The sequence below is a fragment of the Mustela lutreola genome, chromosome 18 (assembly GCF_030435805.1).
Source record: "Mustela lutreola isolate mMusLut2 chromosome 18, mMusLut2.pri, whole genome shotgun sequence".
In the NCBI taxonomy this organism is placed as follows: Eukaryota; Metazoa; Chordata; class Mammalia; order Carnivora; family Mustelidae; genus Mustela; species Mustela lutreola.
In genome coordinates this window covers 37,403,234-37,475,322 of record NC_081307.1, presented here as the reverse complement: position 1 = coordinate 37,475,322, position 72,089 = coordinate 37,403,234, and positions in this window count along the sequence as shown.

The window sequence follows — 72,089 nt, the reverse complement described above, 5'->3', positions numbered from 1 at the left end:
TTCACTCTCCCTGTTTCCACGCTAACATAATTCTCAGGCTTTCCCACCGGGTACCTACACTTGCTCTCTGTCATCAATATGCATTTCCAATATCTAGACAGATCTTGAGGACAACACCCAGTTTTTAATCCATGTGATTTTTTTTAGCAGTGACCACCAGCATTCCATGTCTCTTTGTGTGGTCCCTTGCTCTCAATCTCCTATACAGTTCACCTGCTCAGTGATCCAGTAATGTTGCCAGATATGGCTCTGCCTGGCCCACTTCCTCACTCCAGCCTATACCCTCTCTCCTAACAGACTCATCAGTGCCCATGGCTAGAATTATCACCTGGATACAAAACCCCACTAACTTATCATTTATTAATCCACGAGTTATGTACTGAGTGCCTGTTACGCACCAAATACTGCTCCAGGTGTCAGAAAGCAAATTACATGAGGCCCGGCCCTCAAACAGCATCTCCAACGTCTCCTCTAAGCTCCAGACCCACATTCCCTGTCTGCCTTCTTAGCTCTCTATGTAGATATCTCAAGGTAGCTCACATTTTACCTACAAAGCCTTTCAAAATTCATACCACTGACTCTTCTCTGCCACAAATAAGTTACAGAAAACACCATAATTCCTTTCTTTCAGTGTTCAATAGTGTCCTAATTCATACCCCTCAACCAGCCCCAGGCTACTGTATTGTCTTGTTCATCCTTCCTTGACACCACGATCTCCCTCACGACACCTGCCCAGGACACACGCCTGGTTTCAGCACTGAAAACCGTTCCCACCCTCTTCTGTTTCACAGCATCTGAATGAGTAGTCTCTTCGCCCTCGAACAGATCTTATCTCAGTCACTCTATCTTTACGGTGTTTATTTAACTCTTCGGTTAGGTCAAATCTAGCTATATCTCACACTCATCAATTAATATAGCATCCTTTCATAGCAATTAGCACCATTTTAGTTCAGCATTGTTTTGGATGCTGTGATTAACTGATTAATATCTATCTCTCTTTATGATTCCTCAATTTCATGATGGCAAGAATGATGTATTTCTTTGACATGTATAGCAACATATTTTAATACTATCATCTGGGAAACTTGTGTTGCTTTAAAAAGTAAATAGGTGAATAAATAAGATACTATAATTTTGAGTTTCAATTTAAAGTTTTTAAAGTTATTAGAATTCACCGTTTCCTTTCAAAAATATCTCTGAATTGTGCCTTAGACAATACTAAAATAAAATATTAGGCATCAAACACTTCATTTCTCTGATTCTAAGATCTAAAGAATTGGACTCAATTAGATATACCGCCTTTTCAGAAATTTTTCTGCATGTGATAATAGCTAAAACCTCTTAAAAAGAGAATGTAGTTCTGGGATCATCATAGATCTGACTGTATCAAGGATTTTATTCAGTCCATTCCAACTTCTGAAAACCCTTGGAGGTACACCACAGGCAACCAAAACAGAGGAAGCGCAGAGAAGGATGCACTGTATCAGAAGCTGGTAGGTCTGGTTTCAGCATTCATGGAAAGGGCTGTGATAAAATTTCCAGAGTACCAGAAGTGAAAATATTATATTGTATATTGTAGTTTACAGAAAAAGATGATGCTCTTAACTATAAATGTACCTGATTTGAATGTTTGTGGGTAGGAAATACATGGTCTTCCTTAATTCCCACTTTAATATCATTTATCCTTGAAAGTAAGTCTAACTCATAGTTTATTTTTAAAATTTTTTAAAGACTTATTTATTTGACAGAGAGAGACACAGTGAGAGAGGGAACACAAGCAAGGGGAGTGGGAGAGGGAGAAGCAGGCTTCCCACTGAGCAGGGAACCCAATGTGGAGCTTGATCCCAGGACCCTGAGATCATGACCTGAGCCAAAGGCAGCTGCTTAATGACTGAGCCACTCGGGGGCCCCATTTTACAGTTTAGTCTTAAGACCTTTCAAAGACACATAAGCTTAAATGTGATCTTTATGCAACTTATTTATTAAAAAACAAAATTTTAAATTTTATTTTAAACAAAATAATTTAGAAGTTTCAATACCTTTACTAAAACTAAGATCTAAATTTAAAACATAGAAGGCCAAATAAACAGAGATCTTTAGTCAAGTTATGATAGAGAGTAGCTGATAGTTTGGTTCATAAACTCTACTGCAGATGTTTAATTACATAACTCTGAAATATCCAGAGATTTGGTGAAGAGGATCAATGATGCTTTTATTTTTAGAGCTTAGTGTTGTTAAATGATACTGTGACTTTTTGACAAAAGTGAATGCATGTAACAAAATAGAAACTGGAAAGGATACGACTGCAAGGGAATACCTTTGGAAGAGCTTTGTTGTTTTCTATAAACCAAAAGTCAACAAAACCTTGTAGGCATTGAAAAATCTCAAGTCCCGACCACAAGCTGTTACATTGAACGGTGGCCTGGTTCAGCCAATATGCACTGTTTCGTGCACTGGAGGCATGGGGGCTGCAGAGCATGTGTGGGCGCGCCCACTCTTTCCCTCAGTCCCACAGGTCTCTTCATCAAAGACAGAAATCTTGAGGTAGAGATGCCTTCCTTATGTGTATCTGGGAGCTCCATAAACATTCAGATTTTCCACCAGAAATACCAAAAGGGAAGAAAAACCAAGACCAACAAAATGTAAGTGACACTGATGGGGGTACCTACACTAGGGGTGAACACAGCATTACACACACCAATGTCCCATCATGACACGGTGCACCTGAACCTGGAACCAAATGACACTGATGTCAATGATACTTCAGTTTTTAAGAAAGCTATACTTAATCATTTCCATTGTTATTAGATGAATCTAGAGTTAACAAATCAACAAGTCACTTGCATATCATCTATTCCATGTGACATAGACGCCTGTCCACATTTAACGTATGAAATCTCTAATTGATGAGCGTGGTTTATATTAAATGAAAGGAAGCCATTTCAGTCTTGAAATACTCTATTATATCCTCCCTTTTATACTCTGGTGGCTACATGACATTTTTCATGGAACCACGCCCCACAAATTAGTGAATTTCAGGTTTCCTTCCCCCAAGAAATCCTAGAAAGCCCAAGTACTTCTTGCAGAAAGCCTCCTACAGATAAAGACTTTCCTGCTAGCAAATGGCATTCATGTACTTGTTATTAGGTATCTTATCTGGATATTGTCAAGGAGATTTGACGATGTTACTCTTCTGTCCTTCCTTTAACTTACTCAAGCAAAGAGAGAGAAGACTTTGGCCTGCTGTTAACTTCCTTTACCGACATAGGAGGATGCACCACTGGCAGATTTGAGTGGGCTCCATTTACTTGATCAGATTTCATCGAAAACTTATCTTCTAAGAAGCTTTAGTATAGAAACCTTGATATGTTCTGTAATGATGACAGCATTTCAGAAACATCATCCAGAAACTACAGCTGAATGTACTAGTCAGATGCTGTATCATCACAGAATTGAGAGACAGAAGGTGGTCTGATAGAGAATATATCAAATTACATAATAGTTTGACTAGTCTCTTTCCCATCAAAATGCCTGGTCCATGATGGAACAGATAACACATGCCATACATTCTCTTTCAGAAGAGGTGGTTTAGAGTATTTGTTTACATATGGGAGCTGGTTAAATTTGGTGACTTTGCATGTAAAAAAATCCTAGTGGAAAAATTCCTTTACTAAAGAAATAGAGTAAGATGTTCAAATTATTAAAAACTCATTTCATAATTTAAGTACCCTCATATGTAGGTGGTGATTTAAATTATGTTTGTGCCTCCAGAATGGCATAATTTTGCCACTCCCCATTACTTAAAAATGTGATAACAATTTTCTAAAAAAATTTCTTTAACCAGAAAAAGTTCGATAGCAATCTCGTCATCTAGAACCCACACATGGGATATTAAGAGAGGCTTAACAACGATAAGGAAAACTGAGATAAACAGAGCAGCGTCCTATTTGTGATGAGAAAGCTGGGTGAAATAAACACCCCCTGCCTTGCCAGCAGTCAGCACTGGAGGAATCCCACAGTAGGAAGGTGTCCCCGTACTTGCTACATTGCTTCTACCATCTAAGAGACACCCCGTGGCACCCATCTTCCAGTCTACCAGTCCTGCTAGGTTTTGGACTTCTTAGAACAATGTGAGTTCTCCTACCTTTGGTTGCTTGCCTACAGCCTTCAAATTCAGCCTGCCTGTGTCCTGACAGAGGGTTTCCCACTTGTCGGATCTGGGCCATAGTTTCCTTCCTACACTAGCAGATGTGGCCTGCTAATGTCAAGCTAGAGTCCCCTGCCCACCTAACCCCTTGCAACCCAACAGTCTCAGACCACCTGTGCTGCAGTGGAAGGCTGCCGGCCTGCTAGTCCTTCCTGACAGCTTGGACCAATGTATGTGTACAAGCTTAAGGTAACCCAATGGGCTTCCTCCATCTGCGGGGCTACAAACATACCTTCTCCATTGAGGTCTGAATCCTGGCATGGAAAGCTGACCCCCTCCAAGCCTGTCCTGTCCCTGGGCATCCTCTCTCAGTCCCGGGCACTCTTTAGCGCACCACCTAACTCACCTAACTACCCAACCTCCCCTATAAATAGTCAATAATTCCATATACCGAAACCTCTCTGTTCCAGTCACTGTGTACTTCTATTCCGACTACCCAAACTGATGCATTTCCTGCAATGAGAACATCTCTGGTATCTGTGATGATAAAACAAGGGCTAAGATTCTTATAAAGGCAACTTGAGGAGAAAAAGTCCATGAGTCCACTGTCTGCAAAATGGAGGGAATATTAAGTTCCTATTAAAGACCCAGAATGATTTAAGAGCAAAAATATTTTTTTTAGCATAGAGTACATAATCACTTTCAGTGGATTTGTCCCCCAAATCCTCTAAATGAGTACTATAAATAACTGGCAGGCTTCACTTCTTGGGGAAATTCACTCATGCAGAGCCTCTCAATTCCACATGGCACGGATATTACTGTACCCACCACTCCTGAGAGCAGTGCCTCACTGCCTGTGCTGGATCAGACTCCTGCTCGCACACCTGAGCGATGTGCTTCTTTCCTCTTCTTATCTCTAGCATCATCTCCCACCCTATTAGCAGATCATGAACAATGTTAAATCAAGGTGTAGTAATAAGGCCAACCTTAAAGAAATATGAACTTCAATATTAAATATGAATATGAAATATTAAACTCAATTGTAAAAGGAGTTAAAAGCTGCCTATTAACACTTCTTCCTTCACCCACCACATGTTAGCTCTCCTGGTCTATGTCCGTGATCTCAACTTCCCCTAGGCTGCACCCTTCATCCTCTCTCAAATTTACACCGACTAGGCTTTTGTCCTTTCCCTGCTCCTCCCTGGGTCTTTGACAATCTCCTCATCGCCAAAGCTAATGGACAATTCTCAGACGACTTCTTCGTAAGCCTCAACATCCTTCATGCTGTGGATTACTCCCTATTTGAAACGCATTCTCTTTAGCCTATAGAATACATTGCTTTGTTCAATACGGTATTTTATTTCCTGCCCCACAGTCCCCTCCGTCTCAGGCTACTAGTCAGGACTCTCAACTAACCTTATGCATTGGAATTTTTAAGATTCATTCATGGATTTTATTTTTTCTTATTTCACATACTTACAAGGTGAACACATTTGTTCCGTGTACCCCCAAAGACTTGCACATGTATGTGTTTAGTCCTGACATCACCTCTGAACTCTAGGCTCATGTTACTGTCCTTTGAAACAAGTCCACTTAGAGATCTATGAGCATCCCTTCGTGCACCTGGAAAAACCACTTCCATATATCAATATGGCGGGAATAATAAACTAAAATGTGAAGCACTTGTAATCCCTCAGACCGTAAGTCAGCTCTTCACACATCCTGCATTAGAAACCATGATGAAATATTCAAAACTTTATGAAATATTTGAAAATTCATTTAACTGGACAGTTATGAATCTCATAATATCTTATTCTGTATGATGCAACAATAATGTTAGTCTCCCTAAATTCCAATGCCAGTGGATGATGTTTCTTGGGAAAATGCTGGGAATTAGGAAAGAGCCTGTGGCACTGGTGAGTCCTGCTGCTTGGCAACTGAGAGTAGAAAATAAACCTTCTAATTACCCACAGGTAGAAGAAGCTTACAGACCTCTGAATTTCTGAAAGAGAAGAGAAAAAGAAATAGGAGCAACTGAGTCTGAAATTCAATCCACCATCCACCTCCCTTATGCTATCAGGTGAGGTGATCCAAGTGGACGGCAGAAGCTGAGGGACCGTATCTCAAAAGCACTGGAATGTTGAGTCCCTGCATCTTTTAAAAAGGTGACAAAACTGATGCTGCAAAGTGTTTAAGTAGCTACCATGAACATGGTTTTGCAAATGGCTGACATTCTCATTCTCGGCTTTTCCAATGAAATTTTGGAAAGAATCAAGGGGTTACTTGTGTTTACGGATTCCTTTAATGGTGGCTTCATTCACCGTAAGTCTGTGGATCACCTACTATATTATGCTTACAGCTATGTAAAAGAAAGTGTTTTTTTTTTTAAGTTGTAAAAAGAATATATTTATATACATTATAAAATTCTGATTCCTATCACTATAATCCTTGGGAAATATAAGTGATTTGGACAACTAAAGCAAAAAGATATAGAAATATATATATATATATATATATATATATATATATATATATATATATATATATTTTTTTTTTTTCCAATTTGTCAACATCCCCCAAAAAAAAGAGTAAGAGGATTTTTGGAGGAATATGAAAGGATTCAGTATTCTTGATATTGAATATAAAGCCAGAATATTTCTTTGCCATGTTAGTGACCTACCTATGATAATAAAATAGGAGTGTTGCCTCTGCGTTCTTAATCTGAAAAGCATCCAGTGTAAAGAAAGGGTTGAGCACTGTCAAAAGCAGGTACATGCTGGGATGAAGCTCAACTTCCCCATTATGGTTCACATTTCCTACTTGAGTAAATCAGGCAGAATATAAATATGAATACTAGAGCAAACCATGTAAATTCTAAGAAGGGATTTAGGCAGAGATGAACAAAGGTGGAAACAAAACCCCTCACCCCACCCCCACCACAAGGGTGAACAGCAAACCATGAAGTTAGTTAAGTCTCATGGAAAACTGTTAAAATAGGAAAACACAAGACATACCCTTCTCCACTTCGAAGTGCCAAGCCTTATGTACTCCGCTGTGGATTTTACAACATCACCCTAATCTGGTTCTCTTTACTATATTACTTCAACTTACCTACTGAGGCTTCCTTTCAAAGCTGCCTTAATTTGCTTAATGAAAACTGTGTCAAACTGCTGAATATTTGTGCCACATTGAACAGCTCAAATCATCCTTAAATCTAAAGATTCATTTCCCCTGTCATTACCTCTCTGGCTGTGTCCTGCATAGCGATGTGAAGTAGCAAAACCTTCTCGGGCTGTCATCAGTGTCCTACGTGGCTTTGTCCATTGCACACCCTTCAGGTTTGAATATATGTGCTTCATTTCTCAGATCATGTACACTCAGCTGAGATCCGGAGAAATTCAGAAAACTCTATTTTTAAGGGGGAAAACTGAAATAAATGAAGGATGCTGTCTCTCTTTTTATTGCTAATTAGTACAGACCCAAAGAGGGACCCTATTGTTGCATTATTAGAAGAGACATGCCCAAATAAATACAAAGTCTGCTTAAATTATTCAGCTCTTCCAGGACCTCTGAATTCATTTTAACTGCTAAAAGCACACTTATCTATGATGACTGACTCAAATTGTCCTTTCTCATACATAAAATAATTTTAATGCATTTCCTTTTTTCCTTTTTTTTTTTTCAGGATTTTTTTCCCCCACTTAAATACATGACAGGACATTTTGAGCCATTATTGAAGTCTAATGGATTGATTGATTCTGTTTCATCTTATTCTTTCTAGAGGCAAACAAGGAGACTCAATCAAACCTCCAATCCTGAATTCCATATTTGCATGGAGAACTCTGAGTAGTATGACCCACTTTCAACTGGAAGAGAAATAAATCTATTTGCACCACAGTCACATAACAAGTAATACCGTCCACCTTTCCAAGGCCTTCGGGATGAATTTAAAAATCCATCTTTGAATTACAATGTTGAGCTAATAAAAGTCAAGGTTCATGAATATCAATGGAGCCATCAGTGTCATAACCTAAGTCAGACCAGCATTTACTTGACTGAGAACTATAATCTTACAAAAACAGGAAAAGAAAAAAAGAAAGAAGAAACGAAAAGAAAGAAAGAGAGAGAGAGAGATGGAAGGAGAGACGGAGGAGAAGGAAGAAAGAGAAACTCAGAACAATCTCTCTGCTGCATTGATATTTGCAAAATAAGTCAACAGGGCTGGTGTTACCATGCTTCTCTTCTTCCTCAATCCTCATTAATCTACAATGTCATGGTAAAAAACAAACAAACAAACAAATAAACCTGAACTTGTGATTGGAAAAGAAGGATCTAAACCTGTTTGAATTCAGATGATTGACTTCTGATCTCAGACACTCAACTTCTGAAACACAGTATTAATAAACACCTCACAAGAATTTTTAAAGTATCAATGAGGTGCCTGTGAAATCACATATGGAGTATAAATATGCATGTAAATATATATTTACATATGTATTTATTATATATTAATATATATTTTAATTAATGTGTAATTGTTTTATATAATTATATTATATAGTATATTATATATAATTATTTTAATATATAATTATAATTATATAATATATATTTATATATATATACACACATACTAGTCCAAAGATTTTTGGAGGTGAGAATTCATACTTGACTCACTGGGGCGCTGCATGACAAGTTACAGCAAAGTGACCCCCACTGGTTTTTTTTGTTTTCATCATCTAATCTTTCATTGGATATGTCCCTTCTCAGTCTTCTGAACGTGAAGAGCAGAGTGGGATGATTAAAGCATGGGCTCTGGCGTCCCACAGGGCATCCTCATTTTATACCTGAGATTATGATCACAAGTCATAGTCGGAATTAAATTAAATAATTCATATATAACACACAGAAAAATGCCAGCGCACAATCAGCACTCCATAAATGTTAGCTCTTATTATCTTTATTGGCAAAATTTTAGTGCAGGGTCCCATCCTTTCTCACTGCTGTGGACCATTGTAAGTGTCCCCCAACTGGAGTCATTACCAACTCCCCTGCCGACCCACCCCCCAGCACAGCTTGTAAAATTAACAAAATTGGAATCTGTATGTTTCACGAGACTCCCTTCTATGGCATCACGGTAACTATTTAGATGGTAAGTACACTGGTCTCTTGTTCAGAGTTATACTCTAGTAAAATAAATGCACACGTTGAATACATAGCTCTTCTAGAACTGATAACCACTACTTTCCTCCTTTCTACCTGAACTCTTCAGACTTGGACAAGAATCTGACATTTAGCTGAACTAACAATGTTTTAAGTTGACGTCCGGATACTAATGTCAAATAGTATTACTACAAATGCAGTAAAGAAGGAAAGTCAAATTAATACATCTAATAGAGGAAAATCTCGATTTCCATTTTGTTTTAATCTGATTTTGGCATTTCAGCTAATCTTTTCCATTTCATTTGCTCTAACTTGTATCAAGGTTAAAGTGAATTTCTATGGCGCTTACTTCCATGAGCAGAACTTGGCGGACTTTGCTATGTAGTTGCTCATTCTCTGTAGTTGAGCAACTTTGGAATTGGTGAATATTAATAGAATCTCAGAAACACAGAGTGAGAAGAGACCTCAGAAACCTCCAAATTCAACTCCCTCATCTTACAGAGGAGCGAATCAAGTTCCACAATGATGACTGCAGACAGGTTCTTAGAGCTATATTTGTTTTAAGGACAAATCTGCTGATAGCTTGCCAATGCCCTGTCCCTTTTCTTTTCTTTTTTTTTTTTTTAAGATTTTTTAAATTTATTTATTTGACAGAGAGAGATCACAAGCAGGCAGAGAGGCAGGCAGAGAGAGAAGAGGAAACAGGCTCCCTGCTGAGCAGAGAGCCCGATGCGGGGCTCGATCCCAGGACCCTGAGATCATGACCTGAGCCGAAGGCAGCGGCTTAACCCACTGAGCCACCCAGGCACCCCACCCTGTCCCTTTTCTACTTCACTTTCCACTCTTACTTGTAGAAGACATCGTCAGGAACTCTAGCTGAGTCATTCATCCACAAAAGACGGATAATGGTCACTGGATACACACACTACCAGGAAAACAGCACAGGAGCGCCTTTCCATCTGCTCGTCTGTTTATTCATATTTTCTGAGCATGACATCTACTCACTTATCATGTGGTTAGACATCAAATGTTTAAATATCTGTACGAAAAAGACACACGCATACCTACGACATGTTTTCTTTTCAAATTGAGAAACATACTAGATTCACAGACTATTAACCCTAGAGATGATGTTACAGATCACCAGCTCAAATTTACTCCTGGAATCAGTGGGCTACTTTAAAAAACAAAGGTGATGTGGTTTCTTGCAGATCTCAAGTAGGAGCTACAATGTTGGGGAGGAGCACAGAAAGTGCTGGAAAGAAAGAACAGCCAAAAAAAAAAAAAAGGAGGCAATACTAAGCTGGCTAAAAGGCACCCCCAAGTCCACACCCAGATGCCACATGAAAGACTTCTCTAAATGCATATATACAGGAAACCATCGTAATCCCCGTGCCTTCTGGTGGTCATGAGGTAGAGTCCACATTTCTAGTCCACCTGCAGTCTTGCCAATGCCATTTTTAAAAAGAAAAATAACCTCAAATAATATAATATTATGATTTTTCTGGCAATATCTGAAATTAAAAAAAAGAGAAGGGGGAAAATTCTATTTCTCTTATTTCTTTTCTTGCTATGCATTGTGTCATCCCCAAGAAACTATGGTAACGTTCATCCATTCATAACTAGTTCATTTTATTTAAAATAATCAGTCCTAAATGTCTCGGAAGTACAATGAAACAATTAGGAATCCTTGTTTCAAAAAGACATTTGTCGAAAATAATCTCAGTTGAGATTTGGATTTTAAATAAAGCTTTTGTGAAGTGTTACTCAAGGAAAAAATAAAAAAGTAGGTTCTAAACGGATTCTTATGAAAAGATTGACTAAAGTCACAGGCATGCACTTTTCCAGATGGTAAAATGCCAGATATCACACTGCATTCTTCCTCAGTATCTTCTCCATTTGATTTATATCCAAAATGCTTTGGAGAGTAACAGTGACTCCACAAACAGCATAAATCCAGACCCATGAGGTTTCTCTGGGGTTTTCTAATGGATCTGTGTTTGGTTCTAAGTGGTCTGAAGGTGGGTTTTTAAGCATTTACTAAAATTGACTCTGGAATCAGATGTGTTCTTCCAGCCAGAGTACAGCCCTCCCTGCCTTGACTACTGAAATGAAGAGCATTGCCTCCGACAACAAACTTCTTGATATTACGCCATTAGATTGCCGCCTGTTTCTGTGGACTGAGAGAGTCTGCTCGGGGAGAAGAACTGGCAGCACTGCAGTAAAAATGGGTCTTTCTCTCCCAGTGGTTAAAAAATAAATCAGTAATAGAATGTCATGTTCATAACAAAACGACTATTTCAAGGAAAGGAAAACTGATCCTTCCATTGAGAATTCTGCATCGACTTACGTCCAAGGTTGCGTCTCTCATATTATGTCTTCAAAATGTTAGCTTATACTTTGTAGACAAGGTACTGGGGACCTGAGAGGGAACCCACGGAGGACTGTGGGGTGGGATGAAAAGTTCCAAGTGTGTCTTGGGTCTTTCAGAAAGAAGCAGAGGATACCAAGTCAACAGTGATTTGCTATCAACTGTTGACACGTCTTTTTTTTTTTTTTTAAGATTTTATTTATTTATTTGACAAAGAGAGAGATCACAAGTAGGCAGAGAGGCAGAAAGAGCAAGAAGCAGGCTCTCCGCCAAGCAGAGAGCCTGATGTGGGGCTCAATCTCAGAACCCTGAGATCATGACCTGAGCCGAAGGCAGAGGCTTAACCCACTGGGCCACCCAGCCGCCCCTTGACACAACATCTTAAGACGGTGACCTCCTCAAGAGGTACTGACTCTTCATTTGGAACACACCTGTTTCCGCCATTATACCAAGGAGGTGGTTTTCTAAATTGCCCCGGCCCTGACAATGCTAACCACCAAAACTATGGTTCAAAACTGTAGCTAGTTTTTGGGTTCAGTTACTTTTGGAAATACTATTCTATAATCTTATCCAAAAACACCTGTTTAGAAGAGAGATGTGAAATTGGGGATTGTTTTCCTTCCAGTGGCATGTCAAGTTTTATGATTTAAGTAATATTCTCTTATCTCGGGGTCAAAATACCAGTGCTCCCTCACTATCCACTCAAATGTATGTGTGATTCAGAACAGAAGGGAAGCAGGCTGAACCCACACAGTAACAAACTGTTTCCAGACCATGCCAGGAGTATTTTCTCTCAAGGCTGCAGTTTCTATACACAGAGGGAAGTCACCTTTGAGGTTGACTCATGAAAGCGAAGCCATGCTCAGTGAAATCAAGATGAAAACATCGCAGCTCCTCCCTTCAGTGCCCTGTGCTCCTCACTGCACACGCCCAGGTTCTGGAACTCAGCGGAAAGCTGAGCCGTCGCCTGCCTTCACGCGTCTGCTGGGTTCTGAAGGGGACAAAGCACCTTCATGGCTGTTTCCCATGTGCCTAGATACACGGCGACGGCAGAAGTCCTCAGTACAGCAGCATGTGACAGAGCACGGAACAGCAGGGGTTCTCCGAGGGAATCGGTTAAGCCTCACATTGGAAAAGAGGACACCATTCCCAGAAGGGACATGCTGAAGGACTGATGTGCACCCGCCACCTGCTCGGTGAAGACCGAAGAAACTCCGAGCAACAGTACAGAGTATCCTCGATACCAGGGGCTGCTCACAACCTTATTATTGTGAAGGAAAAAAATAATAATAATAATAATTGGCCCTGGAATGATTTCAAATTCTTTAAGGGACAATATACAGGGCAGGGGGGACACAGTTCATAGATCAGATATCCAGATAACATAGATCTGATATCCAGATAACATTTGACTTAGAAAAGAAGGGACCCTAAAATAGGAAGTCAAAAGCCAAAATGTTATCCACAAATAACACAAAATCATATGGTTTCAGATGTCTCTAACAATAACAAAAACAAGAAACAGGTCTTACAGAAGTCCTTTGGCTGATGGAGGGAAAAGGGAAAGCAGCTCCAGTCCACTGTGTGTGTTGGAGCTGGTCTTGCTCTAAGACAAGGGGAAGGAGCTGCTCAAGGGTTAGTGCTCCGACAACTCCCTCGCACAGCACTCGTGTACAAACAGTACTCACGGAGACCTCTCAGCCCATCAAAAGCAAAACCAGCAGATCAGAATGTTAAAGTTGTTTATAAAATGACTGGCAGTAATACTGAAATCAGGAAAGCATAAAACGTCTGAAACATGGTTTTTAAATGTCATTTGAATACTTAGCTTGTGTTTCCCAGAAAGACGATGAATGCATACAAGCAGCAGGACGCCTCCCGCCCCTCTCTGCAGTGGCCACAGAGCTCAGCAGGCAGAGGGCTGGCCCCATCAGACTCAGCAGGCATTAGGACAAAGCCCTGAACAGGAGGGGCCCTTGGTTTCCAGGACATGGGACCGCAGATGAGTGGTCAGTGATAGTTAAAGGTTTTTAGAATATTCTCTAGGAAACTGAGAAGTCACCCAGGTTTTTAAAAATAATATAAAAATTTCAACAATAAATAGAAATTGTATGTTTCACATATATATTAAATGTAATATATGCATGCATAAGTACACACAGGCATATACACAGAAATTTAAATCTAATGAATATTAGTTTTGACAGCACATGGAGCACCAACAAATAGAACAAGGTAGAAGGCAGGCAAGAACATCTCTAATTCTAAGGAATCCTCATACAGATTATGCTCCCTCACTATCGAAATCAGTAATAAAGCAGAGCCTTGAAAAGTGTGTAACTAGAAAATAAATTACATACTACTTTCTAACCCTTGATTTTAAAAAGTCATTTTTTTAAATGCTCATAAAACATTTAAACCTGGAACCCATTAGAAGGGCACATAAATTAAGGTACTAAAACAGCATTTAAAAGGAAATTTATAACTTTATTTATTTATTTGCTTATTTATTTTAGAGAGAGAGTAAAAGTTGGCGGCAGCGGTGGGGGGGGGGCAGGGAATGGAGGGTCAGAGAGAGAGGAAGAGAGATGATCTTAAATAGGCTCTCTGTCCATCTCAGGACCCTGAGATCATGACCTGAGCAGAAATCAAGAGTTGGACGCTTAACCAACTGAGCCACCCAGGTGCCCCAGAAATTTACAAGTTTGATTATATTTGTCCGAAGACCTGAACAGAAAAAAAAAAAAAGAGCAAGTGTGCAAACCATGAACACAAAAACTGGAATAGGAAATAGATAATTCACCCCAAAAGAAGGAACAATGTAATAAAGATGTGGGGAGGAAGCACTGACATAGAGGACATCATTATGATCACAACTGATAACATAATAAGAGTAAAAAAGGATTCATAGAAATGGATCTAAAAGGGGAAAAAACATCTGGGAATATTATTCAAGAAAAAATAGGAAATACAGAAATAAATAAAATGTAAATGTTTAAAATTTAGGAATTACAGAAAAATAGACATGGCCCCCAATAAATATATAATATCAACATAATTTGATATGTATAAATAGACAAATATCTTTAAGGCAATTAAAATGCTAAAAATCTTTATCTACACAGACACATACAAACACAATGTATTAAATGTTACTGCTTTTAAATTTACAAAGAAAAACTAACCTCTATAAAATTAATTTTTACAAAAACGTAATCATTATTTGTATGCTTTATCCTATTTCTTTATATTGCAGGTAGGATATTAATTTTTAAAAATATTTTATTTACTTATTAGACTGAGAGAGTGAGCGAGTACAAGCGGGGGGGGGGGCAGCAGAGGGAGAGGGGGAAGCAGGCTCCCTGCTGAGCAGAGAGCCCAAAGCAGGGCTCAATCCCAGGACCCTGAGATCATGATCTGAGCCAAAGGCAGACGCTTAACCCACTGAGCCACCCAGGTGTACCAATATTCATTTTTAAAATAAAAAAGATGAAGAATCAAAGCCCTATTTCACATCTGAACTTTAACTTAAATTGCTAATACTGTCCTTGGACTATTTCATCTGGCAGTGGATGATGGCATACATCAATGGTTAAATACATTCAAGAAAACAAGAGTACTTTACTATCAGGAAATCTGCCAACGAGATTCAGTTGTTAAGACATTAATAAATTACATGATTATCTCAATAAACACAGAGAAAGATTCTAATGCAATTCAACATTTTTGTGATTAAGCCTTCAAAAATAGGAAGGTTCCTACACCTGATAGTTTTTATACCAAATTACAATGTAACAACTCATATAAACATTTTATCATAACTCATGTCTTTTGAAGACAAGATCAAAGTGTATTCACCATCACTGCTATTTTTTTAACGTACAGTTGAAGGTCCTGAACAACACAATGCAATATATTGAAACAAATGAGAAGTATGAAAAGAAAAAGACCAGTTCTATTTGCATAGGATATCATCATGTATTCTAGAAATTTAATAGAATCAAGAATCTCTGTAAATCAATAAAGGAATAAGCAAATCTGATGGATACAGACAACCTTACAAAAATTAATTATGGTTATTTAAATCATAAAATATACTGCAAGGTAAAACAATATTCATAAAGGTTTAAAACGTATCTAATTAAACGTAAAAGTACAAGTTAAATGTTGAAACTAAAATTCTATTCAAAGGGGAAAAAAGATATTTAACCAAAGAGATAGAGAACTTTTGTGGATAGAGAGACTTAATAAAAGATGTCACAATTTCAAACCTCTCTACATTAATGTATTATCTTAATGTATTCTTGATCAAAATTTTCATAGCAGTTTTTAAGAATTTAAACATCTTTTTCCAAATGTACATAAATATTTAATGACTAAACTAAGAGAAAGACAATTATCATATGATCTCTCTGATATGAGGAATTTGAGAGTCAGGGGAAGGGGTTTGGGGGGTAGGGAAGGAAAAAATGGAAGAAGATGGGATTGGGAGGGAGACAAACCATAAGAGACTCCTAATCTCACAAAACAAACTAAAGGTTGCTGGGGGGTGGGGGAGTAGGGATAGGGTGGCTGGGTGATGGACATTGGGGAGGGCATGTGCTATGGTGAGTGCTGTGACGTGTGTAAGCCTGATGATTCACAGACCTGTGCTCCTGGGGCAAATAATACAATATATGTTAATAAAAATAATTAAATTTTTTAAAAAGCTGGAGACAAAAGGATTCAACTCAAAAGGGGAGGAATGCTGCATTTATGATCAAAGATTAAAGGATTTTGTAAAAAATTTTAAGAAGTTATTTTTTATTAAAAAAAGATTTAATAACTATAGCAATTTTGATAAAGAAGAGCAATGAGAATAAATGTGTCCTACCAGATAGCAAACTATATTACAAAGTATAATAACAAGAAATATTGCAATACTATCTCAGACAAAGGTGGTTAAATGGAATAGAACAGTTCAATTTCATATCCATGTGCATATGAAAACTTTGCATGCGATTTTTATACATATAAAACATAAAGAGCTCAACTAATGGTATTGGGATAAAAACTTTAAGTGGAAAATAAGACTTTATACCTATCTTATACATTATGCAACAGAAGATTTTCATAAATTAAATATCCTTATATGAAAGCTAAAATACAAATACAGTAGCAAAAATACCAAAGAATATCTTTGTATCCTTTGACTGATGAAGAACCTTTTTAAGATCACAAATACATCATTTATAATGCAAAACACAGAGTACATAAAATAAAATAAGAATTATCAGTACAACAAAGGGCTAAGAGTTGTTTGAAAATTTAAGAGAAAAGGCTGGCTATATCAGAAGAGCTTATACTAAAAAAAATCTATACCTTTTCTGAAAATGATGGGAAAACAGGAAATGAGCAGAGAGCACAATAGCCTTTTCATATTCAGGAAATTTATGACTAATTTCATAAAGTAATGATTACTCTATTACCCAGATAGTTAAAAAATAAACAATATTTTTCTGTACAATATAAAAATTTACAAAGTTAAATAATTCCAGATGTTGGCCACTGTAGGAAAACAAGCTTTGTGTATTTGGAATAAGACTGAAGCCTCCTTTAGCCATTCTGGACGGCGCTGTGTTGGATCTTAAGGAGTACACACCCAGACGTTCACAGTGGCTCAGTCATCCCGTGCACGGACATAATGCTGAGTTACCCTCAGGCACACACCCACAAAGACAGCTGTCGATGAGTACCCATTGCACTCTCGTCCCTGGCACTGGGGAGCTGCAACCACTACGTGTTCATCACTAGGAAATTTCATCAATCGAGCACATAGTTCATTATCTGCTAAGAACTGTTCAGTTCCATAGATCTAGTAAATTATTTGCTAGTACTATGGAATATTTTTCAGTTACTAGAAACAGTAAACTGAAAGCTTAGAGATTTGTATAAAGAGATCTTGAATCAATAGAGTTGAGTTAAAAAAAAATGCATGTGTGAATGTGTGTTTGTATTAATACTATTCATATAAAGTTTGAAGATATGCATATACAACACCACAGCACAAAACTACATATAATTTAAAGTTACATATAATTAAGTAAATGCACAAGGTCCCCTACAGTGAGTTTCAGTGGGATGTGGAAACGGGAGTAGTGATTATAGATGAAAAGAAAAAAAAAGGCAAAAATAAAAGGGAGGGAGCACTTCTGAAGTAAGGGTGTGAGGAAATCAGTGGTGTCCAGAGTGAAATAGTCACAGTTTGTGGAAAAAAAAAAGAATATATATATATATATATATATATATATATATATATATATATATATAAAACAACCATTAAAGGCTGGCTATTTCTTTGAGGGCACAGAGCAACCAAGCCAGTAGAACATTTATTGAAGAAAACCTATTGTACCTCACCAAGAACATGTGAGCCATGACCCAGTTCCTCTCACGGCCCCCCCAAGCCAGTGTGACAGAAGCTCTCGCTCAGGCAGAGAAGAGAATTCTCCCACTCAACTCAGTTCCCAGTCTAGTGCCTGGGGAAGGGCAGGCCACCAGCACTGCTCACATTCCCCATAGCTGCAAGCAAGCTTGGCCATGAGGCCTGGAACGCCCACCCTGCTCCCAGTGTCCATGGGCACTATGGACATGTAATCCCCAAACACGGCTGGCTGAGAATACTGGGATCCAGCTGTCCTACACCAGCTCACCAATGGGGGAAATTCCATGGTGAAGAATGGGAGATGAGAAGACAAGGGACTCCCATTTCCATTTAGCACCCAACTCATAGAGCAGGGCATCATTCCAAGAGAATGAGAAGAGGGAAGAGCAGACAGAAGAGGAGAGAGACAGGAGAAGAGGGCTGCTGTCCCTGCTGCCACCTTAGAGCACTGGTTATAATGCAGGGCTACTTAGGGGAAAAGAACGTTCATGGGGGAACCTGGGGGAAGAATGAGACTGATGTTGAGTAAGGGTACACACTTCCATCAAGTAGCAATAAGACAGATTGAATGTATTGTATAATGAATATAGACAAGAGAAGTGCACTATTATATAATGGGAGAGAGGTGCTGAGTATCACTACAATGGCAATCAATTTCAATATATAAATGAACCAAATTAACATGTTATACCTGTTAGATTTAGACAGTGTTATATGACAAATAGAGTCAACTACATAAGGCTCATAAGAGCAATAAGAAAGTCCATAAGTGTTCCATAGGCCCTACCTACTGGACTGACTTTATCTGGAACAGAGCTTAGGGAAGTTCAGTTCCCATGGGCATTGTCAAAATTGATAGAGATCTTGGTGCAATTCAATAGAAGCTGCTATCCCTCTACTAGCAACAAGTAAGAGTCAACCACTAGAAGTTTAACAGGGATAACCAGAGAATAGATGGCTAAGAAGAGCCCTCTGGCGTAACCTCAGTGATTGGCATCAAAGCTGTCTCTTTCCTGACCTCCTCAATCACCTTCTGGCTGTCCTGCTGTTACACTCAGCCATCAGCTTCCAATAAGAGCCACGTAACAGTGGATTTAAGATCCAAAAGATATTCATGCAATATATTGTATCAACAAAATAAGGCACAAAAAAATCCCCCCATGATTTAAATAGATAAAGAAAAAAAAAAAAAAAACTCTTGACAAAATTCAAAATATCTTCACCAAAAACAGAGAAAACTAACATAGCAAACATGAGTTCATTTGTAAAAAATCTTTAAAAACTTACTAAAAATGATTAGCACTAATAAACAAATTCAGTGAGCTAAAGAATACAAGATTAATACACAAAATTATACAAATTTAATTTAATTTCAATATTTTAATGATAAACAATTCAAAATCTCCAAATACAATTGCATCAAAATGGTAAAATAATTAGGAACAAATTTAACAAATGAAGTATGAAATTTGTACTCAGAAAATTATAAAATATTGTTGATAGAAACTAAAGAATCAAATAAAAAGGAATTTCATGTTCATTGGTTGTAATTCTTGATTCGGTTAAAAGAACTGTGGTCTCCAGGATGATCTACTTACTCATTTTCAGCAAGAATACCAATCAAGATAATTCAATGAGTAAAGAATTGTTATTTTGACAAAAAGTGCTGAGACAACTGGATTTCAAAGGTATGAAAATAGACTCCCTCCTCAAATCATATTCAAATATGAACTCAAAGTGGATTAGAGACATAAACGTATGAACTAAAATGATAAAACACTTACAAGAAAACAAAGAAGTAAATATCCTATCCTTAGGATAGAGCACCATTTTTAGATATTACATCAAAAGAATATAAGCAACAAAAGAAAAAAATAAAAACTTTGGACTTAATCTAAAAAAAACCTTTTGTGATATAAATAATATCTGAGCAAAGTGAAAAGTAAAGGTGCAATGGAAGAAAATATTTTCAAATCCTCTATCTAATAAGGGCCTTATATCTGATATTCATAGAGAACACTTAGAACTCAATAATAAAATGCTAAATAGCTCAAGTAATGGGCAAAGGAATTAAGGAGACATTTCTTTGAAGAGGTATATGAATGCTCAGTAAGCACACAAAAATTTGTTCTAGGAAAATAACAAATCAAAGCCACAATGAGAAATCACTTCATACATGCTAAATGGTTATAATAAAAAATGCAGATATTGATAAAGAAGGCCATGTTTAAGTAGCAGCAGCAGGGTTTCCTATTGTGTGAGAAAGGAGCATGTAGGTTCCACCCCATTCTAACAACAACTGAAAAGCTGAACAGGTTCATCCACAAGGGAGAAGAGGACATAGGACACAGTGCTGCCTCCAGACTGGAGAGACAGATAGGCAAATGCAAGGAATCAAGACTGCCTGGAACAGAGACTCACAACCAGCCGGAACCAGCACCAGGATAGGAAAACCTGAAATGTAGTTCAGTGTGAACACACTGAGAAGAGCTATATTAATTTCAGACAGAGCAGACTTCAAGTAAGGAAATATATCAGAAAAAGAAGGGCATAGCATAATGATAAATGGGCAATTCTCTAAGATGTACCATCCCTTAACATGTAGGTACCTAACAAGAGCATCAAACTGATAGAGGCAAAACTAATACAAGTGCAAGGAGAAACAGATAAACCTGCTACCATAGTTGGACATTCTCACACCCTTCCATCAGAAAAGGGCAGGTCCAGCAGGCAGAAAATCAGTAAGGACAGAGTTGAGTTCAACAATACCATCCATCAACGGGATATAATTGAAATCTACAGACTATTTCATCCAGCTACAGCACAAAACACATTTTTTTTCTCAAGTTCACATCAAATATTCAATAAGACAGACCATATACTGGGTCATAAAAGATGCCTTAGCAAGTTGAAAATAATAGAAATCATGCAATATTATCTCTCAGACCACAACGGAATTAAACTAGAAATCAATAATAGAAAGATAACCAGGAAATTTCCAAGATACACAATGATTAAATAATGCACTTCTAAATAATAAATGAGTTAAAGAAGATAGTGCAAGACTAATTTTAAAATATTTTGAAATAAATGAAAATGAAATACAACTTGTCAAAATTTGTGGGATGCAAAAAAGCAGGGCTTAAAGGGAAATTTGTATCATTGAATGTTTATATAATAAAATTAAAAAAAAAACCCCTCAAACCAATAATCTAAGTTTCCACATTAGGAACTAGAAAAAGAATAGCATATTAAGTCAAAAGTAAGCAAAATAAAAGAAATAATGAAACTAGAGTAGGAATCAATGATCCTAAAAACACAAAATCTATAGAAAACCAAAGAAACTAAAAATTGGCTGTTTGAAAAGATAAATAAGATTGATAAGCTTCTAGCCATGCTAACTGCTTAAAAAAAAAAAGAGGCCAAAAATTAATTATAAAAAAAAAAAAAAAAGAGAGAGAGAAGGCATTACTACAGATGCCATAGAAATTAAAAGGTTAATCAAGGGATACTCTGAATAACTAATATGAAATGGACCAATTCCTTGAAATATACAATTTCCCAAAAATCACACAGGAAGAAATAGATTATCTGAATAGGCCTGTATCTATTCAAGAAATCAAATCAATAATAATCTCCCAAAGGAGAAAGCACCAGGCCCAGATGTGTTCACTGGTGAATTCTACCAAACATTTTAAGGGGTTGGGGACTTTCTACAATTTCTTTCAGAAGACAAAAGTAGGGAAATAATTTCGAACTCATTTTCCAAGGCCAGCAATAGGGCAATGCTGAAACCAGACAAATGCATTACAAGAAAAGACAAGTACAGCCTAGTATCTCCCACAAACATTGAGGAAAGATTCCTCAACAAAAATTAAATCCAAATAAGGATAAAAAGAATTATACAACACAACTAAGTGGAGTTTATTTCTGGTATGCAACACTGGCTCAACAATCAAAAATTAATTATATAATCTATCATAGAACAGGCTGAAAAAGGAAAAATCACATGATCATACCAACTGCTGCAGAAAAAGCATTTGACAAAATCCAAAACCATTCATGATAAGAACTCCCAGTAAAATAAGAATACAAGTGACTTTCTTAACTTGTAAAAAATGTCTCCTAAAAACCAACAGTGAACATTGTACTTTACTGTGAGAAACTTGAAACTTTCCCATAAGATACGGGACCAGGCGAGGATGTTACCTCTCACCACTCCTTTTCAACATTAACCTGTTAAGTGCTAGTTAATGCAATCAGCCAAGAAGAGTAAGTTTGGAAAGTAAGCTATAACACTGTTTTTATTCATACATGTCATGATCATGTAGGTAGAAAAGCTGAAAGAATCAACAAAAAAGAATCCTGGAACTAATAAGTGATATAAAGAACTGAAAAAAATGCAAGGTCAATCTGCAAAATAAACTGATTTTTTACATATCAAAAATGAACAGGTGGAATGTGAAATTAAACACACAGTATCATTTGGATTACAGGAAATGAAACACTTAGTATAACAAAATATGTAGAAGATCTATTTAAGGAAGACTACAAAATGCTGGTGTACAATATCAAAGAGCAAAATAAGTGAAGAGATACTCCATGTTCATTGATAAGAAAAGTCAATATTGTCAAGTTCTTCCCAATATGGTTGGCAGATTCAATGAGATCTCAGTCAAAATATTTGAAGTTATTTTATAGATAACCACAAAGTGATTCTAAAGTTTACAGAAAGAATTTTTAAAAATCCACAGAATAGACAACAAAATACTGAAGGAGGAAAATGAAGTTGGAAGACTGACAGTACTCAACTTTAAGACTATAAACTTAAAGACATCAAGATAGTGTAGTATTGGCAAAATACAGACCCAAAAAATCAGTGGAACAGAATAGAGAACCCAGACATAGACCCTTGTGAATACAGTGTATTGATTTTTGACAAAGAAGCAAAAGCAGGACAATGAACCAAATTAAGTCTCTTCAACAAATGATGCTGCAATAGCACGCCTGGGTGACTGAGTCACTTAGCGTCTGCCTTCAGTTCAGGTCATGATCCCAGGGCCCTGGGATCAAGTCCCGTGTCAGGCTCTCTGCTCAGTGGGGTGTCCGCTTCTCCTTCTACCCTTCGATCCTGCTCATGATCTCTCACTTTCTCTCTCTCTCTCAATCTAATAAATAAATAATCAAATAATCTTAAAAAATCTTAGCAAATGTGAACAACTGGACATCCACATGCAAAGCAATGAGTCTAGAAACCAAGGTTACAACCTCCACAAAAATTAACTCGATATGGACCACAGACCTAATTGTAAACTGCAAACCACAGGACTCCTGGAAGAGAACAAAGGAGAAAACCTAGACAACCCCAGGTCTGATGATGCCTTCTCAGAGACGACCCAAAGACATGACCCCTGGAAGAAAGAGTCGATAAGCTGGACTTCAGTAAAATGTTAAACTTCTGATCTGGAAAAAATAATGCTAAAAGAATGAGAAGCCAAGACACAGAGTGGGAGAAGATATTTGCAAAAGACCATCTGATAAAGGACGGTCATCCAAAATATACAAAGAGCTTTCAAAACTCAGCAATAAGTAAACCAATAACCTAATTAACAAATGAGCCAAAAGACACACCACTCACTGGAGAAGACACTCCCGTGGCAAATAAGAGTATGAGATGGACTACATCACGTGTCAGCAGGGAAACGCAAAACAAAATAATGCGATACCATTACACACCGACTAGAACAGGCAAAATCGGGAACACTGACAACACCGACGCTGAAAAGGATGTGGGGCAACAGGAATTCTCCTACAGTGCTGACAGGGTTGAACGTGGTGTAGCCACTGTCAAAGACATGTTGGCATCTTCTCACAAACGTAACTGTCCCTTAGCACGTACTCCAGCAGCTGCGCTCCTTGTTATTGACTCAACGGGGCTGAAAACTTACATCTACACAAGACGCGGCACACACAGATTCATAGCAGCTGTTTAGAGCTGCCTAAACCTGGGAATCAAGATAACCTTTAGCAGATGGATGCATAAGCAAATCCGGACATTTCGAGACGATGGAGTATTACTCTGCCCTAAAAAGAAATACACAATCAAGCCATGAAAAGACTGGAAGGAAACTGAAGTGCATAATACTAAGTGAAGGAAGCCAATCTGAGCAGGTCACGTACTGGACGGTTCCAACTATATGATTCTCGGGAAAAGGCAACACTATGGACACAGTAAGATCCCTGGTTGCTGGGGGCGGGAAGGCCGATCACTGAGGATTTCTGAGCAGCAAAAATACCCCGTGTGTTACAATAATGGTGGATACATGTATTCTAGATCTGTTCAACCCACAGAGCAAACTATGGACTTTGGATGATAACGAAGTGTCAATGTAGGTTCACCCTTGGTTTAAAAAACAAAAAAGGTACTATTTTAATGAGTGACATTGTTAATGGAGAGGCTGCGTACTAAGGGTAGAAGGAGGTGAATGGGCCATCTCTGCACCCTGCTCTTAATCCTTCAGAAGCCTCAATCTTCTCTTAAAAAAAAAAATTAAGTCTTAAAAAAAACTGTGGCAACAACAGCAAAATACAGTTTATTCACAAACATATACAGAAACTGGAGTCCTCATTCATTTCCTGTTGGACTGTCAGATGGTACCGCTCCCCCAAAATTACACGTCGACTTACCAGGTGCTCCAACTTTTACACCCCTGGATACAGACTCAAAAGAATGAACTACATGCACACCCACAGCTCAGCTCATTCGAGGGGAAGAATAAAAACACGACCTGAGACCCATATGCCAAGTTACTCTTCTCAAGCTTACCAAACATACAAGTCCCTCCAAATGACCCACAGAAAGGACAGGGAAAGAGCAGAAGTAGGTAAAGCATTTCACTACAACAATTTAGTTTTACCCTCATTTCACCTCCTGTCATGTTAAAGACTAGTCAAAGCAAACTTTGCAGTGTAATTAAAATAAAGCGTGTAATATGAAATGATTTCTGATCCTCTATCTGTATTGATTCATTGAAATTTTCTCTAATAGCATTCATGTAAGTGATGGTAATTATTTCAGCACATTGGGAGTGCAATAATTTTTAAAGACTTACACAATTTATTGTTTATTTATTTAAAGATTTTATTTATTTATTTGAGATAGAACATTTGAGAGAGAGCAAGCAAGCATGGGGGTGGGGCAGAGGGAGTAGGAGAAGCAGACTCCCTGTGGGAGCAGCGAACTGCTCAGGCTGGATCCCAGGACTCAGGGATGGATCATGACCTTAAGCTAAGGCAAACAGTTAACAGACTGAGCCACCCAGGTGACCCTACACAACTTATTTTAACAGTAAGTATGTATTATTTCTACAAAACCAAATAAGGTGCTGTCTGCAGTTCTATTTATTCCATATCTCATGCTGAAATTAGAATATTCCAAAAAGTCAATCCACGCCTACTATAGATCTTCTTTGAATAATCTGAATTCTCACTTCCTATAAGACCGCCTGTAAAGTCTGTCTCACCTTTATAATCTCCACTTCATTTTAAACTATACTTGCCATGTTCTCTTTGCTCCATCTACGTTGACCAGACTAACAACATAAAACTGTGCAGTGCACAATCTGTGCATCCAGATACACTGGTACTGAATCGAAGATTCCTTTTTTTTCTAATATTCTTTCATTCTTTCCAACAAGGGGGTTCTGAGAAGCCTGTTCTTTCTGCTTAGAGTAAGAGAAGTTAACAAACTACACCTGATGTTTAAATATGGCTGCTGTTTAAGGAGTGCCCCTGTCATTATGAGCACTGGTAATGTATGGAGGTGTTGAATAACCATATTGGACACCTGGAACTGATAGAACACTGTATGCTAAGTGTACTGGAATTTAAAATAAAATAAAATAAAACAAACAAATAAATAAATAAGCCAAATCCTCCAATACCTGTTCATCCATGTACTGTCTGTGGCTGCTTTCCCACTACAGCAGCAGAGCTGAGTATTTGAAACAGATCTCTCAAATCCAAAAGCATCTACTATGTGGACCTTTACACACACAGTATTTTCTGTCTTCATTCCCCTAGTAAAATACATTTACGCTATATTTATCATTAAATAACAATTCAGCCCAAAATAACACTCAGAAAATCCTAAGCACCTCAGTCACCTAGGTTAAACTCCAGCCATTAATATGTATTAATCTTGTTCTTTAAGAAAAATATTTCATGATACTGTGACATCTGAGGGGAACGAGTCAGCTGGGAACAGACTTCCTGTCCCAGGGCCAGCGACTTCCTAGAGATAAAAAGCATCTTGAATGAGAAAGGGAACACAGCTTTCCAACCAGACCAGTCAATTCTGAGCCCATACCCCCAGTCACCTTCTTTATGTAACTCTCAAACTCCAACAAGCCAATTATTTCCCCTGCCCTAAGTCAACCCAGGGCAAGCAGCAGAGGACAGAGCCCCCACGCCTGCAGCCCCAAAACTGCTGACAATATTCAAACTACCCAAATCTCTTCCCTGTCTTGCCTGTCCCAGGGAGGACACAATAAAGGCTCTAGGGCCAGCTTTCACTGGGTCCTGACCAAAACTGGGGCTGCCCACATGGTCCCATGTGGTACTGCCTGTTCCCCACCTTCAGGAAGGTAAGTCATGAATTGGTTTTCACTGGCCTCAGGTGCTCCCTGTCAGCTTCCCTTGCTTCTTTGAATTAAAATCCCATGAGCACATCTTTATAACCAATAGTCCCAAGCACCATGTATTTCGTCTTGGTGACACTTGCCGTATTTTAGTTTTACATTCTTTGTGTGACAATTTGTTTAACAGCTGTGTACCTGACTCGAATATGAGTGTCTAAGTTTATTTCCACTCCTCCCTTTATTCTAAGCATCTAGCATAGATAGGACTTCCCATGTGGAATATGCAGACCACTTTTTTTTTAATAAATGCATGAATTAATTGGCCTTAATAATAATAGCAAGATATCATGACATAACTTTTGAAGTCGTTCACTCAGAAACAAGCACTCATCCTTAGCTGCTTTCTTAAGGAAGTAAAAATGGCAGTAAATTATTCTACTAAAGAGTCCACATAAGTAGATGAGAAAATGAACTAAGCCTAGGAAAGCTATAATTTAAAAATTATCACAAGAATTTATTCTTTTTAAAATTTAAAGTCTGTAAAATGGTCCAACCTCTAAGGCAGTATCTCTATATTCTAAATTCTAAGAAGTCTATTTTCTCATTAAAGATTTATTTTTTCAAAATTCTGGGGTGTCAGGCAATTGATATGCTTATTTAACTGACGTTTTATTCTTCCCTCTCCAATTTACTATTTAAAAGATGGTATTCTTGGGGCGCCTGGGTGGCTCAGTGGGTTAAGCCGCTGCCTTCGGCTCAGGTCATGATCTCGGGGTCCTGAGATCGAGTCCCATGTCGGGCTCTCTGCTCAGCAGGGAGCCTGCTTCCCCCTCTCTCTCTCTCTGCCTGCCTCTCCATCTACTTGTGATTTCTCTCTGTCAAATAAATAAATAAAATCTTTAAAAAAAAAAGATGGTATTCTTAAAATGATAGTGTCTTTAAATGAAAATGTTATATTTAAGAAAAAAAAGAGAATATATAAAATTAAACATGAGAAACACTGAAGCAATTAAGAAGTTTTCACTAGTGGATTAATTTCAAAAAAGAATTTTGCTCAGGCTCCATACGGAATGATGACTTGATGAAATGGAAACGCATACATGGAAGAGGAGAAAAGAGAGACAGAGGTGCTCAGAGAGGGGCTGTCCTTGCTCAGAAACAGCTGGACACACATCAGTGAGCGCTGACATTCTCAGTTAAGGCCTACTTCATCTTGGTGATGTGGGAACAGAAGGCAAACTGAGGACAAAGCAGAAGCTGACAGCCCACCCCACCCCTCAGATGGGACATTCCTCCTACACTCCTGGCTGCCCTAGAGCTAAGGAAAAGGAAAACAAATAGTTAACTTAAGGAGATCACAATCCTGCAAGACAGGGGTGTCCTTCAGTTTACAAATGTTTTAGCAATCTACAAGAACAAAGCATTTCTACCAGTAACCTAGCATCCAGAAGGAAATGTGGATACAATTAAAAGTCCTGATAACCTGCTGGGCATTGACAGACACTTGTAGAGGCAGAGGGTAATGTTCATCCAGGAAGCTCCCAACTATCTTAATGTGAATGCCTTGCTAGAAGGGAAAACAATCTTAACTTGACTAAGGGAAGGCCTCTGGTATCCTGAGATCTTCTTTAACATATGAAAATCCTTTTGAAATCTCCCTTTTCCTTACAACCCCCAACTCCCAAGAATATAGTCAGCTGCCCCTCACAACCACGGGGGGGGGGGGGTGTGGGGGTGGGGTGGGGGGGGTGGCTCTTTCTGCCCAAAGGTCATGTCCCCATGCTTTAACAAACCACTTTTTTTAAAATTTTTTCAATTTATTTATTTTCAGCCTAACAGTATTCATTATTTTTTCACCACACCCAGTGCTCCATGCAATCCATGTCCTCTCTAATACCCCCCACCTGGTACCCCAACCTCCCAAACCCCTCAGATTGCTTTTCAGAGTCCATAGTCTCTCATGATTTTTGTACCAAAAATGTCTCAAAAATTCTTTCTTGGCTGTTGGCTCTGGACTTCACCCCATACCTCACTTATATTCTAAAACCAAATCAATGGCCCTGAGCTGTTCTTTGCATACCTTTTTCTCTCTGCATGTAATAATGGGAGCTTAAATTTGAGCATTAAAAAATATATGTATTTTTCAGCACAATGTAACAGCATTAAAAGTAGTAGCACCGTCTTAAAAGGGGATACTCTGGCTTCAATTTTATGTATTATTGAAGACAAAATGTTTGTTCAATGTGTATTTCAGAATTCTTTTAATAGTCATATCTCGCAGTAGAGAAATCTCCCAAATGTTTGTCCTAGGGGTGCTAATATATTTCTGATATATATTCTAGCTTATTAAACATTTCACAAGGGAAAATACTACTGGATCAATGAGTATCTTAGAAGAATAAGAGAGTAAAATTAACTCATAAATAAAGACCTTCTGCAAAGTTATCAATAAAGTGAGTGAATTATTTCACATGATTATCTAAAGCCAATCTTTATGTGCTAAGCAACCCTAGGAACCTAATTTGAATGGCACCAGTGAGATTCCATGAAATGGTTTGACAAACATTGTTTTAAAGCAGGTCAGTCTGGGCCATGTACTCACCTACTGGCTTAATACACCACAAGTATCTCCCAGTCTTCGATCTACTGGAGTAACCAGCTGCCTTGCAAACATCACTGCTCCACCTGTGGCCCCGGGCATGAATTCCGACCTAACTCAGCTATTCTGGTGGGAATGAATAGCTGTGTTTTAATTCAGTACCATCACCTTATACATAGAAATCATGACTCAAGAGCAGACAGTAGGCAGACTTGAAGAATGAAAGACAGAACAGAAAATGTGTGCTACCTTTGAGTTCACATGTAGCATATAGATAAGTAAAAGATACAAGTGTGTCCACACACATACACACATACAAACATCCCACACATTCAGAGAGGAGAGAGGAGTTCTCTGGGAACCCCTGCTATAGAAATACTCAACAGACTAAAGACTGTGACCTTTGCCTGGGGAGACGTTACACACATTCCACAGAAGAGAGCTCCTATCACTCCAGTCAGTGTTCCGAACCAGGCAGGTGCAGAGGGAGTCTGGCCGAGCTCAGTATGAATAATTCATATCTCATCTATCTTTTGAAGAGGTGTTAAATTGCCCTTTTGGCATGTCTGTGGTTTCTGAGGAATGTGTTCACACCTCATTATCACTCGGTGATGGACTCCTGAGAGAGTATGTAATTGTCTTCAAACCAAGGTCTTTGTCAGTCCAGTAATGCATGATTTCAGGACAATAGGAGTTCCCTTGTGACCACAAAGGTTCAAAAACAAAAACAAAAACAAAAACAACTCCAGAGAAAAAGAGGACAACCATAGTTTTCCCCTTAACTTTTAGAGCAATTTCACTTTTCTCTATTCGCTTCAGTTAGAATTCACTTATTCCACCTTCCAGGTTCCTCAAAACTGAACTCTTTGAAATGCAGATATATGGGGAAATACAGTTTGTTTCTATAATGTGGCCAAAAAGAGTTACAAGACCTACTTTCCAAATTCACACCCCTTCGCACAACCATTCACTTAGGAAACAATCATTAAGAGCCATTTACTACTTTAGGCAATTTCACATGTTATTTATTTTACCTTAATAAAATTCCAAAAACCTAAAGAAGTAGAAATTATCTCTCCTTTTGCAGGCTTGCCATTGATTTCTTCAAATAACATAGCTACTAAATGGTGGATTGAGGGCTCTCTTCAAAATATGCTCGTTTTTTAAACCATTATGGGAAACTGCCTCCAAGGACCTTCAAGTTCTTAAATCAGTGTGCTTCCTTTCAGTTCAAATGCCATACTCTCTTGAGAAGTTACTACAGTGATACTTTCAGACCATTAAAACCCTGGTCTATAAGCAAAGCCAAGGAGATAAGTCAAGAGGAACACGCCTGGAAGCATGTTCAGTTGGATATATGGTTTTCTAAAGATAGATCCGCCAGATAGGTCCGCCTGCTGTGTAAGCGGCTTGACTTGTACAATACGTGGAAGTGGGAGCGGAGGGCAGAGAGGATTGGGGCCGACCACTCAGCAAGCACTGCAGCGCTCCAAATTAGAAATAATAAACTGGTGAAACTTCACTGAGGTAGAAAAGAGGAAAGGGAACGGTACTGAGTATTCAGAAATTCCCAAGAGGTTCTTATAATATATGAGCTATGGAGGATTAGAAAAAGAAGGTATCGTGTCCAGACACTAACTCAAGGACGGTATTATTATTATTTACTGGGGAAAAAATACTTGGGGACAACCAGATCTAGCAGGGAAGACGGTGAGTGTGTTTTTGGATATAACAGTTTGAGTCAGACCAATGCTGTGGCGCTCAGGAAGACTAGAACAGATGATAATACACAGGAGGGTCATCTGAATGTGGGTGGAAATTAAGCTATTAACAACAGCAAAAGGACTTCATCTCATGTGAAGTCTTGGGAAACCAGGCATAGCATGAGAGCCCCAGCAACGACGCCAAAGCCAAGAGCATGTGGAAAAGCGTGACCAATCCACGTTAGCACTGATTTGTTTACTGGGGGAGAAAAAAAAAGATGGTGCATCACCATGGACAAAGCATCTGTCTCAGCGCTAGGTCCATGAAGGTGTAGAACCATGTCCCCTCCCTAGGAGAGTTCTATGATATAAAGAGAAAACCATACATCTACTTCAATCACACTTTCAGTCATTCGTGATGCATGATTCATGACTATTATACACCTGAAATCATTACAGGAATTAAAGGATGAGTTGTGATGCCAAAGAAAAGGACACGATCCTGACTGGGAATCAAAGCTTCCTCCTGCTGAAGATATAGAAATAACAACCATCACAACACACAGGTAGGGTCAGTCCCATCAAGGTTATACACTGGGTGCTGCTAAGAAACACTGCAGTGAAAGATGAACCATGGTCGCAGTCATTAAAATGGTGCCCCACAGGGAAAACTGTTCAAACCCCAGCTCTGGGCAAAGAGGGGGAAGGGGAGCTGCACACAGACGGTAAAGAAGGAACAGATGCATGCGGACATGAAGGAGTAGCATCACGCGAATTCCAGTCGCTCCCTGTAACTGGAGCCACAGGTGTATTTGTGGGAAGAGGGGACAGCAGGGTGCGGGGTAGGATGGGGGGCGGGTGGCATATTAGATGAGAGATGGCTCGCTGATAGCACATTCAAATATTCCGGGATTCACTCAACTTTAAGGATCCTCTCTGTCTACACTGCCTACCGAGACAGCTCTAACGCTAGCTCGATGGTCCAGTGGATCACAGCCTTGCCCCGAGTCCCACCCTCTCCCCTGCCTGGCTGCGGACCCCGCTCCACAGCCAGCTTTCACGGGACCCCCTACAGCTCCCACGGACGCTAATAAACTCCAGGTATAACACCTCCCAACTGCCAGGGCCAACGGATACTTTCCAGCCTGCATCTTTATTGACTTTCTTGTCGATACGCACCTCCTTGCCCAAGTTCCTCTTTGGCATCTCTGGCGACACTGTGCTTCTCTTTCCTTGTTCGTTGACAGTCCCAGTTAGGCACTCTTCGTTCCTTCACCCTCACTCAAAGCACCGCCTCCACCCCCTCTGTGCTCCTCTCCAGTGGTACACTCCGAATGTCCTTTCTCACTTTTAGGACTTCAATAACCGTCTGTTTGCAGGTAGCACCCAAATGTATTTCCCCAACCCTAATTTCATGACGGAGGCTCACACCGAGATCCAGCCGCCCGGCCTCCCATTCACACGACATGGATCATCCACAGAAGCACGGAGGCTTGGACAGAACCCATCAAGCCAAACTACATCAGTTTCCTTGGTTGCAGGAGCTCGACTTTTATTTTCTAAAAGGGCGAAGAGGAATAACAAGTAAACACGTGTGTGTGGGGTGGGGGGCGGGTGTGCTTTTGGAGGTGTACCACAAGAAATAAAAGAGTCAAGTCTGCCTCCTATAGCTGTCTGGTGGGCTGTTTGGATTTATGACAATTATGCTTTGAAAATACAAGGATTAGGTGATTGGAAGTGTTTTCTGGGGAGAGGTGAAGTACGTGGGTTTCTTTAGACAATTTTACTTATCATACAACCAGCATCAGTTCAAGGACACAGTGCATTTGCAATTCAATGTAGGAATCATGGTCTGAACCAGAAAGAGTAGAAATTTCCTAGAATCTGAAAATCTATTCCACATTTCAATCTCCTTTACAAATAACAGTAATAAAAAAAATTCCTAGTTTCAACATTGGCTTTGTGGGAAAACCGCTAATTAAATAGGTACCTATTTTTTAGGTGAAGAACCAAACAGGCATTTTGAGAAGTGCCTTACTTATCCGTAACCAAACATTAATAGCAAAGAGAAATTAAAGCTGGGGCATTCCAGTCTCATTTAAGCCTTTGGGATACATTTACTTGAAGGACAAACCTAAGTCATAAAAGGGGAAAACATGTAGAGATGTTAACACCTAAAGAAAAAACGGGAAAGAAAGCGTGTGAAGTCACTTTACCACTTTGAATACTAAACAAAGAAATATGGTTTAAGATAGACTTTACTTATTTGAAGACTAATATGATCACCCTTGTACTTTTCTTATTTAAAAATACGGATGATACTTATCACCTAAAGTGTGCAAAGTCATATGACAACCAGTTTACATGAATTTGTAGGGAAATTAAAATAATAGCAATTAATAAAGGCTGCAGGAGTGTGTGTGCGTTCATACCCATAACACTGATAAGGCACAGCACAAAGGGAACGGTTGCACATGGCTCACTTGACGTTCTATTTCAATAGTCTTATAAAAATTCATGCTTTTATTTAGTAGATTTATTCCTCAACTCTATCTTTAGAGAAATTTTTATGAACAAAGATTTTCACTATAGTTAAATGGATACAACTGAAATATTTAAAGCAACTTACATACTCAATTATAATAGATTACCTATATCACAGTGCATGTCATGATGTGTTATGTAGTCTTAAAATCTAAAACTCAATATTGGTACATAAAGTTCATAAAACATGCATAAAATATGTAATAATATTTTTGGTATGTATCCTAGGGTAGCGACATATGGTATCTTCTGAGACACAGATTTTCCTATCTGTGGTTTTGCTAGGTTATTAGCTTAGGCTGTGACTGGAGAATCCCCTTAAAGAACTCACTTCTCTTTTTTCCACTGTGCCAAATACACTGTCGCGATCTTCGTATAGCTTATTCTATTTTATTTTCTGTGACTCAACAAACTTAATGCCAGTTAGTCCTGACATAGTCATGGACCGTGCAGCTCACTATAGACAAAGAGAAGTGAATGTTCTGGTTAATATCTGGGCTTAGAGTAACAACTAGGGCCGAACAAATGATTCTACCTGGTGGGAGGCCCACGCACCTTCAACATTTCGACTAGACTTCGGTGGCAGTCTCCCCAAGGAGCAGGAGCATATCGTGAAGTAGAGATTCCTGGGAAGGGCGGGTAGAGGTGTCTTATGACGTGGAAGGAGAGGAGAAGAAACAGATTGATGCGAGACAGGACCTGGAGTGAGAGGCCGTCTTAGGGCAGGCTTCCCTCAACCCTGAAGCTGGGATGACCCTCAGATGTGTCTCAGGATGGGACAAAGGGGCTTAGTCTGTAGAACCCACCTCAGTCAGTCTCTGGACGGAGGCCACTCAGGGACACAATGAACGTGCACATGGGCAGTCAAGGCAGTACTTACAGGAGGCTGACCCCCAGCAACATGGTAAATGTATTTATCACCCACTCAACATAAATGTGAACAGCTTCTCATGATTTTTTCTAACCTGGACAGTTAGAAAATGTTCCAAATTGCTGGCCATATGCCTTGACCAGGAGCATATGTTGGTCTGGTCTGGAAAACAACACATCTGGTGATGGAGTTTCCGGTACTCTGCTCATATCCTTTGGAAATGATTAAGTCGTTGCAAGCAGAGATAGGATGGAAATCACGACCCCAAATCCTGTAGGTCTTTCAGGGCACACAAATTTCTACCGTGAGATTTGGACAGTGGTGTTTCTGATTTGCTATCTCAGCTAGGATTGAAGACATTTTCACTTGATCCTCCACACAACCCAAGAGTCCAATGTGCGTTTGCGCTCTGTCCCATGTACGCCAATGCCAATTTAGAACAGATTGGGTTAATGAGCAATGGAGCGTCAGCAGCCCTGGGATCTGAGCCATCTTCCATCCATTGCCTAGAATTCATATGCCCTTTCTCTCTCCTTATATCCGTGTCAGCTCAGATACTAAGTCCAACAATCCTCCAGATATGTGGAAAGCTCTTTTCTCCAGTGGACCATTCTGAACACCACTGGGAAAACCATTACCCTACAGACTACTCCTCCTGGGAACTTAACTTCTGTAGAAACTCATCAAGCAAGATTGGCTTCTTATGGAACAAGTGTTCTCTGTACCCCATCTACCACCGGATACGAGGTCCTCTCTCATTGGTTGAGCTGGCTCCAAATTCCGTCCAAGTAACTGTTTTCTGTATCACATTTAGTACCACTGTAGCAGGCTACAGTTCCCAGGAAGTCAACAGTGAAGCGTAGATCAGCATATGGCAGAAAGGTTAAGATTAGAGTTGCTTTTCAGATGAACACCTTTGGAAGCAGGACCGGGCGAAGGGAGAAGATGAGCTGGTATGTGAAGTCCGGGCAGGCTTCCCAGACCTATGGGGAGAACCGATATTATGACGCTCCTTCAGAACTGTCTTGCCTGAGCGGAAAGGGTCAGGCTTTGACAGACCTGCACCGATGAGCTCTTGCACGCCAGCCTGGGAGGTGGTATGCCTTGGTTCAAGACGTGTTCTGTCAGTTGCAGTGTCCTCCTTGGAGGACTAAGGACAACCTGCGACCTTCTAGGGGGGGCAGCACAACCACCTGCCAGAGACTTCCTTGGCTGTCCTTTACAACTGAACAAGTCATACGTCTTTATCTCAGTCTGGGAAAATGAGTTTACACTTTACGTCTACAAATCATACATTGTAAATTCCATTCTATTCTCAAATTTTCTTTACTCACAAATCTAACTCAGTAAATATGCGTATTTTTTTCACTCTCGAACTATTCATTGCTTTTAGTCCTGTGGTAGTTTGCAAAGATGATGACCACAGTTTCTCCGTCCTTTGACCAGCACGCCCAACCTCAGATGGAGACTCAGACCACGCTCTCCCACTGCTGCATCTGGCCAGCCGTGCAACTGGGTTTTACCAACAGAATGCAATGGAAGTGATACTCTGGGGCTTGTAAGCCTGGGCTGTAGGAATTTTGCCAGAATGTACTTTGTTCTTGGAAGACGCGTACAGAACTGGACTACCTGGAGCCTCGTGGACCGAGGCAGCGCAGACGGGATGCCCGGGAAGGGAGAGGCCCCCCAGGAGCACGGTAAGAAACCGAATAGTACTATGATGTCCTATTTAAACCTTCATGTAGAGCTGCATACATGCATAAAGACAATTCAAATACTTTAATGGAAATTAATTAAGTTAATTAATGTATTAATTAAACAATATAGTGGCTGTACTTTAGATTGTACTGTTACGTGTAACTTACTTGTCCACCTAGATTTAACCTTATGGACTTCTACAATAATACATACTATGAAAAATTCAATTAGCATGTACTTTAATAGGCAACTTGTTAAAATATTTATGTATGACATAATCTCCAAAATAATTCAAGTTTTCTCAAAACCTTTAAAGAATTCAAAATATGGTTTCATTTTTTTAAAAGGCAGCAGTGCCTCTAGATAATTGGCCAAAAAGTCATATGTTAGGCAGAAGTTACAATAATCTTTCTTCCCAGGATTATGAAGTACTGTCTAGGGTGGGTTTGTATTATGATTTTCATTCTGCAGAAGTCAAGAAACTCAAAGCTATCGTCCTTCCAGAAACTTTGAAAGATTCAAAATGGTTATATTAAAATTCAGTTCCATATAGAAACAGGAGGCACTGGTTTTACTTATACGAAGGACAGAAATTACCACAGGATTCCTACAACTTAGACTCGTCAAACTTCAGTGCTGGGAAAGGGAGTAATGTTATTACAATATGACTTCCATGTTGGTACATGGCAATTCTAAACTGAAATGATTTTTCAAGCAATTTTAAATTGAAATTATTTCTGAATTAATTATAAATACCTAGGTTGAAAACCCAGGTTTTTTTTTTAATTTATTTTTTATTTTTAATTTTTATACACATATAATGTATTATTAGCCCCAGGGGTACAGGTCTGTGAATCGCCAGGTTTACACACTTCACAGTACTCACCCCAGCCCATACCCTCCCCAATGTCCATAACCCCACCCCCCTCTCCCAACCCCCCTCCCCCCCAGCAAGCCTCAGTTTGTTTTGTGAGACTACGAGTCACTTATGAAAACCCAGTTTTTAAGACATAGTATTCTTCAATTTCTGAGTCCAGTGATATCATTATAAATGGCCATCCAAGAATGAAAAGGAGTATATTCTTAAAATCATCTGAATTTAACTTTGTCCAAAGTATCTGCAAGTTGAGCGGTAACAAAACCTTCCACTGGAACAAATTTCAGATTAAAGAAGTGAGGGAAGCAGCTGCTTCACCTGTGAATGTTTACAAAGCAGTAACTGGTCCCGCTATGACAGCACTTCCATTAAACAATCGTTTGAAGTCATAAAGCTTTTGTCAAGGTAAAGTATAATAAATAAGGTGCACGTAGGCATGAGTAATGTGCAGTGGGGGTAAGCTGAGGGACCCAGGTATCCTGTGGCCGGAAGGAAAGGTATCCTACGCAGAACGCAGCAGACATTAATGTAATGCAGATCATAGAGAACAATACAAAGTTTTCATGTAGGTTTTGCCCTGAAAGCCAATAATTAACAAGGAAACAAAAAGAAAATATTAAAAAGCCATATTGAAAGGATCTTCAAGATAGATCTACATATAGGGGCGCCTGGGTGGCTCAGCGGGTTAAAGCCTCTGCCTTCGGCTCAGGTCATGATCTCAGGGTCCTGGGATCGAGTCCCACATCGGGCTCTCTGCTCAGCAGGGAGCCTGCTTCCTCCTCTCTCTCTGCCTGCCTCTCTGTCTGCTTCTGCTCTGTCTGTGTCAAATAAATAAATAAAATCTTAAAAAAAAAAAAAAAAACGATAGATCTACATACAAGTCCCTCACTTATCCAGTCACAAGTAAGCATTAAGCTGCTTCTCTTTGCAGTGTAAGTCCCTAAGTGCTGGAAATCAGCAGTAAGAAGGCAGAGATGGCTTTGCCTTGGTTCAGCTTATATTTCTATCAAAAAGTCAAACATAACAAAATCATCATGAATAACAAAAAACATCATGAATAATTACAACATATTCAAAATATGGTTTTGACAAAATATGGTAATGACATGTCGTCACAGTAAAAATCAACACACGTAATGTTGCCCTAAATAACTGTGCATCTATTTGATGAGGTCATCTCTGCTCTAGCAGGTGGACTAGATGTGAAAGGACCAAGTCTGCACGCAGTGAACTTGGAAAGGGGATGGGGACCCACGTGCAGGAGGTGGTACACTTCTCCGGGGACGGAGCACATGAACAGGTTATGATGGGTAAAGGCAGCTGAGAGCTTCTAACATCGTGACATTTTCTGGAAAGTAAAAGGAGGAGCAATTTAGACAAATAAACTATGTGCTGACTCTAGCATTATCATTAAGCAAATTAAACAGGCTACTATCAAGCTAGTACAGTGTGGAAGCTAAAGATGTATTTGTTGAACAGGAAAGAGAAACAGAAACAAAAACAGGCGTCAGACAGAACACAGAGGGGGAGGGAGAAGGGCTAAACAGAGACGTCCTGAAAAAGTGCATTCGAGGAGCGCTGGGTGGCTCAGTGGGTTCAAGTGACAGTCTTAGGCTCAGCTCGTGATCCTGGAGTCCCAGGATCGAGTCCCACATGAGGCTCCCTGCTCGGCAGGGAGTCTGCTTCTCCCTCTGCCCCTTCCCCTTCTCATGTTCTCTCTCTCTCTCATCCTCTCTCTCAAAGAAAGAAATAAAATATTTTTTTTTTAAAAAGTGCATTTGATGCAAATAAACCCAATATGCAAGCTAAATGCAAAGTTGGGCAAATTTGATTTTAGCAGAATGGTAGCTACTGAAACACATGAAATCCAAGGACACGAAGTTCTTGAATCCAAGGATTCATGAAGTAAAATGATGGGAAAAGGTACCATTCAAACCTAAAAGGGATGTCAGGCAAGAGGTTTTACTGGATGTACCAAAATATTTTATGCTGATCAAGGAAACAACTCAGTAAGACGAAATATAGTTTCAACTTAGTATGTGCTGATAACATAAAATGAAAATATTTAAAGCCAAAATGGAAAGATTTAAAGGAGAAATAAACAAATTCAGTGCTGCGGTTTAATGATTTCCTGTCATTCAATCAGTACCAGAAAGAGAAAGCAGAGATCAGAGAGAAGACCTGACTTAGCTGACTCAGGCATACAGTTAGTCCCAAGGAGCACACACATTTTTAAGCACAAGAAACATGTACCAGAATGTTCTATACGCTTAGCCATCAAGAAACTCTCAATGAACCCCAAAAGTTTGGAAAAGATCTACAGTCTATTTTTTGACCACAGTGTACTTGAGAATCCAGTAATAAAAAGATAACTAAGGAATCCCTAAAGTTCCAAAATCAAGTAATGTATCTGTAAATAACACAGGGACCAATTGGAAATCACAATAGAAATGTGAAGCCTTTATATAAATAATGACACAATTTTTAATGAGAATATGTCAAACCATGCGTGGTTTGAATACCTTGCTTTGATGGAAGCTTAAAGAAATACCTTGCTTAGATGGAAATGTAAAGCCTTTTTTTTTTTTTTTAAAGATTTTATTTATTTGACAGAGAGGGATACAGCGAGAGAGGGAACACAGCAGAGGAGTGGGAGAGGGAGAAGCAGACTCCCACTGAGCAGGGAGCCCGATGTGGGGCTCGATCCCAGGACCCCGGGATCATGACCTGAGCTGAAGGCAGACACTTAACGACTGAGCCACCCAGGCGCCCCTGTAAAACCTTTAATGCATGATCACTGATTTTTCGGCCTTCCCTTCCTAAGTATTAATTTGAAAATCTTGGGAAAAGAATAGCAAATTAAGTCCATAGAAAATGAGAAACAAAATATTAAAAATATGAACACATATTAAGGAGATAAAATGATATATATAATAAAGAGTATAAACAATTACAAAGATACCATTTTTTGACAAAATGACACAAATTTCTAGAAAGACCTATAAAGAATAAAGATTGCCAAAAAATAATAAAACAAACCAGAAAATGATGACATATCATTCCACAGAATACAGAAGTGCTATATACATTAGTATATAATATTATATATAAAAATATTATATACAAATTATTAAATCATATGAACAGTAGAAAGATAATAGACTATTAGAACTAAGATTTAAATTTAAATTCATTATTACTAACAGTTGAAAATTTGGATATAAATTTTTTCCACGAAAAAAAAACCCTTAACTTTCAAAGCCATGCACAAGAAGAAATTAAAAATCTTAATGGCCTATATTAAATAATTAAATTAAGACCATTCTGTGAAGTAAATTCTAAGCCCTAAGACCTTCATCGGTATATTTTTCAGATCTGGATAAACTCCTCTAGCACATAAAATCAGGGGATTCATGAAGTATTTTACCTTAAACAGAATTCTAATTCCAGATATCACTCACTAAAAAGGCCCAAAACAATGCTCAAGGAAGCCATGTATTTCAAATAAATGTTCACAATAAAATAAAGTATGGTTTCCTTGAGAAAACACAGGTGTCTGGGTCAATATACAAGGTTTACAACCTTGCTATGGCCAAGAGCCAAGGACACAGGTTCTGACTCTCGAAGGTTCTCTACACTGACACGAGTCACTTTTTAGCAACAATAATAATAATTTGGGTAAGAGGTTATAATAAATTGAATTTAAAAATTAATCAATGACTGCATAGTAACAGCGAAGGAGAGAAAGAAGTAGGGGGTGTAGAGGAAGGGAGACAGACCGAGAGACAGCGTTGTCTCTTACTGCTTCTAAGGACACTAAAGCTATCATATAATGGCACCGCCACGGCCTTCATTTATCTTTACTTCCTTAGGTGCCTCCCACCGAACACAGCCACGCGGGTGCTGGTGGGGTTAGGACTTTGTCCTGCGACCCTAGGGAAACACCGACATTCAATCCGTGACACGTTGGAAACTGGGAAGATCTGAAGGTCACCATCCTGCCACCTCAACGTAGCATCGGCAGTCACGGAATGCTGTGACACCCTGGGACCCCGGCGGTGGGGGAAAAGCCAGTACACACTACCAAATATGCAGCGTCCTTATCTGGAATGTCCTCCCCGAACCTGTTCATGAAGTAAAATCCACAGGTGGCACATTCTATAAAATGAGTAGCCTGAACTATTAAAAAAAAGAGAAAAATCCGCGTCATCCAAAGCTGGAAGGGGGAGGAAAGAAAGGAAGCGATGAACGCGCTGGACAGACAGAAACCCATGCTCTCTGCAGCGGGTATTTCTGGAAACTGAGAAGATGCTTTTTAATCTTAAAGAGGGCCTGAGCTGCATATCAAATATTCACTATAACTCCCAGAATTTGCTTGCTTCGTCAATTAGGCAATTTTATAGAAAACATCGTCGGAGCACCTTGGCAAATGCAAGCAGAGGCTGTATGTAATTCTACAAATACTGTTCAATTCATGTTAACTTAGCCATAATAAGAAAAGGCTGATTATATATGTTCTTATTTTTAGGAGATTCGGAATGAAGTAATTTTAAATGTCAAGTGTGCCAAATGCTAGAAAAACAATAATTTGCTGTTTCAAGTTCTGTCAAGCATATTGATTCTCGGTGGCCGTTGAGTATATCTGATTCTGAACCTTTTATACATTAGCGGGTACAGGGCCTCTCCTGACATTTTCTGTTTTATTGTTCTTTATGCCCCAGTGTGAATGATTTGATTTTGTAATTGAAAGCACGTCTTTATAAATAACTACTTGCTGGTAATCAATATGTAATATAGGCAACCTATGAATGTAAACATCAAATCATGATGTGGCCTTTGCTCTGGAAATATACTGTCTAGGAGAACAGTTATTAAAATTGAACAACGAAGGGCATAGCAAAAAAAAACAACAACAATAAAACCCTCCTTTAGCAAAGTCTCCTGATGACCTAACATGTACCGGTCACAGTAGTAAGCATGAGGGTGCAGCAACAAACAAAAGACACAAAGATTCCTGTATTGCATGGTCATAAAAGATCCTCTTTCCCTAACTCTCATGCTTGCCCAATAAAATATTGGGATCCCCTCAAAAAAACCCTGCATGTATAGTGCCTATGATAAAAATAACCTGATTGATTTACTTTTTGAACAGTGTCATAAGTAAATATTTCAGCAAATATATTTCTCTTCTGCATAGCTCATTTTCCCTGATTTTCATGTAGGCAGAGCATCTGAATGGTTTAAATACAAGACTCTCCGTTAAGAAGAATAACTCTCTAAGTACATAATATTATTGTGCTTTGGGGAATCATAAACTGCATCTCTTAAAAAAATAGTTTCTTGGTGTTCTTGGGGAATATACTACACTGACTGACTCGTACTTTAGAAAAAAAATTGGAGAGGGATCAGACACATTTCAGGACGGTAGTGGAAGATGAATGACACAGAAACCACACTTTGCTGTGACCCGTATGTATTTATCAATTTTTAAATGAGCATAAAATGTATTATTTGCCTTAGGGGGACAGGTCTGTGAATCGTCAGTCTTCCATATTTCACAGCACTCACCGTAGCACACACCCTCCCCAATGTCCATCGCCCAACCTCCCCTCCCTACACCCCTCCCCCCAGCAACCCTCAGTTTGTTTTGTGAGATTAAGAGTCTCTTATGGTTTGTCTCCCTCCCAATCCCATCTTGTTTCATTTTTCCCTCCCTAGCCCCACGCCCCCCATTTGGTCTCACAAATTCCTCATATGATCTCCCTAATAAGAGGAATTTGAGGTATTTATCAATTTTTTAATGGGGAAATCACTGGACCAAATGCAATTATTAAGACTCTGTTCATGTATAAAAAAGATTAAACATTTCCTACACCCTCACTTGAAACACGTTGTTTCAATGTTCTTAAAAGAGTTCTCCTAGGCTGAGCTCTAGCACTACTGAATGTGAGACCAGAACATTTGATATTGATGGTGGGCTCAGCTTGAGAGCAAATCTGATTTCATTTTTGACATCCTGCTTTAATCTGTTCCAGACTGCCAATGCATACAAAATTATGCAGATCATGGGGCTCAGATAAACGGTTTTTCTCACTCGCCCGCAAGAGTCTTTCTTACACTAGGTTTTCGTAGGATCACAGCATATGAAAAAATGCATTCCAGTAGTGTAACCATTCCAGTGGATGCCCTCAAGAGCTCTTCTGTTTTTCTATTCGACTCCTCCTCTTTAATTTGCCCCCGTTTTCTAGAACTTCATACAGGACGCATGAATTAACTTGAGAGTTGTGACCCTATGCATCCTGATTTGGGGCTATGAATATGCAATCATCACACATTTAATATCTCAAAGATGAATATGCAGTACTACAAAATGGCCTTTACTAGCTATGAAAAAACACTTTAATATATCAGCGTAAGCCTTTTAAATACATCGGTAATGCTGGTTTTAGTGGTATAAAATTTGGGGACCTTAAATCAAATCAGGCTTGAGATAGAGAGATTTTAAAATATTTATGTGCTTAAGTATCATTAATATTAAATATACGGTTGAGTACAACTGAATAACCTGCACATATTGAAAGAACACCTTGAAATATGCTTTGACATACTACGTACACTCTTCAAATGAGACCCCAACTACAAGAAATGTATCCTTCACCTCAGAAGTTTCCTCATGACAGTGGGAAATCCCTCCTCTTATCCATCTCTAGATGGATCTGATCTTTCTATTCCTAGGGACTATGTCGCATTTCCCAGACTTTCATGCAGACACAACCACACGGAACACATTCCTGTTGAGCTCTTCCATTCAGAGTAATGATTTTGACATTGACTCGTGCTGTTCCAAGAATCAAGAACTCACCCCACTGCTGAGTCAGATCATACTTTATACACATATATCCCACCTTCCTTATCCATCCATGTGTTGACGGACACTCGGACTGATGCCAGTTTGGGGGTCACTACTACTAAGGTCGCTGTGATCATTCAGGTGTGGACATCTTTGCGTGGAAATATTATCGCGTTTGTTTTCTCAGGTAAATAACCAAGAATGGACTGGTGGCACCACAAGGTAAAAACGTGTACGTTGAGAAATTTCTGCAAACTTTGTACCGTTTTACAGTCCTGTCAGCTACAGATGCCTGCTCCAGACCTTCCAGGGCCTTCCACAGTCTTCTCAATCCCAGCTACTCGAACGGCACGCAGCGGCAACACAGGGTAATGGGTAGAGACAGTGAGAGTCTTTTCCTGTGTTTATTTATCATCCATTTGTGTTCTGTGGTGGAAGATCAAATCTCTGGCCTTTTAAAAATTTCTTTTTCTTTCTTATCATTGAGTTTTGAGAGTTGTTTATATACTCTAAATATATACTTTAATTCTCATGAGTTCAAATTACCAATGTGTTCTTTTTATGGATAGTTTCTTGGGTGTCATATCTTTTTTTAAAATTTTTTTAATTTGAGAGAGCAAGAAATCATGAGCAGCGGGGAGGCGTAGAGGGAGAAGCAGACTCCCCACGGAGCAGGAAGCAGAGTGTGGGACTCGATCTTAGGACTCTGGAATCATTACCTGAGCAGAAGGCAGACGCTTAACCGACTGAGCCACCAAAGCACCCTGGGTCCCTGGGTGTCATATTTAAAAATATTTTCCTGATGTAAGTTCACAAAGATATTTTTTATACGTGCTATTTTTACGGTTCTGTATGCTAAGGTTTTTTCAGTTTATGATTCATTTTGGATTTTTTTAAAACGGTGTGAAGTACTCATCAAAATTGCCTGTTTTGCATGTGGGTATCCAATTGTTCCTACATTCTTTGCTGAAAACATTATCCTTCCTCTGATTTGCCTTTGTATCTTTATAAAAAATCAGTGTCTATTCAGGTGGAGATCTATTTCTGGACTCCTTAATCAGTCCCATTTATCAATCCGTGTAGCCTTCTGCTAGTTTCACACTTTCTTATTAGCTTGTGACTTTTTACTTAACTTATAATAAGTCTTAAAAATCAGGTAATGTTAGTCTTTCAACTGTTCTTTTTCAAAGTTGTCTTAGTTATTCTAAGACATTAACTTGGTGGCTAGAATTTTGATCGCGTTGATCCTACAGATCTGAGGAGAGCTGGTATCTTAACGGCACCGTGTCTCTGACCGGCAGTGTTACTTCTAATCCCCTGCCCTGGCTGGGGTAGTTTCCTCACAGGCATGAGCGGATGGTACGCAGCTGATACTCAAGGGAACCGTCTGCTGGTATTTGGAGTTATTTCCAAGGCATCTGTCCCCTCTGAGTAACTGGGTCCTGCGCAGGCAGGCACCTTACCTGACCTCAGCTGCATCGCCTCACTAAAAACCATCATGTCCTACTCTGTGTTCATATGGAATATTTCTTCGGTTCAGCTGGGCTCAGCTACTCCACTGTGGCTCCAAAGACTGCTTTGCTTAAATCAAGCATTGCATTTGAAGCAAAAGGTCATTAGATGTATTAAATTGCTTCTTCCCTACACTTCCAGGATAAGTGATTTTAAACTGTTCAATGACTTATTTATCTGCGAAGTAAGACAGTAATAATTGCACTTGCTTAATTGCAGAAGTTTCATCGGATCGAATGAGTGACTCTGTAAGGAAAGACCATGGACTGCCACATCCCTTGTAGCGAATGGCTGGGGTGAGAATGAGAAGGAGGACAAAGAAGGTGCCTATCGCGTGTGCTCCGTCTCTCACCTTCCTCCGCGTTCCCTGAACACACATGCCTTCCTTCAGCACCCAACACACTCTCACCAATTACCTAAGATTAAACATGTTGTCTAGTGTAATGAGAAGATTAATGCGACTTTAATAGCTTGTAGCCGTTTTACTTAGATACATTTGGGGGATGGAATGATTCCTTTAGAAATTAAAGAATATAAATAGTTTGAAAAATGCTCTATGGTCCAGGAAAGAAAACACACACACACACACACACACACACACACACACACACACACACACACACACATCGGAAGTCATTTCTTTCTTGGCAAAAAGAAAGTCAAAAGCCAGAGGAGAAGAAGGAGACAAAAGGAAAGCTGGCCGCTAAACAGAGTGAAGACTGGGTATCGGAAATTATTGCACGAGAGCTAATTCTCTTTAAAACCCCACCAAGTACCAACGATCGCCCTCACTTTTGCAGAGGAGAAAATGGGAGGTTTTATTGGTTTGCTGCACGTCACAACAAACAATAAGGCGGAGATGATTCTCTCTCACTGTTCCTCCCTTACAAGATAGAGACAAAAACTATGGAAAGAAAAACATCAAATGGCTTTAAAATTCACCGGACTTTCAAGAAATCCCTGCTTGTCTTCGTTTTACTTGAATTGAAACCAATCCAGATGTCAGAAAAGAAGGTATTTCTTTTTTTCCTTAAAACCTATCAACAGCAGAAATGTATCTTCCTATATATTGGCTTAGCAGACTCTAACATAAAATAGGCATATAATCAATGTGGAAGAAATAAACAAAATTTTATGTTGTTGAGGCTTATGAACAATACAGACTTGTTTGACTTTTTAAAATCAAGACCATGCAGATAACTACAGTTTAAATCTCTTTTGAGATTATTTTTCTGAATTATAAGTGAATATCTCCCACACCAATGAGTGCTAGATTTTGACTTTATGTAGAACTTTATTTTCTTCTCCTGTCACAAAATATACAAATTTTGGTTTTAAAATGCCACAATGTTAAACAAAATATTCACTACAAATCATTAGGTGAACATAACATTACGTGGCCTCTGAACTTAGCTATACATTTCCTCAGATACTGTTCTGCTCCTATTATGGGTCTGTGTTCTTGAGTTTTTAATTTAAATTATCTGAACTATGGTTTTCTCATTTGTAAATCTGCCTTACAATAATGTTTTGATGATTCTTGGACATGGAAGATGTTTATTCAAAATTGGTTCCCTTTCTTCCTTTTATGAAAAAAACTCTAAAATAGAGAAAAATTGCAAATAGCATAACAACTTTACAGAGCAGGATCACTGAACAGCAACTTCTTTTTGGAAATGATGCCTTCCTGGATGAGAAGACTACGTAAGACATGATTATTTCTCATTATAAAACCTAAATAAATAAATGAACAGATATGGTAATAAAGATAGAATATATGAAGAACTCAACTAATAAGAAAAAAGTAATGTTGGCTGCTAAGTACTTATTAATACTTAGTACTAGTACTTAGTACTTAGTACAATCACCCTTTCTGTAGTTTTGATACATGTAAACTATATTTTGGGGGGCAATTAATATCACTATCTATGACTGAGGTTTTGTAAATTATCACTACTTTGTAAATATAGGAAACATATGAAAGAAGGTATTTGCCTTATAAAACTGTAGAGAAATAGGGGCATCTGGGTGGCTCAGTAAGTTAAACGTCCAACTAGGTTTCAGCTCAGGTCATGATCTCTGGTGCTCAAATCAAGACCCAAGTTATCAGGCTCCCTGCTCAGCAGAAGCCTGCTTAAGATTCTCTCTCTCCCCCTCCATTCCTCCCCCCTGCTTATGTTGTGCATGTGGTGTCTCTCCCTCTCAATAAATAAAACCTTAAAAAAAAAAAGTAGGGAAATAGCCACATGAAATTTTCCACTTGCTACTTCATAACTCAATAGGCACATCCATAACTGCTTTTTAAAATTAATAAATTTTTATTAATTTTATTAATAAATTGATTTTATTAATAAAATTAAAATAAAATTTATAAAATTATAAACTTAATAAAAATTAATAAAGCTTTGCCAAAATTTTTGCATTTAAAAAATGGCAGTTTTCCTTCCATATCTCTAAAGCTAAAACAGATATAATTACCCTAGAGTACCCACAGCATTCCAAATATATATATTTGTACCTACATTCAGTTAAACTATTTAAAAACTTCTAACCTGAGATAATTTATTGCCGTCTTTCTGAAAATGTGCCTTGTTTCTCTTAAGTGTTTTGTTTACTAAGTTCTCATTAAAAGTTAACTGAAAAACACAGTATTTTAGACTATTAATATATGAGTAGAATTCATGGAAATAATTTCATCTTCACTTGCAATGACAGTTCGGTGTTTTAAAGTTAATGGCCATGTTTTTTGAGAAGAAAGGAGCTAAGTGCTGAAAAATAAAAATAGGATAATTACAAAAATTAAGTAATCAATTTTAAGGCATTAAGGTAAGGAAAATGAGTCACAAGAAATTATTCAAGCAAAGAACCATTCATATCCACACAAAGATGTGCACTCAACTTTCACCACAGCCCTATTCATCACAGCCAGCCCCAAAGTGGAAACACCTCGGATGCCCACCCACAAGTGGAGAGAGAAACACATCAGTGTGTTCCATACAATGGAATATTATCCGGAAATGAAAAGGAACACAAAATTGATAATGCAACACCATGGTGGAATCACAAAGACATTCTCCGAAGTCTCTGAAACCAGACATAAAACCCATGCCTTCTCTGATTCATTCATATAAGAATGTCCTAAAAATACCAATCTCTTGAAACAAAAAAGCAGATTAGTCATTATCTGGGACTAAGACTGGGAACTTGAAATAGGCAGGGGGAGGTTGAGAAGGTAATCTAAAACAGAAGGACAGTCAGAGCTGCACAACTCAGCGAAGGTACAATCATTGAATGGTGTATACACAATGGAAATATTCAGTGGGATGTAAAGTATTCCTCCATGACGTGGTTTTTTAAAAAGGTAAAGAACAAGTCAGAATGGCAACAGTTCCATGATTAGTCACAAAAACTACTATAGGGTTCGAGTTTGCTTGAGTGGGTTTTTTTTTTTTTACCAAGACCTGTGTTGTTAAATATACTCAAAACCAATGTTAAGGGATTATAAATACAAACTTGGGAGTTTTTAAGATATACTTTATCATTAATTCATATGTGATCTAGAAATGTCATCAAAAGGGATGTGAGAAGACACTAATTTGGAGAATATAATTTCTATTCCATAAAATGTATTTTTTTGCTCCAATAAAATATTTTTTAAAGGTTTTATTTATTTATTTGACAGACAGAGATCACAAGGAGGCAGAGAGGCAGGCAGAGAGAGAGAGGAGGAAGCAGATTCCCTGCTGAGCAGAGAGCCCGATGCAGGGCTCGATCCCAGGACCCTGAGATCATGACCTGAGCCGAAGGCAGAGGCTTAACCCACTGAGCCATCCAGGCACCCCTCCAATAAAATATTTTTGAAACTAGCATCCCAAATAGTGAGTACTAAATAAAAAGAAAATGCCTAATAATGTATAGGAGAACAATTTCTTTCACTAGATGTATGAGACTCTCTAAGATATTGAATTTCAACAAGAAGAAAGAATGTTCAAATAATCAATGCCAGTGACTAATATGGGAAACAAACACCCATACTTTAGAGTTAAACCTCTGAATTGCCTTTTTTAAAAAGTTTATAACAATCAGATTATATTGAGTGATTCTAGATCCTAAGTACTATGCAACAGCACAGTTTTATCTCATAGCCATGCTATTAAAGAGATAAATGTTAATTTTTTGAATAACCTTCACTTGGCTTTTCCTTATACCAACATCTCACATAGCCATAATACTCTCATTTGTACCAAGAAATTAGCACAGTAAAATACTCACAACTGCCTACAGATTTTAGTCAGATTTCACCAGCCTTTCCACTAATATACCTTAGTTTGTTCCGTTATCTAATCCAGGGTATCACGTTGCATATAGTTGTCTTATCTCCTTAGTGTTCCACAATCTGAGATATGCCTAAATCTTCCCTTGTTTTCCATGACCTTGACATTATAAATAGCCACTGAAATGAGACAGTCCTTCACCACAAGCCTTCACAAGACCCTGGGGGAGAAGTAACAGGTGAAAATACTTCAAGAGTCAGATATAACAGATACAAATACACAAACATCAGTGATTATACTTTCTGGCTCCTCTGCTTATAATAGAAATTATACCTGGTTGGAAGAGTGAAGACAGATTTCCATACAGAAATAGAAGGCAACAGAATATCTGACTGGATCATAGCATAGCAACTTTAAGTAAACTTAGGATATACGGATAGGGAGAAATGTAATGGATAGCTACGCCTTGTCAGGAATTCTGTAGAAATCGGATCACTCTATTAACATATATATATAAAAACAAATGGTGCCAATGAAGATTCATAATTAATATCAAGGGCAGATTGCAGTCTGGTTTCTGAGTTATCTTTTAGGTAAAGAACACCATTAAAGTGCTCAAAGAACATTTTTCCTAATTTCAATACCCTGTCCCATTTTTAGGGTTGCCATTCTAGAATGACCGTAACACAACTAACTACAATGTGAGAAACCCCTTCTACCGAAGCTGTACCTACAGTGTGATCACCAACCGTGCACATGGTGTTGGGGTTTCACCAATTCACTCACCTAGGAGGCTGGTGATGGAGGCATTATCATCTCGTTCAATCTCTAAAGAATCTTGAAAAAAAAGTTACCTTCTTCATGCTTTGAGAGCTGAGGAAACCAAGTCTCGGAGAGCACCCTGAGCGCCTGTGCCACTTGGCTTGCGTGTGATGGAATCAAGGGACCCAGTATGGAATGTTGGCTGCAACTCCAGTCCCCACTGAATGTCACAGAATCTACCTGGTCTGGTGACGCTGGTCCAAGGCACTCATCAACCTTCCAGTATAATAATATTCTTTGTCCAATTCAAAAATTACACTTTTTAATAGGGTCTACTCTTGGGTGTGTTTTCCCCATTTGTATGTAAGATAGAGTCACACCATGACACTGAAAAAATGTAGTTAGCACAGACGTCTTATTTTTTATGAGACTCTTCTTTTCCACTAATGGCCTCAATATCAGAGTATCCCTCTCCTTCTTCTACCTTCCCCCTGTGCGTGTTTGCTATTCTCTTGTCTGGAAGGAACGGTCTATAATCAACACCTTCCTCTTGCCCCAACATGATGACTTCTTCCATTATCCCCCAAATCTGAGTCCAGACTCTCTGTCATCTTTCAGATTTTCTTGTCTTTCCTTTTAAAGCCTCCAAAGCCATGGGTTTTGCCTGTATGTTTTCTATTTCTCAACATCACTGGTTCTTATCAACTTTTTTTTTTTTAGCTGCTCTTGTCAAGTCCCATGATGTCCATAAATGGCACACACAATGTTATTTATTGTTATATAACCAAATAGTATTTCTCAGACAAAACTCAGGAAAGAAATCCTAGAAAATCAAGAGAAAGATCATTTTGATAATAAGTAAAAAATAGATGATCACTGATATGCTCTTAGGAGACTAAAACTAAACTTCTTTTTTTTTTTTTTTAAGATTTTATTTATTTATTTGACAGAGATCACAAGTAGGCAGAGAGGCAGGCAGAGAGAGAGAGGGAAGCAGCTCCCTGCTGAGCAGAGAGCCCGATGCAGGTCTCGATCCCAGGACCCTGCGATCATGACCTGAGCTGAAGGCAGAGGCTTTAACCCACTGAGCCACCCAGGTGCCCCTCTTTTTTTTTTTTTTTTTTTTTTTTTTTTAAGATTTCTACATTTATTTTAGAGAGAGAGTGAAAGCTTGTCGGGGAAGGGGCAGACGGAGAGGGAGAAAGAGAATCCCCAAGCAGGTTCCCTGCAGAGCACGGAGCCCGACCCCACATGGGTCTCAATCCCAGGATCCTAAGATCCAACCAACAACTGGGCACTTAACCATCTGTGCCACTCAGGTGCCCCAGGAGGTATAGTCTTAAAATGGAATATGAAGTGCAGGGTTTTATATGCTTTTAATATTTACTTACATAGGAAGAAGATGAAATACTGTGAAAAGTGGGAAAATACATGTTCAAAAAACAACCTATGATCCGTCTGGAAAACAAGATAAGCAACAATTCACTACTATCCTAGATTGAATACTGTCTCATAGCAAGCATGCTAATGTGAGATCACAATGGAAAATATGATTTAAAGACAATCACACTGAACAGAAACTACCTGTCCAATTTGAGCAATTCTTCAAAATTAATAGTGCGGAAAAGGATTTATTCATGGGAACACTATCATATATATGCCACAATTATTACTTCACGGAGAACAGTTAATGTTAATTAGAGATACTATATGGAACTATAAATTAATTTTTAGTTAATATGCATTCATTTAATTAAGTGACATCATAAGAGTCATTAGTAAAATTAAAATCAGCATGGGTCACCTGTGTGACTCAGTTGGTTAAGCATCTGACTCTTGGTTTCAGCTTAGATCATGATCTCAGGGTCCTGAGATCAAGCCCCATGAGAAATCCTCCCAACGCTCCACACTCAATGGGGGAGTCTGCTGGAGAGTCCCTCTGTCCCTTCCCTAACTCATGCGTGTGTGTGTGCTCTCTCTTTCTCTCAAATAAATCAATAAATTTTAAAAAATTTTAAAATCAGCATGTTCTTAGATATAGCAACAAAAGTTTAAGCACAAAAGAAAAATAATTTGGGCTTCATCAAATTAAAAATTTTTATGATTCAAAGGATCTACTAAGAAAGTGGAAAGACAACCTGGAGAATGGAGCATTCTCCAGGCAAATATTCATAATTTATTGCATATATCTAAAAGGGAACTGTACCTAGAATATAAAAACAATAATTCCAACTCTAAAAGGACAACCCAGTTTAAGAATAGGCAAAGTATTTGAATACATATTTCTCAAAAAAAGACAGGCAAACTACCAATAAGGACATGAAAAGATGCGTGACATAATTAATCATCAGAGAAATGCAAATCAAAACAGTGAAGAGATAGCCCTTCACATGCACTGGTGTGAGGTAGAAGCTAGACTTGAGCAGTGGAAGGAAGGCCCCAAGGCAGAGTCTCGAGCCCTTGAGGGAGGAATGAGAAATGAGCCAGAGGCAAGGATGTTGATAAATAAACAAAACATTAAAACCCAGGGCACAACAAGCAGGTTTTACAGCTTCCAGGACCTCGGGGCTAACAGAGGAAGAGCCACAGGTGCAGAACATGTGCTCTCCTCTTCCCCTTCTGCCCCAGGGGAAGCCCCAAAGCCTTTGCATTGAGGTCACAGAGCTCCCACCCTCATAAAAAAAAAGGCTGCCCTGGCAGTTCCAGTACAGATCTTGTAGGGTCAAAAACCCCCCTCCCAACCTGGGGGAGAAGTGCCCCAAATGCTCGCAACAGCCTCCATTAGGGACCACCCCCTATGCCGCAGCCCCTCCCAGCCCAGAGAGAACCAATAATACCCAATCCCAAAGCAACCAAAGGCCAGTTCCACCTCCCAGAACCTGCCTGCTCCCACCTTTGGGAGAGTTCTTTCCTTTTAATAAACTGTCCCGGGCTTGTACTTTCCTTCGGGCTGTCTTTATTCTAGCACAGAGCCCACACACATTTTCTTGTGGGGAATCCAGACCGAAACTTCCATTCACCAACAGAGACTCTCCCAACCATAAAGCGAGTAGGACTACAACAAAAAATTCAGATAGGAACAGGTGCTGCCAAAGATGTGAAAACATCAGAAGTCTCCTGCAAAGGGGTAGGAATGTAAAATGTTGCAGACACTGAGGAACAGTCTGACAATTGCTCAAATGTTGAAACAGACAGTTACCATATGACAGGGGGACCTCACTTCTATATCCGTACCCAAGATGAATAAAAATGTAAATATACACACTCATAAAAATTTTATGTGACTGTTCACAGCAGTATTATTCATAATAACCGAAACGTAGGAAAAACCAAAATGCCCATTAACTGATGAATGAATACACAGAAGGCGTATATCCACACAATGGATTAAAAGTGGTAGAAACATGCATTGGAATAGTCTGGGCCATAAAAAGGAATGAAACACTTATGCATGATACAATATGGTCAAACTGGAAAAATATGATACTGAGGGAAAAAAGCAAGTCAACAAAGATCACTTAGTATATAGGCCCATTTACATAAAATGTCCAAAATAAGCAAATCTAGACAGACAAAAATGATTTCCAGATACTTAGAGGTGAGAGAATGGGTGTTGGGTGGCAGATAATGAATACAGGGTTTTCTTTTGGAGGTCATACAATGTTCTAAAATTGTGGTGATGGTTGCACGCATATGTCACTATAGAAAACAACTTCAAAATGCACATTTTAAGTGGCTGAATGTTACGGCATCTGAATTCTATCTCAATAAAGTTATTAAAAATTTATTTCAAAAATATTTTATTTCAGAAAGTTTTTAAAGTCCAATATGCAATTTCAAATGCAGCATAATGTAAAATAAAGATCTCACTCATATATTCTAATAGACATTTTGGTTAACTTCACCACAATTATATCAATGGATCTGGCTAATAAAAGTAACAATAAAAAATAACAATAGTTAAAGCTTTTGAACTCTTCGATGGCAAGCATTATTCTAAAAATTATGCACATATTAACTCTTCAGTCCAAATAACCACCTGATAAAATAGGTTCTATTAATTACCTCTGCTGACAACAGGAGCACATCAACACACAAAGATGTTAAGTAACATGTTTCAGAACTTTAACTGGTATAGTCTCAGGACTATAAAATATATATGAATATATATATATGACTATATATAAAAATATATATTATATATAAAACATATAAATATATATATGAAATGTGTCTTTTTATTCAGAAGTGTGGTTACAATGAGTATTTTTTTTCAGCATTTCCAATTATTTAATGTCATGGTGTATTTCTGTATTTGACAGAAGTTACATGTGATCTGGGTAACCAGGCGTTATAGAAGTTATATTAGATGAACATCTATTATCGACTACAACTAGCTATGTTAATATGATACAGGGTTTTCTAAATAACATCCCTTTTAAAGAGGTCAGTATAAAAACAGAAGAACAAAGGACAAAAATGGAGAAAGATTTCATAATCTAAACAAAAACTGAACAGCAACCCAGAGCTTTATGTCAGAATGAGTTATCAATCTAACATAAGGTAGAATAAGGACACATTCAGTCCTACACTTAACACTCATATGTTCCTTTGAGAAAATTATTGGAGGAGGTGCCTCTCCAAAATGCATCAGAAAGCCAGCGAAGCGTAAGTCATAGGATCTAGGACCTACGAGCGCCACAGCAGGACAGCGGCAGAAGGAAATTTATAAGATGGGAATGAAAAAAATTTAAGAACGGCAAAAATTCAGCAGGCTGACAGAACAACTGGTCTAAACTGAAATCAGAATGGAATCATCCAAGAGAGTGGTTTATTTAAAACCATATTTAAACTGAGAGAAAACCCAAGCATTTGAAATAAATCAAGGAGGGTTACTTTTCAAGCAGATTCATTATGATGAACAGATTAGCGATAGCTACATAGAAAACACACAGACGCACACACACACACAGGCATGCACACATACACACAGAGAGAATGGCAGAGTTACGTATTACATGAACAAAATCTGTCAAGTTAAATGAATTTTAGTATATTACATGACTCAGTTATGAATGATATTTGCATAGCCATAATAGTAAAAAAATTGAACCTTCTAGTAAAAGTCATGGAAAATATGAAAGCATGGAACTGGAGAAAATGTGTGTAGCTGTTTTTACAGAAAATGCTGATGGGAGAGGGTGTTACAGACCAAAGTCCGCATCTCCCACTGTAGGAAGTCAATTATAATACATATAACTAAAAATCCAATAAAACAATATAATCATGTTCTAGACACATGGATGTGTGTGTATGTATGTGGATAAGGTCATATGAACATGTGTGTAAAGGGATATGACAATATGAAAGTGCATATATATGTGGATATAGTAACCCAGATGTGTGTGTACAAACATACATACGTGTGTGTACCTACACAGATGGTAATACAATTGATATTGGTATGGTATGGTAATATAGATATTACAGCATGTTATGTGGATATGGTAATCTAGATGTGTTTACGTATTTATACAGATAAGATAATATGGTAATATGGATGTGTTTATATATATGGTATATATGGTAATATGCATATGATGGTAATATGGATGTGTTTATATATATATACACAGATGAGGTAATATAAGTGTGTGTGTATATATATTATCTATCTATATATATATCCATATATATATATCCATATATATATATATATATATATATATATATATATATATAAAACCTATCACAGTTGAAAGGGACTACCTTTGAAATTGATTGTGGGGAAAAAGACTAGGAGAAATATGTATTTTTTCCATTACATCATTTTTATGATTATATGTCTGCTACATATATACACATTCGATGAAAAGTAAAAAATTTTAAAAATTATTAAATTTATTTGGAAGAGTTCTCAAAGAAATATGTGTTCTCTTAGAAATAGATAGTTTTATCTTTTTGTTTACGTACTTTTTGGTTTCCTTTTCTATTATTTTGCTTTTAAAAAATAAGATCTTATAGATAAGCTTCAGGACCTATCTCTTCTATCACTTTCGAGATGTTTATTTTCAGAAGGATGTGTGTCATTCTTATCCATAATTTTATATATGATATATCATACAATTTTTAAAACAGCTTTTAAACATCTATGTAAATGTTAAGCAGTTTGAAAAGTGAACTGAAGATCTTTTAAAAAGAATTAACAGATTGTATTATGGGTTTTGAAAGCATATCTGAAATATTTAGCACCAAAGTTAAACTATGATTTCTTTATATTATAGTATATAATAAATTCTATGTATTTTACTTACAGTGGGCCACAATTTGTCATTTTATGCCTATTCGGTCTTATTCTGTGGAATGAAAATATCTTGCTGACTTCATTTTTTACTCAGAGCAGATCAGCAGCCAAGAGGGATGTGAGAACAGCAAGGAGTAACAAGCCATGTGACAGGTAAATTACCCAACAAAGGCTCAAGAAAACTGTTGTCTAGAATCATTTCATGCACAGGCAACAGCCCTCAGTGCTGCAGTAGGACCTGAGTTACTGCATATGGTCTTGGATGTCCACAGAGGTAACAGAATCACAGTTCCATACACTCAAGGACCAAGGACCAGAGGAAACTGTGTAACAATGTTTAAAATGAAGGACTGACATTTTTAAGTTGCTATTTTCAGTGTAAAATCTTCAGGGTAATTTTCCCAAGGATGTTAACAAACAAAAATATCTGTAACTAGGAGTTTCAATTGAAGAGAAAGTTTCAACTGAAAAAATGTAGTGTATATGCATAAAATTCAAAGTGTAAGGTAGAACATTTAGAAAGAGCTTGTAAAGTTTAGAAATACGAATCTTTGAACATTCTCCCAAGTAATATAAGACAGCCCAAGCCTGTAAAGTAATTAAATCCGTAACAATGGTTCCATGGAAAATAAGAAGCAATCAGCTTTGAGAAACAAATATTTGCTGTAAAACATTACTGCAAACAAAACACAATTCACATGTGGAAATAAACAGAGTTATCTCAAAATTAGCCTGGAACTTCTTGTTTACATTTAGTGAATGTTGACTTGTATCCTGTTTCCACCCAAACTACATCAAGAGATTCCTCCCACAGACCAAACGGAGATCTCTTCAGCTGTTGTGGCCCTAACCCTTATCTGCCCTGGAACTGTGGGAGAATCTGAGAGAAGATGTGAAATTATGACCCTCCAAAAAGTACTACCACTAAATTTAAAAAAGGTTGTTGGTTGTTTTGTTTTGTTTTCTTTTTTATATAAATGATTTATATAAATGATTATATAAATATAGATCAGGAATTACTAAATCTCCTTGGTAGATTCTAGGGTATTTTATTTAAGCTTCTAATGATTAAAGTAAAATATTCCCTTGGCTTTAAACAAACAAACAAACAAACAAACAAAAAAGTATGCTTTATTTGTAAAACATCTATTTACCTGAATGTGCAAGGCTTTGTATTGGGGGCACTGAGAAAGGGAAGCAGCAAGTGCTCCAGGCATGGGACAGACCTAACTCCTCCAGTTCTAGATCCTTTGTGTTTCTACCTTCCTGAGTTTAACTCTTTATTTTTGCCATTTGGAATATTCTTTTCACGAGAACTATACTTTCCCAAGCTAACTGAAAAGATGAATAGGTTGAATATATAATGTAATTCCATTCAAAAGAAAAAAGCCTACATGTTTATTTTACTTTGCCATTACACCTTAGCTAAAGCAAGGGAGCATTGAATTAACTTGAAAGTGTCTACATTCATTTTGCAACTGAGCCAAATCTTTTGTTGATCAGTCAAATAACTAAGACCAGGAAGCTAAAAGTACAGAAAGAAAGAGGAATAGAAAGGGAAAAGAAGAAATTAAAACAAAGACCAAAAAAAAAAAAAAAAAAAAAAAAAAAGAAAGAAAGAAAAAAGAAAAAGTAAAGCATTACTTAGCATGCATACCACCAATGGCCACCATACCTAGAAAGATACACATAAGAGATAAAGAAAAAAAAATTATGAAAAATATTATCCCTTTCTAACACACAGGGAAATTCATGGTTACATAGAGGTTGACTTCTTTGTGATTGGAGAATTTAGTCCATTTACATTCAAAGTAGTTTTTGACAGATATGCATTTATTGTCATTTTATTACTTGTTTTGTTATTGTTTCTAGAGATTTTCTCTGATCCTCTCTGGTCTTTGTGACTTTTAGTCTCTCCTTCCCCTCAAAAAGTCCCCTTTAATATTTCTATCATGGCTGGTTTCGTGGTCACCAACTTCTTTAGTTTTTGTTTGTCTGGGAGACACTTCATCTCCTTCTATTCTGAATGACAGCCTTGCTGATAGAGGACTTTTGATGCCAGGTCCTTCCCATTCAGCACTATGAATATACCACCCTATCAAAACACATAGGGCTTCAGAATGGATTAAAAAAAAAAATAAGACCCACCTATATTCTGCCTCCAAGAGACTCATTTTAGACCCAAAGACACCTATATATTGAAAATGAGGGGATGGAAAAACATTTATCACACAGATGGATGTCAAAAGAAAGTCAAAGTAGCAATACTCATATTAGACTTTTTTGTTCTGTATTGTTCTTATCCTGCTTTGGTACCAGGATAGTACTGGCCTCAAGGGATGATTCTGAATGTATTCTCTTTATTCCATTATTTATAAGATGTTGATAATTATGGTCATTTTTTTTTTTTTTTTAATGTTTGGTAGAACTCACCAATGAAACTATGTAGTCTTGGGCTGTTCTGTGCTGGGAGGATTTTGTTTCCTAATTCAAATTTTGTTATTATTATTGGTCTAAGAAGATTTCCTATTTCTTGGATTCAAGATTCATGATTCAATCTTGGCAATCTGTACATTTTTAGGAATTATCTGTTTGCTTGTTTTTTCTAAGTTATCGGATTTGTGTTTAAAAAACGTCATCTGATTGTTGGTATATAATTGTCTAGAGTAATCTGTTATCACACTGTGTTTCTATGGTTATCTGTTGTTTTGTTTTCCATTTCTCATGTTGGTTTTTAGTCTTCTCTCTTTTTCTTTTCTTAGTTAATGTTGTTAAAGCATTGCCAGTCGTGTGTGTTTTTTTAAACTGGTCATTACTTTCAGTGTTAGGTTATTATTTATCTGAGTGTCTATTTTATTTATTTCTGATTTGTCTTTGTTATTTCCTTCCTCTACTAAATTACACCTAAGTTTCCAGGGCACCTGGGTGGCTGTTCGTTAAGCACCCCACTCCTGATATTAGCTCAGTTCATGATCTCAAGGTCATGAGATCAAGTCCCAGGTAGTAGGTCTCCATGCCCAGAATGAAATCTGTTTCAAATGTTTTCTCCCCTCCCTTTGCCCCTTCCCTGACAAGCACACACGGGCACACTTGTGCACTCTCTAAATAAATAAACAAAATCTGAAAAAAAATTCAGCTAAGTTTCTTCTTTTTCTCGCTCCTTCTGGTGTAATGTTACTTTTTTACTTGAATAATTTTTTCTTAATATAAGCATTTACAAAATAAATTTCTCTCTAACATCTTCTTTTGCTGTATCCCATAGGTTTGGAATATTGTGATTTCTTTTTCTGTTGTTTTGAGACAGATTTTGGATTTGCCATTTGTTTTCTTATTTGAACCACTGATTGTGCAGTAGTGTGTTGTTGAATATTTACATATTAAGTATTAAATATTTTAAAAATAGAGATTGATTTTGAAAGAACAAAATGCCTAACATGCAAAATGTCAATGTGTCTAAGTTCACTTACTTGTGGAGCATAAGGAATAACTCGGGGGACATGGAGAGATGGAGAGGAGGAGTTGGGGGAAATCGGAGGGGGAGACAAACCATGAGAGACTGTGCACTCTGAGAAACACACTGAGGGTTTTGGAGGGGAGCGTGGGTGGGAGGTTGGGTGAGCCTAGTGGTGAGTATTCAGGAGGGCACATATTGCATGGAGCACTGGGTATGGTGCATAAACAATGAATTCTAGAACACTGAAAAGAAATAAAATAAAATAAAATAAAATAAAATTGAAAAAAATATATCTAAGTAGAGGAACCACGTAGGATTCCTTTTTCTTTTTGTTTGTCTGTATTTTCTAAATTTTCTTTTTTTTATCCATTCACTACTTGATTTAACACAGAATGGAGAAAACTTATTTGCAATATAAGAAAAGCCAGACACTTCAATAATCATAACCACCCATTTTTTTTCTAAGGAGATTTCATGTAATTTTTTTAAATATAGAAAACAAAATAATTGTATAAGTAATTTTTAAAAAGAAAAAAATGCTCATATTTAGGCATCCTCAACTATAGTTCAAAGTTTCTCAACTGATGTGAATAAAGATCAAAGAAGTTTCTAAGGATATACACAGTACATAAAAATGAGTATGCTTAAACTTTATCATCCTATAAAAATATCCTATTCTGTCAAAGGCCATATATATTGCTGAGCACACATGTAGTTCTGAATAAAATGCAATTTCCCTAATACACAATGAAATGTGGATGGTATCTTCTTGAAATTTTCCTAGGATTTCAAAGTTGAAACCAGTCTACTGGTTTGAACTATGCAAGTCAAAAGCATCTTAAATTGCTTTTAACAGAGAATACATTGAAGTTAAAGACAGATTTCCTTACTTTGAACAGGCTAATATTTCAGAAAGGTATAAGCAGGTAAAGATAAAGTGTTACAATGGAAATCAATATTCAATATTATAGATGCTAGTGTAACCTACATATCTCATCAACACTGTGCATTCAAAAATGTGTGTTTGTGATATTCCTAGCAATTGCTCCTTTCTCAACTGAACAATGGGGAAAAGATATTAGCTATAGAAGGCATAAACTTAGAACATAAAAAGTAAAACTAGTATTTTACTTTTTAATAATATTTCAGAAACAGCACATAAATCATGGATCTAGCTTCAGAACTAAAGGTAGCCTTCATTCTTCATGGTTTACAGTTCATACTTATGCTTTTCTACTAATCTGATATCAAATCCACTGGAATGTTGAAATAAGTCTAATGTATTAATGCTATTAAAGGAAACACTCATAAGAATATGGTGAGTTTTTCTTGTTTCTCATAAAAGATATAATGCACATATTGATCTTACTCACTTTTAGTTTTGGGTGGATACGATTAGATCAGATTCTTCCATTTATTCAGAGATTAAATAAGTTACTTGAAACAACTGAACAACTGTTCTTACTTGCCAAGAACAAATTGATAGAGTTGTATCATTCTTGTGGAGTAACTTAAAGTTTACCATCCTGTGTTATTTATAAAAGGGCTTGAAAGCAGCTACTGTACATTAACTCTATGGGTCTCTAGGGGATACAAAAAGTTTCAAAAACAAAATAAATTTTTTTTTTTTTTAGTGACCAAAGAAGCCTTTAACATCAAATACATTTTAAAAAAGGAGTTTGTTACCAAAGCAGAGCTGTTCTCAGAACTTTAATAGGTAGAGGAGAATCTTGAGTTTCTACAAAAAGCCTGTTGCAAGCCATGTTCCCCTAACATGCTTGACTATAGTACCTCTCTGCCGATGAGACACTGCTAAACTCTCATCTGGCTTTCAAGTCAAGCATTTAATAAAGTGATAGTTCCTTACCCACCTCTTCATCCCCATAATTCATCAAGTCCTTAGTTTCTCAGCACTTCCTAATTCTGATGAATAAGCAAAGGGACTGCATATTTATATTAGCCCATACAGAGCAATAACCACGTGTTGTATACTTTGATTCTTCTCATTAAATAAGGACTTAAGGTGACTGATGACATAGAAAACCAGCCAATTGAGGACATAATCTTTTTCTCCCAAAGAAAGATTAACATTTACTTTCCGGGATGCAGAGACCATGAAGTTAAGTTAGAAGCCAGATTTCAGAGCTGTGTATGGTTACAGCTGAGTGGATGGACTTACAAAGCACTTAAGACATTAGTTAAATTCATACTCTTTCCTGAATTCATGGCACAGTGATACTTAGATATGTTTTTCTATTATAGTAAAGGTCCTAATTCTATCCAATATCTTGTGATGATAGAGCTTACAGAGTGTTACAGAAATCATCTTTGATAATCTATTTACTCTTACTTAAATTCTTATTAAATATGCATTAGGTGAGGCTTTTATTCATTTGTTTGATGGGCTTGTTGATTTTTCCCTAAACAGGTGTCAATAAAGACTGCCAAGAAAGAATCAGATATGTTTGAAGAGACCATGAAGTCCATTCATTCATTAGTATATTATTCATTCATTGTATTCTTTCCTAATAGCTCTTATTTATCACTTATTATCCTAGATGCTGAGGTGACAGAGATGAATGAACTCAAGTCTGCCACAGCAGAGCTCACAGATGTCAGATCAGGCTGGAAAAATAGAGCCCAAGATTTCCAAGGGCCTTTTCACCATGATGAAACTTTGGAAAGGTTATACTGAGAGAGTAAAGGATTTTTCACTAGAGAAATTTGGAATGGAAGAAATGATATATTTGAAGGGGATAATGACATATTAAAACCATGGGAGTGAAAATAAAGATGGATTGATTTTATGAGATATTTAAGAAGAAAGCATTTAATTAAATTAAGATTATGTGTATCTAATGAGAAATAATTGAAGACTTTTTAGTTACTTCCCATTCCTACTGGAAACACGAGATCGATAACGGTGGCAGGAGAGAAGTGAGGATCCCAGGACACCATGATGTATGTACCCGTACATTTTAGAAGCTGTCTTATAACTGGAGGCATCAGTGCTGCGTGTTTGGAATTTACAAAAGAATTCCAGACAGGAAAGAAAGGTTCAGGTGTGTAAAAGGTTAAAGCCCCACACACAGACAGACACAGACACACACACACACACGCGCGCACACACATGATGAGAAAAGCGACAAGCAGCAAGTCCAGGAATTGTGGGACATTATTAATGAAGGTCTGGCACAGTGAGAAGATAGACGTTTCAGAAATTCAATATGAAGTTCATTTTAGGTAGTAAAAAACCTTGATATGAGATGTGACACTAATGATAGTTAACATAATTGTTTTGATCAATGAGAACGTACAGATAGATTCACTGTGAATCTTAGTCTTATAAAATCAACCATATGTATCTATAGAGAAGTACAGTTTCTGCATGGCCCAATACATATGTTCACTAAGTGCTGACTCTTTTGTCTTCCTGTGAATTGTCTTCCTTCCCTTTGAAGTCCCAGGCACCTCAATTCAGGATGATGAAAATACCTCATTTTGACTGTCTTTGGAATCTCTCATGTTTATGTAAATTCCCCACATGTACATAACTAAATTTTATTTCCTCCTATGAGTCTGTCTTATGTCAATTTAGTTCTTAGACCAGTTGGAAAAACCTGAAAGGGTCAAGACAATTTTCCTCTCAATAGTCAAGTTGGAAAAAGGTTATCTCCAATAGATGGGCTATTTATTATGAGGTCTATTTCTAGCTCACTCTTTAATTTTTCTCTTAGTTTATGCCTTTCCCAGTAGTCTACAGAAAAGGAGAAAATAGAAGAAGCAAATAAGCAGAACTGGCAAAATAATTAACCAAGAAGACGACCATTTTTAGGAAAAATGTGATGGGGGGATAAAGATACACGCAAGCCCATTTTTAAGAAGCCACACATTTGCTCTTTACTTCTTCCTCCAAGCACATGCATATACCTCCACATTAACCCCTTCTTATCTGTAACTGCTTTGGCAGGCAGCAGCTCATGCTGACTAACCTCGTCGACTTCCGATGCACGTCATACGTGCCTAAACCACTGATTGCTCTACTCTAAGTCTGTAGCCATGGCCAAGATGCTTGGCTCTTCTAAGCTGTGTTTTTGTCATCTGTGGAAGGAGATGAAAATCATTAATCTCCACAAAACTCACCCAAGTGCAACAGGCACGGGAGGCACTTAGGACAGTACTTGACTCCGAGTTAGGAGCTAGTACATTTGTCAGAACTCTGGATTGCACACGACTCTATCATCTTTCTCTACAACGGGATTTTCTTCTCTGAGACCAGGGCTATTCCTTTTAGAGCAGACTTAACCTTAGGACTTGATCCATGGAAGCAATTTAAGATTCTCAGATTCTACACCAGAGAATTCTTACATGAGACCTTTACTTTGTAAATCCCAAGAAAAGGCTGACTGACTTAGTATAAAGGACATGACACAATCACCATATGTGCAAGATGAAATACTTTAACTGATACACCCGAGAGGAAACATGAAGTTGTATTTGAGAGAGTATCATTTCTTTAGAGAGGAAAAGGATGCCAGGCAAATAATAGTTTATCTATTAGTAGGAACAGCAGAAATAGTGGAAGTAGACGCGTTAAGTCCAGAGTTATTTAGATTGGCTAAGTATTAGATATTTGCATGGGGACAATGACACTATTTAAGAAAATCCTTTTCAGTATCTTACGTAAAGTTGATTGAGAATCTGCATCGGTTGTTGAGAAGATGTTTTTATCAATTTAGATATAATCGGCATACTATAAAAGGTACCAGTTTTTACTGTACATTTCAATTAGTTTGATAAATTTACTTTGCTCAATAAACACTATCAGAATCAAAATATTGATTGTACAAGCAATATTCTAAAAGACTAAAAATTCTGTCTCAGGCAAGCACCAATCTTCTCTCAGTCGATACAGATAATATTTGTCTTTGGTAAAGTTTCACATAAATGAAACCATACGTCATGTTCTCTTTTGCATCTGGCTCTTTTCACTTCACATAACATTTTTTATATCCATCCGTGACATCGCATCTCTTAGTAATTAATTCCCATTCACTCCATGACTGAACAGTCTTCCATTGTTTTCAGTCTGGCATAAACTGTTTATCCGTTCACCTGCTGATGGACATATGAATTGTCTTCAATTTGGGGCTATTATAAACAAAGCTACTGCAGACACTAATAATCAAGTCTTGAGAAATTACCTGTGTTAATCCAGGTCTTCTGAGAGGTAAACACCAAGATGAAATGCAAGACATACAACAGATTATTTGGGAGAAATACCCATGACAGGAAATATATAGGGCACCAGGAAGATATAGAAAGCAGTGGGACCATGATGAAGGTCAGATCTCTGCAAGAGAGAAAGAAGGAATCAAAGAAGTTCTTGTCTGACACGCAGGACTAAGATCATTCTGACAAAGCAGAGAGGAAACCTCTGAGCCAAATCACCACGAGTTGTTTTCTCTCCCTCTAGAGTCCCACAGTCTTCAGGAGTGAGCCTGCCTTAATGTCTCCATCACACTCGGACGCTGGCCAGGAACAAGTTCCAGGAAACGTGGGGTCCACATAAACACAGAGCTGGATTTCTGATCACAGCCGCTGGGGCCTCTGGTCAATCATCCTCCTCACCGTAGGAGATTTGAGAAGCAACCTCCACGTCTACCCGAATACCCAGAAGTGGAACCGGTGAATCTATAGTAAATACATGTTTCTTTTTATAAGAAGTTGCCAAACTTCCAATCAAAGGACCCACAGTACTCCAGATACCGGCCAACAGTCCACAAAATTTCTCGTTGCTCCCATGTTCACAGTACTTTATATTTTTAGTATTTTTAATTTTAGCCATCCTAATAGGCCAGTGATGGTATTTCACGACAGTTTTCATGCACATGAAATAAACTATATACAACTGAAATGTGCAACAGTAGCAGTTCTGACATATGCACATACTTGGGAAGACGTCGCCATAATTAAAATAACTTTTTCATCATCCCCCGATTTCCTTGTGCTCTTTGCAACCCATCCCTGCTGTCACCCCCACCTGGAGGAGCCATTGATCTATTACTGTCACTAGAAGTTAGTTTGCACTCTGTAGACTTTTATATGAATGGAATCATACAGTAAATACACTCATTTTTGTCTACTTCTTTCACTCAGAATAATTACGTTCCTTCCTTGGAGGGTGTTTGATCATGGACGCGATGCCTTTCTGATACATTGCCTGCTCTGTCATTGTGGAACACACTCTGTCGAACCGAAACAGATTCCTGGTTCTGAAGTCTACCCCATCCCATATTCACGGAGGCACCCTAACTCTGATCGCTATTTGCATGGTGCCTCTCTTCCATCCTGGAATGATTTATCTAACTGCATCTGAAATAGAAACAGGCTCCTTTGGCAAGTGAGCCGTTGGGTTTCCGCTTTTAACCTAGTCCAGCCTAGAACAGGACATTTCATGTTATCTAAAGTTTATAGTACTACTGATAGGGTTAGGTTTAAGTCTGCCATGTTGATATTTGTTTTTATGTGTGCCTTCTGAACTTTTTCAGAAACCTTTTATCCACCTTCTTTGGATTTACTGATTTTTAGGATTCCCTTCTCTTTGTACTAGTGTTTTGCTAATTATACTTCTATTTTAGTGGTTCCTCTAGGATTTACAATATCCCACATTAACCTACAACAGCCCACCTTGAAATGATACTATTCCTCCTGATTTATAGCATAAGACATTACGACTATATGCATGTATTTTGCAGTCTCAGTTTTTGTGTTATCGTTGGCCTATTTTTACTTCCATGTATGCTAAGAACCATGCAGGAACCACTATTACTTTTTTGCTCTTTTGTAAATAGTACGTTATTTTTAAAAGAAATGTAAAATTACATAAATATCAGATATTTACTATATCTAGAACATTTCATTCTTTGGTTTAGCTTCAAATTTCCATACTGCAAAAGTTCATTTGGCCTGAAGAACTCAACATTTCTTAGAGTGCTCGTTCACTGATGATGACAAAGGATCACAACCTTCTGCCAGAAATGTGTTTATTTCACCTAATCTGTAAAGGATATTTTAATGAGGCCCAGGACTCAAGGATGGCGTGTGTGTGTGTGCGTGCGTGTGCACGCATGCACGTCTGCTGTGTATTGTACACATGCATACTCTAGTAGGGTTTCGTTGAGATTCTTGGATCTTTCCGTGGCTTAAATCAAGTCTGGAGAATCTCATAATTATTTCTTCAAATTGTGTTTTCATTCCCCCCTCTGTGACACCATTTGCACATATGTTACATGCTTGACATTTCCCACAGTTCTCTGAAATTCTTTTGTTGGTGGTGTTCTCTTTTCTTGACATCCTTCATTTTAAACGGTGTCCATCTTAACGTCTTCAACATCACTCCTTTGCATTTATTCTGTGATGGCAAATCTGCTGTTAGTATCATCCAGTAATGTGTTGCTTTATGCAGTAAGTTTTCAACACTTAAAATTCCATTTGGTCCTTTTTCAGATCTCCCATTTCACTCCATTTTATGCTCGTATCTTCCTCTACCTCCTTGAGCATATGGAGCATAAAAATACACATTTTCAATTCTTTGTCTACTAGATGGACTAGGTCCATCTACTCTGTTATTTCTGGCTCTGTTTTTAAGTACTGATTCTTTTTTCCCCTTCGGGTTATATGTTTCTTTTTCCTCCTACTTCATGAGTCCATTAATTGTTTAAGAAATGTTGGACAATGTTATATGTTTTCGTAAATTGGTTAGGTTGTATTTTTCAAGAGGACTGTACTTGGTTCTGTCAGGCAGCTGAGTAACTCTGATCCTATCAAACCTTGTTGTACGTTCTTTGTAGGGAGGCTAAAGCAGGCTTTCCTAATAAATATTTAACCCCCTCTTACGGTGCATCCACACTCCTGGATGTCTCCTGCACCAGAGAGTCTCTCTAACCAGGCTTATTGGGACTTAAATCATGCCTGGCCCTGGGAATTGTTCAGTATTTTTCTTTCCCCCAATTTCTTTTGCCTGGCCACTTCAGATTCCACTCTAAGATTTTTTAAGCTTCATAGCCAACTACTCACGACACAGATTTCTGGACCTTTTTTCGAAAAGTCCTCCTTTCTTACGTGCTCTAGTCTACAGATGAAGTTGCTGCAGACTCTATGGAGTTTGAGCTCACGTTCAGCTCAGTGAAATGTCTGTTCTCTCTCCAGGCAGGTAGAAAGACTGCATGAAGGCTGTGCTTACCTCATTTTTGTTTTTGATTTTTTCATTTCTCTCAGCGTTCACAGCCCAGCGATGCCTGGTGTCCAATGCCTGAAAATAGTTTTTCCCTGCAGTTATCTAGCTGTTTATGTTGAGAGATTAATTCTAGGCCCACTTCTATCATCAACACAAAGCAGAGGTTTGTGATACAGTTTTAAATGAGATAAAAAAAAGTCTCCTAAGCACTAGTTTTTAAATTTTATTTGATGTTCTACAGGACTATAACATACTGGCTTTAAAAATTTTTAGCTCCTAACAGCAAATCATGAATCATAGTTAAATCATTGCATTCAAAAGCTGTTATACAATTTCCGCTTAATTTGGTCTCATAAAAAGTACATAGAAATAATAGGAGGACATTTTAAGAAAGAAATTTTAAAGTCACTATAAAGACATCATTCTGTGTGATAAGCTTTTCATGTTTTAAAAATCTACAGTCTACCTAAAAGAACATGGGAAGTATAATTATATTTTATAGGAAACATTACATCGAGAATAAAAGAAGTAGAAAAAAGTCCCCCTTAATTTTGTCCCCAACAGATCAAAGTACCTAACATTCTATTCCTTACATTTAACACCCTTTTAGTTTAAAATAAATGTCTTCGCTTTTAGAGGCCTAAAGATTTAATCAAAACAAATACTTGGGCAGAATAATACATGTTCAACAAGGAAACTTATTGAAACTTAAATGTTACACACAACAATCCATGATCACAGAAAATCCAATTAAATGGTGCTTACAGGCACACTCATCCACAGCTGGGATTCTCAACCAGGAACAAGGGTGGGAAAGAAGATAAGGACTCAACGGTTGTTCTTAAAGCATGATCAGGAAGACTTCATTTGGGAGGGTGGGGGAGGGACTACCCTGATAGGTACAGAGACCACTGTGATGGAGTCTTGCAACGGAGGAGAGAGATTGGGTTCAACTTTCAAAAATCCATGTGGACAAGTGAGGATTTACAGCCGAAGAGAAGTGTGCAGTTTGCTAGATCTAACACTATTAGAAGGAAAAATGGGAGTAAGGGAGAGATTCTGGCTAAAAGGACCGGAGAGAATTCTTGCTGAAAGCAGCAAGGGTCATCAGACGTCATCTAGGGGACAGTAGAGGATGAGGAACCCGACTGCATATCCAGGGGCATCACATGTGAAGGATGGCTAAACCAAGTAACAGGATTCTTGGCCAGGTCTATTTCCAGAAGAGCTCAGGAGTTCTGAGTAGAGTTTGACCAATAAGAGTGTATTTATTAGATCAAGTCTCTCTCCCTCTCCCTCCTCCTTCCCATGTCCTCCTCATGCATGTCTGTGGACAGAAGACCTGTGACCACGTCTGGAGGCATTTTCAATTGTCATAAGTGCGGAAGGGCTACTGGACATCTACTGGCCAATTCTTTACCTGTTCAGGTAAAGAATTTGCAAACTGAATCATTCTTTGCTTGTTCTCATATATTAGAGCTACATTTGTCATTACAAACCATTCAATAAAAAAACTTAAGTTCAACAATGATACACTCTTCAGATCCCTGAGGTTCCTATTCTCTTAAAATATCAGAGTACTTATATCAGGTCCTAATACCCAGAAAAAAATACATTACAGAAATATTCTTTTAAGTTTTCACTTATATTAAGGGTAATGACCATAGCTTTCAAAAAATATAATAATGTCTCAGAGTGGGAGAAAGTCATGTGTCAACTATAAAACATTCTAATTCTGAGTGCTACGGGATCTCAGATCTCAGCAGCATGAAATTGTCCCAACCAATACTGAGATTCTGGAGAAGCAACAGAGGAATTATGGATCCCTTAGTCATGAGAAATTTTTTCTGTAAGGTAGAGGCTGAACATGATTATAAAGAGGCAGAAATGCTGCAGAATTCCACAGTGTCTGAAAGTTTTCAAAAATATTCCTATTACTAAATCCCTTCAACCTTCCATATTTTCTAACCAACAGCACTGAATGTTTTCCTACAGTCATATATCTCTGTGTAATAAGAATGGATGCAAAAAAAAAATACTTTTATCAACTAACATTCATTTTTATTAGTACTTATTTCTCTCATACATACACAAATTGCTCATGTATTTACCTTTTACAATAGAATACAAATGTTCATAAGAGAACATCCTGTTCTAATTTAACAAAATTTGAAACCAGTATCTGTGTCCTCTCCTGGTATTTCCCAGTTTGTGTTTTAATTCTAAAATGAGACTCTCTAAATTTGGTATTTTCTTAACTGGCTAACTACTTCAAAAGAAAATCTAAAGGGTAATTTTATTTGACTTCTAGTTTCCAGGGAAAAATCAATCATTCTCCATTTAATATTTATTTACTTAGTAATTATTAATCAGAAATTTAATGTCTGGACTCACAGTCAGCTGGGTTTGAGTTAATTGAATATTTTTAATTAAAGAAACTGAACACCATCTTTCCAACCTCAGATACAGCCCCAAAGGCAGGGCTTGCTTAGCTGGTGAACCAAAATTAATATTTGAAGCGATGCGCATACTCAGTAGGTTTGCAAGGAAAATTAGTTCAGAGGTTAATAATGGTCATTTACAACACAATGGCTTGAGTTTAATACTGCCTTTTTAAGGTTATTATTCAAATTAATAGACTCCAGTACCCAAGCATAGAAAAATTAGTGACATAATTATAAGTAAAAACATTTCACACTGTGAATACTAATATTTTCAAGGAACAGAAAAATCGAGAGATATAAACTTCAGCCTCTTGAATCTTAAAGTGCATTTTATTACTTTAGAAGATGGCCAGATGAATTCTGTATACAAATCAAAGAGTTTTTTATATGCTCCAAAAGTTTCTAATTTCAAATTTCTCTTGACTTACAATCTAAGCTCGCAAAAGCTGAAATGCAATTAAGAAATAAAATACAGCGGGCCGTGTGGTCACTGCTGATGAATGGTGTGTCTCTGCTACACGAAGTAAGTAGCAAAGCCCAAGACGTGGGTTCCCCCATGGTCGTTAATCAACATATTCACCCTGTCTGGAGTGCCTGACTGTAATAATAAATGGCACATAACACATTCCAAGTTTCATACTGAAGATGAATTTTATTGAAATCTACCAACAGACCAAAAATAGACAGGCCATCTAAAAATAACTCCCAATTATAACAGGATGGCTAGTGACCTTCCTTGGTCTATAGCTGGGGCGGCGTTCTTCACCTCAAAGGGACAGCTGTCTGAGTGACGGCTGTTGAATGATAATGTAAGTTGAGATGTAAAATAGATTCTTTATCAGCCACCCAGAGACGCCTATAGTTCCCGCCGTTGACTAATTAAAATTGTGGTGACTAGAGACACTATGGAATCCTAGAGAAGGGAAGAGAGGGAGATACCAATATTGGACAAATAAAGTTACTTACGGTCTTCACTTCAAATAAGTAAATTCATTTCAAGATGAGTTTTCAGAATGATCTTATGAGTAGAAGACATAGATCAGTATGTTTTGAGGAGGAAAAAACCACCACCACCACCACCACCACCAAGCCATGTAGATGTTGGGATAGGGCAGATCTCCCCAAACAGGCCAGGCTGGATATGGAGTCTTGGACCCCAGAACCAGGGGCATGGGGTCCCGGTTGGGGTGAATGAAGGAGAAAAATGGTCTCTT